Raw genomic sequence first — 70921 nt, forward strand, 5'->3', positions numbered from 1 at the left:
CAAACTATCACAAGAAGAGAAACCAAACACCAGCATTTCTCACTCATAGGTTGGGAACTGAACAATGAGATCACTTGGACTCGGGAAGGGAACATCACACACTGGGGCCTATCAGGGGAGGGGGGAGGAGGGAGGGATTGCATTGGGGAGTTATACATGATATAACGTCATCTGCACATGTACCCTAGAACTTAAGTATATAAAAAAAAAAAAAAAAAAAATGTCCACTGTAAATCGTACATTTTCCTTCTAGTCTTCCCTTCCTATCCCTGTGTTTGCAATCATTGCTTGAGGGGGCCTAGTTTCAGCCAGGTCTAGATCACCTAGCAAGGTGAGGTCTAATTTCAGCCCAGCTACCCACAGTGAGGGAAGGCAGGGTGAGGAGATGACCCCATGTGAGCACCGAGGCTCTTTAACCCAGCTGTACAAGAGAGTTCCACAAGGGTGACACTTGAGGCTAATTGTGAAGCGGGATCTTGTGTTCTGTGATTCTTGCGCCTTAGCCCCCTGAGTAGCTGCAATTACAGTGTGCACACCACACCCAGCTAATTTTGCATTTTTAGTAGAGACGGGATGTCAGTTCATGTTGGTCAGGCTGGTCTCGAACCCCTGACCTCAGGTGATCCGCCTGCCTCGGCCTCCCAAAGTGCTGGGATTACAGGCACGAGCCACCGCACCCGGCCACTAAGTGGGAGCTAAGTGGTGAGAACATGTGGACACAAAGAGGGGAAGAGCAGACTTGGGTCTACTTGAGAGTGGAGGTTGGGTGGGAGGAGAGGATCAGAAAAACAGATCCATTGTATACTAGGCCCAGTACCTGGATGATGAAATAATCTGTGCAACAAACCCCTGTGACATGAGTTTACCTGTATAACAAACCTGCACATGTAGCCCTGGACTTAAAATAAAAGTTAAAAAATAAATGACCCATATCATTGACTAACCTCACCACAGTCTTAAGGATTCAGTTAACCTGTTCAATTCTTTGTTGTGTTTACTCCATCAACTTCCTGTGTAACTGTACTCCACAAGGCATATAACAGAACCACTGAACAGAGGAGGCAAATCGGGTCTTTTATCCTCCCCTTCAATTGTCTTACAAAACTCATGGCTGAGTTTAGAGCGTAAGTCATAACTTTAGCCATAAGTCTTATGACTTCCCAAATGAATGCTTTCACGGCAGCTACAGCACATATCATTTGTTGAGTAGCACTTCTCATGTGCTTTTAAGCAACTCTTTATTGAGAGACAAGATTCAATATTAGGGAAATATTCTATGGTATTACATCATTAATTTCATGTTACAGAGACAATAGATTATTGAAAATGTATGAATAATGAAGTCCAGTCTCACTTTCATTGAATGTGCAGACCCCTTAAGCTTGCACCCCCTGTGTGTTGGACACACATTCACAAAGACATCACAGACCTACACATAGACACCTTCTGCCTTGGTGCACACAAATCCACACCACCTAAAGTGAATACACCTGTTTCCAGGGATTGCACGTAGGTGACAAGAGTTTCTCACCTGCAAAACCAGTTTTAGTCCACCCCATATTCTCATTCTTTCCAGGTGTCTTGGATCACAGAGATTCTCTAGACGAAAGTCAGCAACTAAGTTCCACATTTCTTATACATACACTTTTTTTTTTTTACACTCGGTGAATGATTCCAGAATACTTACCATTAATTGTGTTCTTTGGGGTCACCTGCAATTAGAAGAAAGAAAACACTCTGAGGATGAGATCATACTGTGGGCTGTTTGCACAGGTCTTTCGTTCTCTTAGGGGCTCTCGGTAACCAAGATGGGAAAGAATGTTTAAGTCTAAAGTCCCAAAATCTAGAGTAGAGTTCATATGTAGAAAGCACAACTGCTTCTGTTGAAAAATATCTTTGTCAAGACAATTTTGGGGTGGCAGTTACAAAATTCTTTTGTTTTTCTTTTTTGAGACGGAGTCTCGCTCTGTCGCCCAGGCTGGAGTGCAGTGACTGGATCTAAGCTCACTGCAAGCTCCGCCTCCCGGGTTGACGCCATTCTCCTGCCTCAGCCTCCCGAACAGCTGGGACTACAGGCACCTGCCACCTCGCCCGCTAGTCTTTTGGTATTTTTTAGTAGAGACGGGGTTTCACCGTGTAGGCCAGGATGTTTCGATCTCCTGACCTCATGATCCCCTCGTCTCGGCCTCCCAAAGTGCTGGGATTACAGGCTTGAGCCACCGCGCCCGCCACAAAATTCTTAATCTAAAGTGGAAACTTTGTGCAGAAGAAAGTGTCGCCTGGCCGGGCACGGTGGCTCACGCCTGTAATCCCAGCACTTTGGGAGGCCGAGGCGGGTGGATCACGAGGTCAGGAGTTTGAGACCAGCCTGACCAACATGGTGAAACCCTGTCTCTACTAAACATACAAAAATTAACTGGGCATGGTGGTGCACACCTGTAATCCCAGCTACTCAGGAGGCTGAGGCAGGAGAACGACTTGAACCCAGGAGGCGGAGGTTGCAGTGAGCCAAAATTACGCCACTGCACTCCAGCCTGGGCGATAGAGCGAGACTCTGTCTCAAAAAAAAAGAAAAAAAAAAAGGAAGTGCACCCTAACATGCCGTGTGTGACCCGCCCTGCCATTCAGGATTTCCTCTTGAATCAGGTATCAGTGGGTGAGGTGCATCCCCTCCATCCCCAAGGAAACATTATCTAACACCTACAATGCACCTGATCATTTTTCCCTATCTGATATCAATTGAAAAATGAAATAATCAAGAAAATAACACATATTTTAGGCAAAGACAGGCTACTTTACCTTGGTAATACAGAAGGGGTCCTCACTTGCCCAGGCTTTGGAATCCGCCTTCTGTTGATCTTCTGGGGAACCTGAAAGGATGCAGCATGACTGTCAGTTCATTGGTGGTGACACGAACGAAAGGCTAGAACTTATGGATGTGGTTGGTTAACCAGTATGAATTGAGTTGCTCCTGGGCCATCCTCTTCCAAGGACCAGGGAAGGCAGAGAGATGGGCAGAAAGGAAATGAGAAATAGAACCTTCGTCTTTCTAGGTAATAGCAAATGAAAGCAACACAAATAATCAAACTTCAAATGAGCAAATACTAAAATACATGCTAGCATTCAACCACAGAGTCCTGTCACTCCCTCAGCCCATTTTAAAGTCCAGCAGAACCACCACGGACTCCTTGACACTGACCACCTCCCTTTCAGCCTCCACAGACCCCCATCCGCTGCTGTAACATTTAACATCTGGTATAGGGTTCAGCCCTTGTTTACGTGTCAACTTTTATTGAGGAACTAAATTCAATATCAGGTACCAGGGTTAAATTATATTTATTCAATTCTTTGTTATAAATCATTTATTAAAAACTAGAAAATACTGAAATACATGTTAAAATGTCCACTGTAAATCGTACATTTTCCTTCTAGTCTTCCCTTCCTATCCCTTGTGTTTGCAATCATTGCTTGAGGGGGCCTAGTTTCAGCCAGGTCTAGATCACCTAGCAAGGTGAGGTCTAATTTCAGCCCAAGCTACCCACAGTGAGGGAAGGCAGGGTGAGGAGATGACCCCATGTGAGCACCGAGGCTCTTTAACCCAGCTGTACAAGAGAGTTGCCACAAGGGTGACACTTGAGGCTAATTGTGAAGCGGGATCTTGTGTTCTGTGATTCTTGCGCCTTAGCCCCCTGAGTAGCTGCAATTACAGGTGTGCACCACCACACCCAGCTAATTTTGCATTTTTAGTAGAGACGGGAGTTCTTCATGTTGGTCAGGCTGGTCTCGAACCCCTGACCTCAGGTGATCCGCCTGCCTCGGCCTCCCAAAGTGCTGGGATTACAGGCATGAGCCACCGCACCCGGCCACCTTATTTATGCTTAACAAATGTTAAGTGCCTCTAACTTTCTATTGTTTCTGAGTCATGGAAGCAACAACCTCCTTGGAAAGAACTCTGAATGATAAGTCAGGAGAACTAAGTCACACAATCCATCAAAAACAGTATTAACAGTTTTTCAAAGCTACACTCTATACACAAACGTCTACAATTATCATCTTATTATTTTTAAATGTATCTTTATGTATATGTATATGACCTATGTGTCTCTTGGTGTGAGTAAATCTGTACGTTCTTGGTTAGTAGTGTTTACCAGTTCATTTCACTTCTCTATCTTTGTTGAAATATGAACTACTCTTTGGATGAGAAAAAATGATTATACTTGATTATATTTACCTTTGGAAAGGTAAGTAGGTTGGGTGATTGACTGTAATTGTTATCTCTATGATTTTGGATAAAATCCAATCATAAAAATAAAAGTGTGTTTTGTTTCACACACTAACACACAGACAACACACATTCTTACTTCTTTTCAAAAAGTGAATATGTGAATATAAATGATGTATTCCAAATTTACTAAACTGAATACACATTTCATGAAAAAGCAGAGAGGAAGGACATATTAAAAACAGGCCAGGGCCCAGTGTAGTGGTTCACGCCTGTAATACCACCACTTTGGGAGGCTGAGGCGGGTGGATTACCTGAGGTCAGGAGTTCAAGACCAGCCCGGCCAACATGGTGAAACCTCGTCTCTACAAAAATACAAAAATAGCTGGGCATGATGGCGAGTGCCTGAAATCCCAGCTATTCACAGGAGGCTGAGGCGAGAGAATTGTTTGAACCCGGGAGGCGGAGGTTGTAGTGAACGGAGATCACACCATTGCACTCTAGCCTATGAGACAGGGTGAGACTCCATCTCTAAAACAAACAAACAAACCAAAAAACAACAACAAAAGACAAAGATAGATACGCTTTGTTGTGTTAAAAGCCTCAAAGACATCTGCATCATTCTAGCTTTGCTTCTAATTTTTAAAATTAATGATTTTAATAGGTTCTTAATTAGGTAAAAACTGCATTAAAACATACTTTGCCATATTTTTCCCAGAAGGATACCTAATTGGGCGGTTTGAGGGGTGCCAGATATAACAAGAAATAAGACATGTCTTTTAAATAAAGGAAAAGTTCAAAGGCATCCTGCTTGATACTAGACTCAAATATATAAATTGAGGAATAAAATACAACCAGAAAACACATGTATAACTGCGTATGAAAAATACAGAGGAGAATTTTTAAATGAAATATATTTTTAAATATTAACTAGTACATTGGAGAGGACAGCATTCACCAGGCCAATGTCAACATACCTTTAATGCAGGAACTCAGGTTCCCCATAAGAAAGACCAGAATCTGTGAAAATGACAGCAAGCATGTTCAACCTGCTATGACCTTTGAAAACTCAGCATAGGCCGGGCACGGTGGCTCAAGCCTGTAATCCCAGCACTTTGGGAGGCCGAGACGGGCGGATCACGAGGTCAGGAGATCGAGACCATCCTGGCTAACACGGTGAAACCCCGTCTCTACTAAAAAATACAAAAACTAGCCGGGCGAGTGGCAGGCGCCTGTAGTCCCAGCTACTCGGGAGGCTGAGGCAGGAGAATGGCGTAAACCTGGGAGCGGAGCTTGCAGTGAGCTGAGATCTGGCCACTGCACTCCATCCGGGCGACAGAGCGAGACTCCGCCTCAAAAAAAAAAAAAAAAAAACTCAGCACAGACAGTGGCAGTTAGGACCGAGGGCAAGATATACCCAATCACATAACCATGGCGACAGGAGCATCATCAACATCTCAGCGTAAAGTCACAATGCGTATTGTGAGGTCCACTTTCTGCTTCACCAACAAGAGTGCTTTCACACCCACAGGAGTGTCATTAAAGATTAGGCGTTTTACTTCAAAAAAAAAAAAAAAACCCAAGCTCATTAATTATTATTCTGTGCTTATTAAAATAAGTTTTAGGAGGAGAAATTGTGTACCCCAAAATATACTCAATGGCAAGAATTTCAAACTGAGCAGGGGCAAAACCGATATGTTAGTAACAACCAGAAGTTCCATTCTCAATTTGAAATTCCATTGCCAGATATTTCTACCATTCCTGAGTCATCTAGTATTTCTAGAACCAATAAGCAAACTGTTCAGAATTAAATTAAAGACAGCATAAATAGATATTTAGTTATAAAAGTCATATTTCTGTAAAAAGTGACATCTTTTAAAGTCACATTTTTGAAAAGTTGTAGTTCCCTAAAAAGTCGTATTTCTACCATTCCTGAGTGATCTACTGTTTCTAGAACCAATAAACTGTTCAGAATTAGATAAAAGATAGTGTTAGTTGATATTAAGTTATAAAAATCATATTTCTCTACAATATAATTATCAAACTTAATTTTTCCACTTATCTCTATATATTACTATGCAATTATTTATCTCCCAAACTTTGTGAATTCACAGAGGAATTTGTCTACTGTTGTGTATGTAAATAGCTGGCCATTCACTGAGTATTTAAAGCAAAAAAATCACTATATTTTCACCAGTGCATCTTTTTGGGGGGGTGAACACTTTGGGTGAAAACATATAATTTTTAAAATTTGAGACAGGGTCTCTGTCACTCAGGCTGGAGTGCAGTGGCGTGATCACAGCTCACTGCAGCCTTGACCTCCCAGGCTCAGGTGATCCTCCCACCCCAGCCTACTGTGTAGCTGGGACTACAGGTTCTTACCACCACGCTCAGCTAATATTTCGTAGAGACAGGGTTTTTCCGTGGTGCCCAGGCTGGTCTCCAACTCTTGGACTCAAGCAATCCCCCCACATTGACCTCCCAAAGTGCTGGGATTAGAGACGTGAGTCACCACGCCCAGCCTAACACATCTAATTAAAGTGTTTCTGAATGCAGAATTTTAGATAGCTTTCAAAATGTATAACTGCATGTGTATTCAGCTGATAAATCAACACCCAATTGCAAATCCTTTTATGATATGCTCAAGAGAACAAGTTGTTGAAAGGAACATGACCTGCCCTAATATAAAATAGAACAAATGAAAATTTTAGGGTTAAGATGAGAGAGTTGCTATGTTTCAAAGAGAAGAGGTACCTTTCATGATGTAAATATTATAGTACTAATGTCTATCATTGCTAAGTACAAATCTCTAGAACAAATAAATAGGTCACGAATGATGTATACCATCTGCATTAATATAGATGATGCTATATTTTGTCCAGCGATTATAAAACAGAGGGTATAATGGGGGTAGGTGCTGAAAGGATAGGTCATTCTGTGTTGTTACAAACAGAAAATTTCAGTGGCTTCCAGATTGAACAAATATATGCATATACACAAATTATATATATATATATACACACACACATACATTGATACTATAGTTATAAGTGTATTTGTATACTCAGAAATGTAGCAAAACTAAAAAAAACAAAACAAACAGATTCACATTTCTGAATGCCCAATTGGAGGAGAAAATTTAAAAAGAAGTAGGAAATACAGTGAGAAAATGTATCCATCCTATTAGAGGAACTGATATCTTTCTTAAGTTTAGAGAGGCAGGCTGAAATACTTAAATGTTTAGGATATGAAATTTAATTGTACAAGTATTTTTTTCCTTGAATTTCCCAGACCAAAAACACATCATTTGATTAGGGTGCATTTTTATAGTACTTAACAATCAAGATTTTGAAATAAAACATTGATGATGGTGAAGAATTTCGATAAATCCTGACATTGTCCTAGTTGAAAGAGGTTAATATGTTTTTATATGTGCTAAGAATTGTCTAATTTAAGAACACAATGATGTTGTTATGACTCGGGAGGCTGAGGCAGGAGAATGGCGTAAACCCGGGAGGTGGAGCTTGCAGTGAGCTGAGATCCGGCCACTGCACTCCAGCCTGGGCTACAGAGCGAGACTCCATCACAAAAAAAAAAAAAAAAAAAAATACACACTATGAAAAGTACCTGTAGGTTCCTGAAAATATTAAAAGTATAACTACCACTCCAGCTAGCAATCCCACCACAGAGTACACATTTAGAGGAAATGAAATCCTGGTGTCTAAGAGTTATCTGCCTTCCCACGTTTCCTGAAGCACTAGTCACAATAGCCAAGATACGGAATCAACCTACCTGTCCATCCACAGATGAAGGGATAAAGGACCTGCAGTACATGTACACGATGAAATACTTTTCAGCTCTAACACTTCCAGACATCATATCATCTGCAGCCATGTGGAGACACCTGGCGGACAATAGGTGAAATGAAATGAGCCTGGTAGAGAGAGACCCACACTGCATGACCTCAGGAACGTGGAATCCAAAAAACATTGATTCCTAGAAGCAGAACATCCAATAGTGGTTACCAGAGGTTGGGAGGAGGAGGGGGCCTGGGCAGAGATTGGTAATGGGTACAAAGTGACACTCAGATGAGAGGAATACATTCTGGCATTGTATACCACAGCAAGGTGACTCAGGTCAACAGTATCAAAGCAAATTTTTCAAAATAAGCTGGAAAGAATGGCTCAGAACGTTCTCTCCACAGAGAAATAATAACTGTGGGAGGTCACAGAGATGCCAGATATGATGATTTGATCATGAGGCTACATAAAAATATATCAAAATGTCAGGATGCAGTGGCTCACGCCTATAATCCCAGCACTTTGGGAGGCTGAGGCAGGCGGATCACGGTCAGGAGATCGAGACCGTCCTGGCTAACACGGTGAAACCCCGTTTCTACTAAAATATGCAGAAAATTAGCTGGGCGTGGTGGTGAGCACCTGTAGTCCCAGCTACTGGGAAGGCTGAGGCAGGAGAACGGCATGAACCCGGGAGTCGGAGCTTGCAGTGAACCGAGATTGCGCCACTGCACTCCAGCCTGGGCAACAGAGCGAGACTCCATCTCAAAAAAAAAATATATATATATATATTTTTTTTTCATTTTATATATTTAATTATATATTCATTCATTTATATATTTCATTATATATTTTTTCATTGTTATAGACTATAACAATGAAATTGTCATCAAATTCTATAACAATGAAATTGTCATCAAATATTGGTACTATTCATTCTATCTGGAGCAAGACAGTATCAGAGTATGGTTTTGATGTATGTTTTTGTAAGGATTTGCGATGTCGAGAATCTTTGCTTTTACCTTCTCTTTTATCAACCTCATGTCTTCAGGTCCTTCACCCAGTCTTACATATCAAAGTGAAACCAGTGCACAGTAACTCAGTAAACATCACTAATCATGAAAAAAAGAAAATGAAAACCACACTCACAGCACCTTACACTAGTCGCAATGAATGTTACCCCCAAAAAGATGAAAAATAGTAAAAGAAAGGCAATTACTGGTGTGAGTTTCCAGAGACTCCTCTCCACAGTTGGTGGGAAGGTAAACCGGTATACACATTACAGAAACAACTTGGACCTTCCTCCAAACCTTCGGACTACAACTACTGTTTCAACCAGCAATTCTCCTACTAGGTATACACTCAAAGCAACTGAAATCAGGACACAGAAGAGAGATCTGCTTTCCTGTATGAATTACAGCGCTATTCACAAGAGCTACGATAAGGAATCGTGTACCTGTCCATTACAGATAAGGAATAAAGAAGCTGTCCTATGCGTAGACACCAGAATGCTTTTCAACCAGAAAAGTATAAGGAAATCATACTACGTGGAGCCACAGGGTTGCACCTGGAGGACACGATGGTAAATGAGATGAGCCAGCAGAGGAAGACAGAGAAAGACAAACCTTGAGTCATCTCACTCATTCAGAATCTAAAAAACATTATCTCTAAGACTTAGAGAGTGCAATAGTCATTACCAGACCTTGTGAAGGAAGAAGAGGGATGGCTAGGGAGGAAATGGGAGCACAAAAATCACCACTACCATATGCAAATATAAGCACATAGGACCAGGTAAAACTTGATAATTTCTTTTCTTTTCTTTCTTTTTTTTTTTTTTGAGATGGAGTCTGGCTCTGTGGCCCAGGTTGGAGTGCAGTGGCACGATCTCGGCTCACTTCAAGCTCCGCCTCCTGGGTTCATACCATTCTCCTGCCTCAGCCTCCCGAGTAGCTGGGACTACAGGCGCCCGCCACTGCGCCCGGCTAATTTTTTGTATTTTTAGTAGAGACGGGGTTTCACCGTGTTAGCCAGGATGGTCTCGATCTCCTGACCTCGTGATCCGCCCGTCTCGGCCTCCCAAAGTGCTGGGATTACAGGCGTGAGCCACCGCGCCCAGCCAAACTTGATAATTTCTACAGGGAGAAGGAAGCAATAAACCAAGAGACAAGGCACTGTAAAGACTGGGAAACAATTATGGAGAAAATTCCTGTCTCTGAAAGAGTTTCTCATATAACACATGAAATAAACTGACACCACTAAGTTGGAAACCAACAATGATGAATACCCAAGCTTAAAGGACCTGAACAGTCCTGTCTAAAGAAAGACAGGAAATTGAATCACAGGTTAAAGAAACATTTCTCATCATCACTAATCTTTACAAAAACAGAAATCAAAACCACACTCAGATACCATCTCATTCCACTTACAATAGATATTATCATATAAGACAAAAGTAAAAATTGTTGAAGGCTTCTCGGCTTGGTTCTGTCTACTGGTGTAGACTTGCAGACAGGAAAACTCTTGTATACCATGGGTGGAAATGTAAATTAGTAGACACACTATAAAAATTAGTTTGAGCTTCTTCAAACTGTAGTTTGAGGTAGAGGTAGTGCAACTGTCACTCCAGATACCAATCCCACCACTGGGTACACATTTAGAGGCAACAAAATCCCTGTGTTGAAGAGATACCTGCCTTCCATGGTGACTGCAGTACCAGTCAAAACAGCCAAGATACGGAATCAACCTTACTTGTCCATCCACAGATGATGGCATAAAGGAACCACAGTAACATACATAATGAGTGTATGTATGTTATGTTATGGCTGAAGAGTATATACATGATGGAATACTCTTCAGTCATAGCATTTCAGTAAATCATGTCATCTACAGCCATGTGGAGGAACCTGGAGGACACTGGGTGAAATCAAATGAACCTGGTAAGAGAAAGAACCTGACCACGTGATCTCTGGCATGTGGGATCAAAAAAAAAAAAATTATCTTCTGAAACAGAATATCCAATAGAGGTTACCGGAGGCTGGGAGGAGGAGGGGAACTGGAGAGAGATTGGTAATGGGTACAAAGTGACGCTCAGATGAGAGGAATCCATTCTGGTGTTCTATGTTAGACTAGAGTGGCCAGAGTTAACAATATTGAATAACAATTGTTTTTTCATTAGCTGGAAAGGCTCCTCGGCTCGGTTCTGTCTACTGGGCAGCGCAGGGGCTGGCAGCAGAGGAGCAGGAGCCGAGAGCCGCGCTCCCCCGAGAGTTGGGCAGAGGAGCGCCCGCGCCCCCGCGGCATCAGGGGCCCCTCCCCGGGCCTCAGCGAGCACCAGCCGCGACAACCCCCGGGCCTCCTCGCGCCCGAGCCTGAGCGGCCCCGGGGTTCTCCGGCGCCCCCTCCCTCGCCCTATTTTTTTTCCTGCTCTCGGTGCCGCTACCGCTTCTGCTGTCGGTGCCGCTACTGCTTCTGCTCTCGGTTACGGCAACAGAGCCGCCAACCCCACCTCCGGGTCGAGGCCCCGGGTCCCCCAGAAATGCTGACCCCACCAGCGATCGAGGCCACCCCTGAAGGCACCCTGCGGCCGGCGGACGGCCGACTCCGTTTCCTAAACGGCTGCGTGCCCCTCTCGCATCAGGTGGCCGGGCACATGTACGGGAAGGACAAAGTGGGTATACTGCAACATCCAGATGGCACAGTTGAGAAACAGGACCACCTACAAGGGGCCCAAGAGCGCTGGAATTCTATAATACGGTTTATGCTGCTGACTGTATTGATGCTACGAAAATATTTGCCAAAATATTATGGTATCTAGTCACCTCCCACTGCACCAAACGATTTATACCTAAAACTGGAAGATGCGACCCATACATTTAATAAGCCCTGTATAATGGATGTAAAGATAACGGCAAAAAAGCTCTGATCCTTTTGCCTCATCTGAGAACATTCAGCAAAAGGTCAGCAAGTAGCCATTAATGGAAGACATTGGGTTCCTGCTCCTTGGCATGAGGGTTTATCATGTTCGTTCCCACAGCTATGAGACACAAAACCAGAATTAAGGAAGAAGCTTAACAAAAGAAACTATAAAGGATGGAGTCTCCAGATTTTTTCATAATGGGTACTGCTTAAGAAAAGATGCTGTTTGTTGCTGCTAGCATTCAGAAGCTTGAGAAAACTGCAGTGGTTTGAAAACTAGAAGCAGTTTAACTTTTTTTTTTTTTTTTTTTGAGACGGAGTCTGGCACTATCATTCAGGCTGGAGTGCAGTGGCGCGATCTAGGCTCACTGCAACCTCTGCCTCCCAGGTTCAAGTGATTCTCCTGCCTCAGCCTCCAAAGTAGCTGGATTACAGGCACCCGCCACCATGCCCAGCTAATTTTTTGTATTTTTAGTAGAGAGGGGATTTCACTATGTTGGCCAGGCTGGTCTCCAAAGCTTGACCTCGTGATCCACTCGCCTTGGCCTCCCAAAGTGCTGGGATTACAGGTGTGAGCCACCGCGCCTGGCCCAGAAGCAGCTTAATTTTTATGCAAGTTCATTACTGTTTATGAAGGTTCATCTCAGCCAACCACTCCAAAATTGAATGACAGAACTTTGGCAGAAAAGTTTTTGTCCAAAGGACAACTGCCAGACACAGAAGTACTAGAGTACAATAATTTTCATGTGTTAAGTTCCACAGTGAATGGAAAAAGAGAGGCTTCAGGAGGCAAAAGCTTATCAAAGATGGATGCTCATCACAGGAAAATGTATACAAAAAAGCATCACAGTCAGACTTCATTGAAAGTTGAAAATCTGAAGCAAGACAATGCGTGGAAAAGCATGTCACAGGAACATTTAAATGGAAATGTACTTTCCCATCTGGAAAAAGTTTTCTACCATCTTCCCACTGGTTGCCAAGAGATTGCTGAAGTGTAAGTGGGAATGACAGATTTTGCTCAAGTGTACCCTAGCAACACAGTAGATGAGGGATATGTTTATGGGCTAAAGCATTTAGTTTCTGTACTTTGAAGTATTTTAGACAATTGGATCGTTTGTTGCAGTCTTTTTAAGGGGTAGGTCAATCATAATGAAGAGCAGCAGCCAATATCTCTGCACCTGTAATGCTACGTAAAAAATTTGTATGGTGAGTTGACATTTTATTTGTCTTTATACTTTCGGAAGAAAGGTTAACTTTTTCATAATCTTACTCAGGAAAACTAATTGTTTGTTCATTAGAAAACTATGAAGAGTAAAGAAACTTAGGAATGTTAAGCAGGGAATGTGGTGGTGCATGGCTTAAACATCTTTTTGGCTCAAGCAAAATGCAAACCATTATTCAGTCATGAAGAGTTTAGTTAGCTTTCTGTAGCCAGTTCATGAGATCTCTGCCCACCCAACCTTGACAACGAGCCATATCTAAACTATTACATTATTAGAACACCTACCAAAATCTCGAAAGCACAGGTAGATGTCCTTAGTATTGCTATGTATGAAGTTATTAAAACTGGAGAAAATTCTACTTCAGAAATAAGTGCTGTTTAGGTTTTATATTAAAAGTTCAGACCAGCATATCAAAGGGTGCTTCTTAGTGAAATGATTTAAAATTGTTGCATTCCAAAGGCATGTTTTCTCTTTGATTTTTACATCTCTCTCTTTCTTAAAATATTATACTTCATGAAAAAGACAATTGACATGGATGACAACAAAAACAAAAGTCTTGAAATTAAGGGCACACTAACTGTTCTTACCGGGGTTAGGAGAAGAGAGATGTTATTTTCAACGAACAAAATATTTTTCTTTACAATCTTTCATTTATGAGAAAATTGGAATATAAATTTATTACATTGTGAAAAGTAGCATAAACCGTATACCTTTTTATCTAAATGCAGCTTCAAAAAAGTAAATAATTGAAGTTTTATTTCTCCTCTAAATAACTTGAATTTTTTTCTTTAAAAATTTATATATTTGTATGTTCCCATTAAGTGGTAGTGTAAATGTATGTTGTTAAAAGTCATTTCTCAGAATTATGGTAAGCTATGAAAGACAGTATCTAGTTAGGTCGTTACCAAAAATACTATGTTTAAATTAGTCCATCATATGGCATTTGGTGTGTATCTAAATTCCTGCTTCTATTTCACTCTTCCTCAAAACAGTTTTATTTCATGTTCACCAGTGAAATGATAATTTAATTTCGTGGGGCAGGGGCAGTGCTGCAGCTCCTGGAAAAATCAGATTTGTATTATCTTTGTTTCACACCCACCACCTTAAAAACATCAGCTAGTTATGTGTCATTGAAAACATTTAAAACTTTGAGTCTTCAAATACATTTGATGTTAATGCATCACTTGCACTTCGATTTACAAATAACATTTCTAAGTAGTTAGCAGTTTTGTCCTATTTCTGGAAAACATTTTGAAGTTGTAAATTGTTTCTTCTCTTTTTCTTCTAGAGTTACAATTTTTTTTTTTTTTTTCTTTTTGAGACAGAGTCTCGCTCTGTCGCCCAGGCTGCAGTGCAGTGGCGTGATCTCGGCTCACTGCAAGCTCTGCTTCCCGGGTTCATGCCATTCTCCTGCCTCAGCCTCCCAAGTAGCTGGGACTACAGGCGCCCGCCACCATGCCTGGCTAATTTTTTGTATTTTTAGTAGAGACAGGGTTTCACCGTGTTAGTCAGGATGGTCTCGATTTCCTGACCTCTTGATCCGCCCGCCTCAGCCTCCCAAAGTGCTGGGATTACAAGCGTGAGCTACTGCACCCGGCCGCAAATTGTATTTTTAAATACAAGCACCTTTGTTGAGGTGTGGAGAAAAGCATCACAATTTTATGTTTATCTTACCTTCCCAGCCCTCTCTGGGGGTACTTTGCAAATACCCGAGTCCAAACAGAAGTACCAAATAATTGCTCTATGAATTCTATGCTTAGTAAACTATTAAACCTGAATAACTTAAAAGATCATGTGCGTTTTGTAACAGCAAAATTTGATTTTACTTTTTTATTTAGAATTGGTTATTTTTCATAGGTACTTCCAATTTTTCTTCACTTTTCAAATGGATATTGGCTATAGTCTTATGTTTTAATGGGAATGAATTTCAGGTCATAATTAATCATCAGGAAATTTTTAGTTTTATTTTTTTCTTTGACAATATGGACTTTGTTATTTTTTGTATAGTGGTTCAATAGATCTTAAGTTCAGACAATTAAACACTATTTTGAATCTTAACAAGATACTGAGGCTTTTTTTGTATGGGATGATATCAGTCTATGTACAATGAATTTAATAAAAAGTATTATCAGATTTTTTACACATTTTAGCTCAGTAAAATCTGAGTAACTGTTCAAGATTTTTTTATCTGTATTTGGAAGTATAATTTTGTAAATCAGTGTCTTACCTTTTTGATACAATAGATCATGGTTTATTTTTAATAAAGCAAGAAGCCCTTTTATGTGTTGTTTTTCAGGGAAGGGATTAACATTTAATTCTGTTTGTTTACATTTGTTATCATTGTTATCCAATGCTCATTTTATGTCGCTTTATAAGTAAGCTTAGGTATAACAGAATAAGTATCTGTTTATTCTAATCTACATGTGACTATTTCAGTCTGTCTCAGTCACTTAATAGTATGCTGAAATTTACCACTGTGGGGGATGAATGATCACTATTTATCACGTGCATTTGAACATGTAAATGCTTAAAAAATAAGTATAATACGGATATAGTTTGGGTTAATAGGATTCTCATAGTTTTTTTCCTCTATGAAACATAAGTAATGATTTTAGTGTATTTCTTATGGAATATACTCATTTAAAAAGGAGTTTAAGAAATTGTATATGTGAATAATACCTTTCTCTAATAAAAATTGAAATGTATAATAGTTTTATAATAAAGTATTTACATGAATTGATATTTTAATATGGGCGGACATTGCATAGATACAAATAAATTAAAATCAATGATAAATGCTAAATATTTTATCTAAATAGCACACCAACATGGCACATGTATACATATGTAACAAACCTGCACATTGTGCACGTGTACCCTAGAAACCCTAGAACTTAAAGTATAATAAAAAAATTAAAAATATATTTTATCTAAAGAGTTTTTCAAGAAACAGTTATGAAAATGTATATATTAAATGACTGTAATGTGAAGCTTGTAATATTTCAACTCAGTATTCATTATTCTTTGTTTTGTGTGTCTAGAAAGATTGTATTTACTTTTCATCTTTACACTACAATTTGCTCTTATGGGGCACTAAACTGTGTTCAACTGAGTAAGAACCTTTGTATTTTGATTGAGCATAATTTAGTATTTTATGATTTCCAAAATGATGTTCTTATGTCTATCAAGTCTATGTATCAAATTTATAACATCGTTTAAGAAAAAGGAATTTCCACAGACATTTCAGTTGGAATTTTTTGTTTCACGCAACTGAAAATACATTTGTTTCTAGGGTTTGGAATATTATAGAAGACGTAGGATGAAAGAAAATGATAGAATCACAAAAGAATTCTGTTTGTGGGCCGGGCGCGGTGGCTCAAGCCTGTAATCCCAGCACTTTGGGAGGCCGAGACGGGCGGATCACGAGGTCAGGAGATAGAGACCATCCTGGCTAACACGGTGAAACCCCGTCTCTACTAAAAAATACAAAAACTAGCCGGGCGAGGTGGCGCGCCTGTAGTCCCAGCTATCGGGTTGAGGCAGGAAATGGTGTAAACCCGGAGGCGGAGCTTGCAGTGAGCTGAGATCCGCCACTGCACTCCAGCCCGGGCGACAGAGCTAGACTCCGTCTCAAAAAAAAAAAAAAAAAAAGATTTCTGTTTGTGATATTATAGGAATTGTGTCCACTATGGTAGAGCATTGTCATCATTTTAGTACATTTTCTCTTAGTAGTTTGGCATTTTATACTTTAAAACTTGATTTGTTTTAAAAATTGTTAACAATGCTTACCTTCTTTCTCCAGTGCCTTTAGTCTTGATTTGATACGTTTGTACCCTCAGTTTTCCTATTACATGTTTTTGACGTTTTCATAGCCTAGGAAACATTGATTCCATTTTAATAATTGTCAATCTGGTTATCTAAAGAGGTAACAATTATCTGTTAATGCTTCGGAAAAACAAATAGGGTTGCCTGTGGAGGCCAGGCTTCTTAGTTCATTCAAAAATATTTCTTGGGCCGGGCGCGGTGGCTCAAGCCTGTAATCCCAGCACTTTGGGAGGCCGAGACGGGTGGATCACGAGGTCAGCAGATCGAGACCATCCTGGCTAACCTGGTGAAACCCCGTCTCTACTAAAAAATACAAAAAACTAGCCGGGCGAGGTGGCGGGCGCCTGTAGTCCCAGCTACTCGGGAGGCTGAGGCAGGAGAATGGCGTGAACCCGGGAGGCGGAGCTTGCAGTGAGCTGAGATCCGGCCACTGCACTCCAGCCTGGGTGGCAGAGCAAGACTCCGCCTCAAAAAAAAAAAAAAAAAAAAATTTCTTGGATTTATGGCATATGTTAAGCATTCTTAGCCCCCAGTATTACAACCATGAACCAAACAGATAAGGCCCTAACCATTTCAGCATTCTGTTTAGATGGGGCGGGATTGGGGACTTAATTAAATTAGAGATATAGAAAAATATGCATCTAAATAAGATAATAAGTATGGGGTTGAAATGAAGCATCTAACAATATATTAAAGAAGTTAGAAGTAATATTTTATGGTATTGTAACCTCTATTTAACTTAAGTTTGGGTAGTAGCTACAGATAGCATAAAAAAGCCTTAATTTTTCACTTTCCTTGCTAGCAAAGGTACATTTATTTAGACTGTCCATTTAGTGTTTAACATAACATTACTGTGAAAAATATTCCATTACATATTCCCAAGCAAATGAGCTGCATCTTCTTTACTGTATTTTACAATTTGGTACAACAATTTTAGGGCTCAATCTTCTCTTCACATCACTGGTATTTTAAATTTGGGAATAAATATGAAATTCCTTTTGACTTACAGACTCACATTATATTATTACTTTGAAAACGCATTAATTTCTTAGGAAGGTTTGGAGCCTCTATCTTTTTTTGAGTTAATATTTAAATTCTCTGCTTATTTTAATAGCCTATACTAAGTGAAAATAGTATTTATGCAAGTAAACAAATCACTATAGGCTTTCAAGACTTTAATTTTAAATTTTGTCATCATTGAGGTTGAAATTTTTTACCTGCTGTTCACTTAAAATGTATATTAACAGTTGGTGACATGCAATAGTTTTAAGTATGATGTATGATGCAACTGCATATAAATGAAAATGGCATGCACAAAGACACTTTACTATGGGAACTGTACTGGAAGATTTATGAAAGCATGTGAAATTGCACCTAAAATTGTGTTATTAGTGACTATAAGCAGCAATGCTAAATTTATTGTACTTGATGAATGAATGTATTTAGTCTAGTCACAGTTACTTTGGTTTAAATGTATAAATGTCTTTAGAGTTTTCTTTTTTAAGTGTAATTTTTACTATTGTGGGGGTATACTTGGACTGCAGGGGTTATTGTCAATGTGTGATTTGTGTTTTTATTTTATTCATTATATACATAATATATATTTACATATTTATTTTATATATTAGATGATGTGATAGAATCATCTAATGTGATATACCAATTTTTATGTGATAGTTACATAATTCTAAAAAGTCCATATTTGACAACCTGTTAAAATGTTTTGCATTAGAAAAAAAAATGAGCTAGAAAATAAGATTCTGAATGTTCTCTTCACAGAGAAATAATTATAGAAGGTCACAGAGATGCCAAATGCTGTAATTTCATCCTCGTGCTACATATATACAGGTCAAAACATCCTTCCAACCCTCCCATTATATGCATGTACACAATGGCAGTGAAATTGCCATACAATTTCGGTCATATTTGTTCTAACTGCAGTGAGGCGGCATCTGAGTGTGGTCTTGATCCACATTATTGTGAGGATCAGTGATGCAGAGAATCTTTGCTTTTCCCTGTGCCTCAATCCCATGTCTTCGGGTCCCTTCGCCTAGTCTTCGACGTGAAATTGAAAACAAGTACACAGTAACTTGGAGAGCATCGGTAATCATGAGAAAAATGTAGATCAAAACCACAATCAGATATCATCTCTCTTTAGTTGAATTGAATGTTACAAAAAAAGATTAAAAAAACATAAAAAGAAAGACAAATGCTGGTGTGGATATCCTCCCCCTTTCCCCTTTCCTTTCCTTTCTCCTTTGCTTTCTCCTTTCCTCTCCTTTCCTTTCTTTTTTTTTTTTTTTTGATGGAGTTTTGCTCTTGTTGCCCAGGCTAGAGTGCAATGGCATGATCTTGGCTCACTGCAACCTCCACCTCCTGGGTTCCAGTGATTCGCTTGCCTCAGCCTCCTGAGTAGCTGGGATTACAGATGCCCACCACCACGCCTGGCTAATTTTTTTTTTCTTTTCTTTTTTTTGTATTTTTAGTAGAGACATTGTTTCACCATGTTGGTCAGGCTGGTCTTGAACTCCTGACCTCAGGTGATCCACCCACCTCGGCCTCCCAAAGTGCTGGGATTACAGGCGTGAGCCACCGTGCCCGGCCAGTGTGGAGTTTTAGAGAGGGGGAATTCTTCTCCACACTTGTCGGGGAAGTAAACTAGTACATACACTACAGAAACAACGTGAGGCTTCCTCCAAACATTAAAACTACAACGACCATTTCCACTAGCAACTGTACTGCTAGGTATACATTCAACCCACATGAAATTGGTACATGGAAGAGAGAGGTGATGCCTTCTGGTGTGGACTGCAGCACTATTCACGGGAGTCAGGGAAATGAATCCACCTACCGTCCATATGCAGATGAAAAAATAAACTCCCATGTGTACACAATGGACGACTCTTCAGCCAGGAAAACTCAATGGCATCACCTCATAGGGAGCCCTGTGGTTGTACCTGGAGGATGTGACGGTAAATGAGCCAGGCAGAGAAAGACAAAGCTTGTATTATCTCACTCATACAGAATCTTAAAAAAACAAAACAAAACTTTATTTCAAAGACCTAGAGAGTGCAACAGTGGTTACTAGAGCTTGGGGGAAGAAGGGGGATGATAAGGGATTGGAAATGGGTGCATAGAAAATTACCATGAATGTATGCAAATATAAACATGTGGGACTAGGTAAAACTTTAGAATTTCTACAGAGTAAAGGAAACAATGAACCAACAGTTAAGGCACCCTAAAAACTGAGAGAGAATTTTGGAAGAAAATTCTATCTCTGAAACGGATTCTCATCTAACACGTACAGCAAACTGACACTACTAAGGTGAAATAAACAGCAGCAACAACAAAACGAAAAAGCCCTGCAACCTCAAATACCCAATCCTAAAAGACCAGAATAGACCCTGTCTGAAAAGAAGACATGAAATTGACACAAATGAAAAGTTTCTCACAATCACTAATTCTCACAAAAACATAAATCAGAATCACACTCAGTTACTATTTTATTTCACTAAAAATACCTATGACCAGGCCAGGTGTGGTGGCTCATGACTGTAACCCCAGCATTTTGGGAGGCCAAGGCAGGTGGATCACGAAGTCAGGAGTTCGAGACCAGCCTGGCCAACATGGTGAAACCCCGTCTCTACTAAAGATACAAAAAATTAGCCAGATGTGGGGCCACGTGCCTATAATCCCAGCTACTCAGGAGGCTGAGGCAGGAGAATCGCTTGAACCCGGGAGGTGGAGGTTACAGTGAGCCAAGATTGTGCCATTGCACTCCAGCCTGGGTGACAGGGCAAGACTCCATCTAAAAAAAAAAGCATATTACCAAAACAAAAGCAATGATTTTTGAAGGGGATGGCCAGGGCAGACGTGCAGAAAGGAAAACTCTCATACACTATGGGTAGGAATTAAATCACTCTAAACACTGTGAAAAACAGTTGAAGGGTTCTCAAAACTACCATTTCAGCTAGCAGTCCCATCACTGGGTATACCTTTAAAGCAAGTGAAATCCTCATGTTCAAAAGAGATATCTGCCTTCCCATGGTGACTGAAACACCAGTCACGACAGCCAAGGCACGGAATAAACCTATCCGTCCACTTACAGGTGAAGGGATAAAGAAAATGCCGTGTGTGTGTGTGTGTGTGTGTGTGTGTGTGTGTGTATAGAAATACTCTTCAGCCATAACACTCCAGGAAATCCTATCATCTCTGTAGCCCGGTGGAGAAAGCTGGAGGACATTAGGTAAACTATGAAATGACTCTGGCTGGAGAGAGATCTACACTGCATAATCTCAGGCATGCAGAATCCAAAAAATTTATCTCCTAGAAGCAGAAAGTTCAATAGTGGTTACCAGAGGCTGGGAAGATGAGGAGGCCTAGGCAAGGAATGGTGAGCCTAATGCTCCCCACTCCAAATCTATTTACTTGTTTAGAGATAGAGTATTGCTTTGACACCCTGCCTGGAATGCAGCAGTGCCATCGTGGCTTACTGCAGCACCCACCTCTCAGGCTCAAGTGGTTCTTCTGTCCTAGCTTCCCAATTAGCTGGGACCACAGAAATGTGCCACCATTTTCAGCTAATATATTTCTTTTAAAATTTGTAGGGACAGGGGCTCCCTATTTTGCCCACGCTGCTCTCAAACTCCTGGGTTCAGGCAATCCTCTCACCTCAGCCTCCCAAAGTGCTGAGATTCTAGGCTTGAGCCACCATGCCTGATCCTATGTTTGTATGTTGAAATTCTAACCCTCAATCTCATGGTATCAGGAGGTGGGAGGTAATGAGGTCCTGAGGGTGGAGCCCACATGATTGGGATTGCTGGCTTATTTTTTTTTTTTTTTTTTTTTTTTTGAGATGGAGTCTCGCTCTGCCGCCCAGGCTGGAGTGCAGTGGCCGGATCTCAGCTCACTGCAAGCTCCGCCTCCCGGGTTCACGCCATTCTCCTGCCTCAGCCTCCCGAGTAGCTGGGACTACAGGCGCCCGCCACGTCGCCCGGCTAGTTTTTTTTTTTTTTGTATTTTTAGTAGAGACGGGGTTTCACCGTGTTAGCCAGGATGGTCTCGATCTCCTGACCTTGTGATCCGCCTGTCTTGGCCTCCCAAAGTGCTGGGATTACAGGCTTGAGCCACCGCGCCCGGCCGATTGCTGGCTTATTAAAAGGAACCCCAGAGAGCTCTCTTGCCCTCTCTCTGCCAGGCGAAGACACAACCTAAAGTCTACAGTCTGCTACTCAGAAGACAGTCCTCACCAGGGCCGACCAGGCTGGGCTGGCAACCTGATATCCAACTTCCAGCCTCCAGAACTGGGAGAAATACAATTCTGTCTTTGATGAGCTCCCCAGGCTATGGCTCTTTGCTCTAACAGCCTGAACCAGCACAGAAGTGCTATCCCATCATCTTTGTTGTATTCTATTCAGAAGGGAGTCACTAACCCCTCAGTGCTGTGAGCCTTTGTGGACACTGCCCACTATAGGCTGAGATGAGGCATAGGGTCTGGTTCTAAATAGAATCAGAAGGCACTGGAAAGTGTCAAGAGGATGATGATGGCTGAATTGCATTTAATCTCAACCTCTACTGGTGCAGTGTGGAAAACGAGGCCCAGAGCAAAAGTGCCTTTCCCGAGATCACACTGTGGACCCCAGGCCCATTGGAGTTGTATTCCATGCTACCTCTCACCCCTCACTCCTTGAAATTCTTCCGTCTCTAAGTGTGTCCAATATCTACAGGGGACACCAAACAATGAGTTTTATAAGATTTATCTCAAACATACTTGATATCAGAGTTCAGTAGGAAGGAGATGCTAGCATAACCCCATTGTGCATGTTGCAGGGCTGGGGAGGCCCCAAAACACCAAAAATTTCTCTAGGGTCACAGAACTGGTAAGGTCAAGGAAGTTTGGCCCAGCACTGTCTCCTCAAACCTAGGGCCTGAGTTGCCTCCAGGTCTTCCCAGGGTGATGAAGGGGCACTCTTTTTGCATAATTTGGAACAGGTAAGAAGTTGGTAAGAACAGGTAAGAACAGGGGGTTGGTGTGTGGTCAGTAGCCCAGTGGGGCCTTTGAGTAGGTCTTACGGAAGGAGGGAGCATAGGGGATGGGACCTGGAAGAAGTGAGTCTCCTCTCGGATCCTGGGCGTTGTGATGGGCTTTCTCCCACCCTGGAGTCTTCCGGCATTTTCCCCCTGCCAAGGGCTGAAATGGCCTCAGCTGTTTCTCCAGACTCCCTTTCATGTTAAAGGATGAAATCCAATTATATTCCTTTAAGTCTAAGCATTCTTCTAGAGGGTCTTCTCCTGTGCACTGTCTCTAAAATGGGGAGAGGATGAGGTCTCCCCAGGTCCTTTCCCTCCATATCAGAAGTGGAGCTTCAGGCGGCCTAGAGGGGATTTCATGTAGCCCTCCCTCTGGAAGATGCTCAGTTCTGACCCAGGAGCTGCTGCGTGGCCATTTGACACCCAAAAGCCTGCGTCCCCTCATCTCTACCATGAGGATGATTTTTGAGGACTCACAGGAGTGATGCTCTTGTAGGCTACTAATACAGCAGGTGCCGCTGCTCCACAGCTGACAAACACTGTGACAATGCCTTGAAGACACTAATGTTTTCATAATTCTTTTTTTTTTTTGAGACAGAGTCTCACTCTGTCAGCCAGGCTGGAGTCCAGTAACACGATCTTGGCTCACTGCAACCTCCAACTCCTGGGTTCAAGCGATTCTTCTGCCTTACCTCCCGAGTAGCTGGAACTACAGGCGCATGCCACCAGGCCCGGCTAATTTTTTTATTTTTAGTACAGACGGTTTCACCACATTAGCCAGGCTGTTCTCGAACTCCTGACCTTGTGATTCACCTGCCTCAGCCTCCCAAAGTGCTGGGATTACAGGCATGAGCCACTGTGCCCGGCCCCATTCTCTAGTCTTAGGTCAAATTTTACTTTGAAAGTCTAGAACCTTTTCTACCATGGGCGCCCATGTCCCCCTCATCCACAAGTCCCCGAAGGGTTGGGGATTCCTTGTGTGAGCTCCAGATCCCAGTCCTCTGGTGGTTCATGGTGTTGTCAATGACATGTCTCTCCTTGTCACCCCAGTATGCAAATGACACTTACAGGGTGCGAACATTCCAGATAGGTACAGGGAAGAAGCTGGTGAAAGCCCTGGTTCCAGCATTTCTGGGTAGAACCGTCTCCTCCTATGCCATCTGACTGGGTCCCTCCTGGGATTTTATCACTGTGCCGAGCTTCATGGAGGAACTGTTTACCAGGTGAACTGTCCATCACCTCCAACTGACAGTGGTGACTGTCTCCGACTAGCTGTGTCTTGAGGATGTCACCAAAGTCCTCTAAGCCTGTTTGCTCCTTCGTAAAGTGAAGTAGTGAGATGAACCTCAGGGTTCTTGTAGGAACTAAATGGCCTAAGGCATGGCAAGCAGGTCCCAAGTGCCTGGCTCTGTGAAGGGGCTGCTGGGCATGCTATGGTTCACATTTATTATTCTCTTTCCTTCAATGGAGTTCTGGGCATCCTGTCTCAATGGCCTATATACCTCTGTTTGGAAAAGCACACAGAAAGCAAATCTGTTTTTGCATTTGTAAAGGATGTCTGTAATTCCTTCTAACTGGTCTTTGTCCTTGACACAGACAGAACAGGGGTCCCTTGGGTCCTGAAGGAGGGGCCCCAGGCTCACTCAGGTATCTGGAGAGGTTCTGGTTGAGGTTCATTCATTCAACAGATACGTATCAAAAACGTAATTTGTGCAGTCACTTTTCCAGTGGCTTGGCATAATTTAGTAAAGAAAGCAGATGACAATGCCTGGGCTTCAATTCTACTTGAAGCATCAGATACTCACAGTAGACAGCATCAGCAGGTCATATCCACAGAACTTTACATGTGACAGCTTCATGGCCTCCTCCAGGTACAGTGGCATCTTCCCAGGTTCTGACTAGGATGACATAAGCCCAGGAACAAGTATAAACTGGGTGGATTTAGGGTTCTGAAGAAGGGTCTTTTGACCCCCAAACATAGCTGGAGGAAATATGTGGACTGTAGCTTGGGAGAGACTAAAAAATCCCTGGGTCTCATACCTCGTATTATTCCCATGAGAAAGTTGAGATCTGGGGGCTTTCTCTGCAAGAGGAAAGGAGTTGTAGATGGGGCCTTAGGTCCCCAGCAAAACACAGTGGAGGCTGTGGCCAGGGCTGACCTCCAAGAAAACCATCCCCAGCACAGTGGTTTCCTATCTCTGCTTCTCCCACATCTGCCTCTCCCAACCCAAGCACCAAGTAGCCCAGAGCTGGAGTTTTGATGAGCAACCTGCTCACAAATCTGCCTGGAGCTGCAGTTTTGAGTGCCCAGGTGCTCAGCGCTATGTGCCAGGGCCTTTGGGAAGAGAATGGCAGTGGGAAGCTGCGGCCCACAGGGGTCTGTACAGCCCTGCTGCATGGCCAGGCCTGCCTCTGCCAAGACAGCACAGACGGCTGGGGGTGGAGTGGAGCTGTCCTCTACACAGGCAGCAGCAGGCACAATAAAGCGCCCTGTGAGCTATGTGCAGGAGGGAGGCCAGGCCTCGGGTTCTGCTGCCACCTCCATCACCAGCACCATCACCTACATTTTGTTCACCTGGCCCCATGGATTCAAAAACTCTGCCTTGTATTTAGAATAAGAAAGGTAGCAAGGCTAGGAAAAACAATTTTGTCTTTGGGCCTCTATTCCTCAAACCTCTACATACTCCCTCTTCAATGTGTTCCACTATCTATTCATCTAACAGCCCGATTACAACCCCCTGGGTGCTCTCCAAGTAAGAGGGTATTTAGTAAGAGGGGTGGTGCCCAAATGGGTGGATGAATGGACAAACTAACAAAGCAACGGACAAAAGGAAACATTCCAAAACCTTATTTAATAGAACTTTCTTCATGACACCTCTCGGAATGTAAACAGAACTTGGTGTAAAGAAGTTCAATCTGATGGCTAAAGATCTGTATGACTGCCTAAGGCAGTTTGACACCTACCCATGCCTAACAGATTTTCCTAAAACTCTGTGGAACAACCAAGGAGAAGGCATATTCCTCCCTTTCCAAAGGTGGCCAATGTGCCTCTTCCTGGAAGGTTATTTTATAAGCTCGGGCCCCTGAAAGCAGCAGCCTCCGCATCAGCCATTTTGGCACGAGCAGTTACAGCTGCACACTTTGGAACTTGTCCTGCCTTGAGTCTGATGTGCGAAGAGCACGTCAGTCCACTTGCACTTCAGAGGGCTGGTGGTGTCTGGCAGCCCTGCTGTCCAAGGTTCTATCCTTTGATCACAGCAATTGGTCTCAGTTTAATGGCTTTCTTGCTGATTCCAGCATCATGGCAGGTATTCACCACATCTGTCACATTCTTATAGGACTCAGGAGCCTGCAGGAGAGGAATTAAACATTGTACAAGTCCACCAAAAACACAGTCTTTACAAGCACCAAACTTCACTTGTGATTAAATAAATGCACACTAAAATAAGAGAGTTTTTTTGCCTATCAAATTAGCAAAAATTTAAAAAAGGAGTAAGCCTGATGTTGGTCAGTGGTAGCTTCCAAAACACTTTCATCTTGTCTTATATTTTTTCTGTATTTTTCAAAATGTCTCTAAAGAACATGTATTACTTAGAACATGTATTACTACATGTATTACATTACATGTAGAACTAGGAAATGCAGTCAATGTAATTAAATAAAACACACACCAAAACCTGATAGGAAGGAACAGCACCAAACCATCATATGTCAGTAGTAATTATCTCTTGATGGTAGAATTACTGGCAATTTTAATTTTTTCTTTATATATTTCTGCAGTTATCAAAATTTCTGGAATGCACATGTAGTACCTTCACAGTAAGTGATAAAATTCATATATGTCTAAAACAAACTAAAACTGTGTGCACGTGTGTATGTGGGTATATATGTGTACCTACACTCACAATTTATTTTGTGACTTTCTAGCAACATTCCCACCCTTCCATCCTACCCACACTGCCTTGCCACCATTAGCACTAATTTCATCACACACTCACTTTATCTTCATTCCTGTCAATACAAGCTCAGGCCAGCCATGCTGATTCCCGTATGGTTCTGTACATAAAATCCTTTTCTATCCCACCTCCCATTCCCTTCCAGTTTCTGAAACTTCCCCAATGGGGCCTCTGGAACTCCTTCCAGAAGGAGCAAAATCCCCTCCTTCCCTCCTTTGAACGTTCCCTTCATCTTCCTGTTTTACTGAAACATGGATCTTTCCCGAGGACATCACTTTCACTTCCAATTTTGTGAAGTGGTGGCTGCTTTTTCTCCCAAACCAGGTCATGCCATTGGTCCCAAGAGTGGGACAGGTGTGCTCCTGGCTTTCAAGGTTGTTTCTATTCTCCCTTTCTCCCTAGGCACTCCCAGTTGTGAATCTTGCAGTCACTACATCGTACTACAAACTACCTTTGGCTGTAGTTATCTGCGGGAGCCTGAATCACTCCCCAGCATTACTTGACGATTTCTAGCTCCTGGAAATCAGATAAAATTCCACTGGGCCAATGACTATCTCTCCCCTAGATGAATATTTCATACCTTTTCTCAGATCCTCACTCTCACTTGCTGACCCTACTATGTAATACACTGAAAAAAATAGCAGCCAGAATATTCAAAATAACGCTCACTTTATCTTCTCCACGTATCTGTATCTATACCTTTTCTCCTTTTACTTTTTAATGTCGCCCAAGGTTGAGTCCAGTGGCACAATCATAGCTCACTGAGACTACATATATGTGCCACTGTGCCTAATCCTTTTATTTTTTGTAGAGATGGGGGGGTCTTGCTTTGTAGCCCAGGCTGGTCTCGAACTCCTAGCTTTAAGCAATTCTCTCACCTCAGCCTCCCAGAAGTGCTGGGATTACAGGTGTAAGCCACTGTGCTCAGCCTCTTCTCTCCTTTTCTAAAGGATGAATTATCTGTGCTTCTAGCAAATAGCAACCCCATGCACTTGTACATCAGACTCTATCTCCTCTCATCTATTCAAGGACACTTCTCCAGCAGTTTCCTCCCTCTTTTCTGCATCATTAATTTCTCTTGTAGATTCTTCTCATCAACATGCAAACACATTTGTCACATCACGTCACTATTCTGCTCAAAATCCTCCAGGGTTTCTTCATTTCAATCAGCGTAAAAGCAAAAGTCCAAATGCTCTGGTGCCCCCTACCTCTCTGACCTCATCACCCTCTGGCTTGCTCTTCATGCCTGGCCTCCTTGCTGTTTCTTGAACACTCCTGCATAACCTTGGCTCACAGATTTTGCACTTGCTGTTCTCTCTGCCTCGAAAGCTCACCTCCAGATGCCCAGGTAGCCTGTTTCCTCTCTCTCTTCAAGTCTTTGTTCTAGTCACCTCACTGAAGTCTTCTCCAACCCCCTTTCCTTGCTTCATTTTTATATCAGAGAACTTGTATGGTCATTAACACACTGTATGTTTTATTATTTGGAAAGCTCCACAAGGAAGCGATTCACGTTTCTTTCATTCACTGCAGTATCTAGCACACAGAACAGTACCTAACTATAGCAGATAGTTCATAAGTGTTCGCTGAATGAGTGAATGAAACAACAAAACCAAACCAAAAAACTAAAAATGCAAATGTTAACTGTACTTATTTCTGGTTGATTGAGTTCTAAATGTTTTCTGTTTTCTTCTTTGCATCTTCCAAATGTTTTTTTTTTGAGACGGAGTCTCGCTCTGTCGCCCAGGCTGGAGTGCAGTGGCCGGATCTCAGCTCACTGCAAGCTCCGCCTCCCGGGTTCCCGCCATTCTCCTGCCTCAGCCTCCCGAGTAGCTGGGACTACAGGCGCCCGCCACCTTGCCCGGCTAGTTTTTTGTATTTCTTAGTAGAGACGGGGTTTCACCATGTTAGCCAGGATGGTCTCGATCTCCTGACCTTGTGATCTGCCCGTCTCGGCCTCCCAAAGTGCTGGGATTACAGGCTTGAGCCACCGTGCCCGGCCTAAACATGTATTCTTAAGATCATGGGAAAAATGAATCATTATTTAAAAAAAAAATAAGTCTTTGTCATACTCTGACTCAGTAATTCCACTTTTTTTCCTTGTTTTTTTAGAGACAGGGTCTTGCTTTGCTGCCCAGTGCGGAATGCAGCAGCACAATCACATAGCTCACTGTAACCTCAAGATCCTGGGCTCAAGAGATCCTCCAGCTTCAGTCTCCTGAGCAGCTAGGACTACACCTGACTAATCTTTGCCCAGACTAATCTTGAACTCCTGGCCTCAAGAGATCTTCCTGCATTGGCCTCCCAAAGTACTGGGATTATAGGCATGAGCCACCATGTAATTCCACTTTTGAGACTTTGTTCTAATTACTAAAACAACTGGAAAAAAGCTGCATGCATGAAGATAATCATTACAATTTAATTTATAGTAGCAAACATTTGGAAGTTACTTAAATGTCCACTACAGGCAGAAAGTAAGGTACTCAGCTGGTGGAATATTCAGCAATGATTTTAAAAAGTGACAAAAACGATTTTAGAATAATGTGCTAAATTTCAAAAATAACTACAAAATGTTTTTTAACTATAGTTATGATTAGCTTTAAAAAAAAATTAGGAAAGGGCAGGCTTGGTGGCTCATGCCTGTAATTCCAGCACTTTGGAAGGCTGAGGCGGGCAGATCACGAGGTCAGGAGATCGAGATCATCCTGACTAACACAGTGAAACCCCGCTTCTACTAAAAATACAAAAAATTAGCCGGGCGTGGTGGCGGGCGCCTGTAGTCCAGCTACTGGGGAGGCTGAGGAAGGAGAATGGCGCGAACCCAGGAGGTGGAGCTTGCGACGAGCCCAGATCGCGCCATTGCACTCCAACCTGGGTGACAGTGCGACTCCGTCTCAACAACAACAACAAAAAAACAGGAAAAAACTATGACAATAAGTATTTTTTTTCTTTTTTTGAGACAGTCTTGCTTTGTCATCCAGGCTGGAGTGCAGTGGCGTGATCTTGGCTCACTGCAACCTCTGCCTCCTGGGTTCAAGTGATTTTCCTGTCTCAGCCTCCTGAGTAGCTGCGATTATGGGCGTCCACCACCATGCCCAGCTAATTTTTGTATTTTTGTAGGAGTTTCGCCATGTTGATCAGGCTGATCTCTAACTCCTGACCTCAAGTGATCTGCCTGCCTTGGCCTACCAAAATGCTGGGATTACAGGCGTGAGCCACCACGCCCGGCCGACAATAGTAAGTATTCTAAAAGATAAAGTAATAACTGTGTTAGGGCATTGAGTTTCTGGATGACTTTTTCTTTTCTCTTAAATCGTTAAGAAAGGAATTATATTGCTTTTAATTTAAATATGTACATATCTGTATACATGTATACAGAATTTAAACAAAATCTATTCTCTGTGAGTCAAATAAAAGTCGCTTCAAACATTTATATTTTCCTTTATTTTTTTTTTTTTTGAGACGGAGTCTCGCTCTGTCACCCAAGCTGGAGTGCAGTGGCGCAATCTCGGCTCACTGCAAGCTCCACCTCCCAGGTTCATACTATTCTCCCGCCTCAGCCTCCCAAGTAGCTGGGACTACAGGCGCCTGCCACCACGCCTGGCTAGTTTTTTGTATTTTTAGTAGAGATGGGGTTTCACCGTGTTAGCCAGGATGGTCTTGATTTCCTGACCTCGTGATCCGCCCGTCTCAGCCTCCCAAAGTGCTGGGATTACAGGCGTGAGCCACCACATCCAGCCTATGCCTTCCTTTTTCAAATTTGCTTTCAAATTGAAACCTAAGTATACAATTGTGCAAAAGCAAGAGTCAGCTCAAACTACTTTTGAAAAACTTAATATGTAGATGGAGACTATAAAATGAACAGTAAAAATCATTCTTAAGGACCTGGCTCATAATTTCAGCCAAAAGAAAAGAAAATATAAAACTGAAATAAGCTAAGCAAGGAACATAAGAGAAAATTGAGGTCATAAAAAAAAAACCGAAACAATTTCTGTTAGTAATACCCTAAATTGCTATCTCTGTAGACTGACATAAATTACAAATGGGGAACAATAAATATTCATGTATTGATCAGAATTTCACTTACCTCTTCCATAACCAGTTTGGGTGAGGCAACACGGATTGCAATTCCCGTATCTGCCAATTTGTCTAAAACATCCTGGAAATCTAAATTACGTCGAGATTTTGCTCGGGACAATGCACGGCCCTAGAATGGGAAAGGAATGAACTTCACTTCAAACCCTAATATTATATGCCCTTTCCTTGATTTTCTCTTACACTAAAAAGGAGCTTTAAAAACCATCTTTTTCTACTTTATCAAACTGGTAGCAGGCCTTTTAAGCCTCATCATATCCTTTGAGATTTTGGACCCGAGAATTCTTTGCTGGGAGGCTGTGCTGTGCAGGGTATTCAGCAGTATCCCTGGCCTCTACCCCCTAAATGCCAATAGCAACTCCCACTAAACCACAACAATAAAAAAAGCCTCCAGAAATTGCCAATGTCCCCGTGGGGGTAGCAGGAACACCTTTGTTGAAAACCACTGCATTAAAATTAGGAGTTGGGAGGCAGCTAGAAATGAGAAACAATCAGAGAAAAAAGTAGGATTAAATACATTTGTGAAGGTCTGTCCTAGAAGAAGGTATTCTGGACAGTTTCTCTTTCCCATTTCAACACTGGCTCAACACTCTGGATGGCTTAGAAAAGGGGCTGGCAAACTACAGTGTATGGGCCAAATCTGGCCTACCACTTGCTTTTTAAAATAAACTATTTTGTTTTTTTGAGAAAGGGTCTCCCTCTGTCACTGAGAGTGGAGTGAAGTGGCATAATCATAGCTCACTGCAGCCTTAACGTCCTGGGCTCAAGGAATCCTCCTGCCGTAGCCTCCTGAGTAGCTATGACTACAGCTGTGGCACCACACCTGGCTAATTAAAAAAGTTTTTGTAGGCTGGGCGCGGTGGCTCAAGCCTGTAATCCCAGCACTTTGGGAGGCTGAGATGGGCGGATCACGAGGTCAGGAGATCGAGACCATCCTGGCTAACACGGTGAAACCCCGTCTCTACTAAAAAATATAAAAAACTAGCTGGGCGAGGTGGCAGGCGCCTGTAGTCCCAGATACTCGGGAGGCTGAGGCAGGAGAATGGCGTAAGCCCAGGAGGCGGAGCTTGCAGTGAGCTGAGATCTGGCCACTGCACTCCAGCCTGGGTGACAGAGCCAGACTCCGTCTCAAAAAAAAAAAAAAAAAGTTTTTGTAGAGACAGTGTCTCACTAATGTTGCCCAGTCTGGTCTTGAACTCCTGGCTTCAAGTGCTCCTCCTGCCCTGGCCTCCCACAGTGCTGTAATTACAAGTGTGAGCAACCATGCCTGGCCTAAAATAGTTTTATTAGAACACAGCATTGCCCATTTACACAGTACTTAAGGTTGCTTCTGCACTGAAATGGCATAGCTGAATAGCTGGTACACAGACCACCTGGTCCCAAAAGCCTAAAATATTTACGGTCTGGCCCTTTATGGGAAGAGTTTACTGACTCCTGGGCTTAGAAGATGAGAGGCAGTGTTTTGAAATGGGGGTGTGTGTAGACTGTACATGGGCTCTAATTTGCAAATAGGGCCTATCCTTGCAGTCCTGAGTGGACCTACACAATAGGAAGGGGTAAATTAAACAAATGAGCAAGTCCAGCCAATCGCTGAGATCAACTGTGATATCTGCATCCGTTAAAGTTCCACCACTTATAAACTAGTTACGGTAAGCTCAGCCAGTGTGACAATTTCCCAGTCTGGATTTTCTGGACTTGCAGAGATAAGAAACGGTCCCTAACCCTACCAGATCTCACTACGGTAGAGATACTAGATGACCCCAGTCAGTTAACTAAATAGTATACATTATGGGGAACAATTTGAAGTACAAGACATGATAGACCCAAGTCTCAACTCTGTTAATGTTCAGTCGGCTACACTTACCAGTCAAAATGGAAAACAATAGCTAAACTGAAGAGAGCATTTCTAAGGAAGTTTCTGTTTTCCTTACCGCTCCATGACAGGTTGTTCCAAAGGTCTCAGTCATGCCCTGTTCAGTGCCAGTAAGAACATAACTACAGGTTCCCATGGTGCCACCAATGAGCACTGGTTGTCCAGTGAGCTGAGGATGCACATAAATTAAACATGTTAAAATTCAGAAAAGCATAAGCTTTGTATGCATAAAATTTAAATTTTCTCTTGCACTGTAGGATTGTAGGAGAAACCCAGACTTCTAAACACGTGGCTTGTAAACTATATTAAGATAGTACTTTGACTCTTTGATAATTCGGAGGGGAAGGAAGTGGATGACAGTGAAAATGTGAGAACCAGTAAAAATGCAGAAGAGTCAAAATAAAAGCAAAGCAAAATCCAAAAGTGTAGGGAAGTGTTGCTAGAACCACCATCCTGAGCAAGGTGCTTGTCTTCTCTGTTTTGGGTTTCTCATCTGTAAAAGGAGCCAGCAGACTACGGGGTCTTTCTAACTCCACCACAGCCAGACACCAAGAGGACAGCAGGAATGAAACAGCCTGAGTTTACTGTGTTCTGTAACTGAGTGAATCCTGTCTTCCACTAATTCAAAGGCCTCAGTTCACAGGAGTGGAGTAAAATACACCTCCTGCAGCACTTTCTAGTTAGCACATGGCACCACTGCAAGCACAAATGATGGGGGGAGGAGTTACTGCTTCAGGGAAGATTGGGAATCATTGTTCTCATGGGTGACAGAGTATTTTCTTTTCACAATTGCTGCTTTTTATTTTAAATATAATTCACATTTGCAATGATCTAAATCGTGCTCCCACTGCTTAAAACTACAAACGCAGTGCTACGTACTTGGTAATCAACAGCAATGAGGGGATGGTGAGGAGGGAAAGCGCGGGTGGATCCCTTCCTGTGTACTAACAGTGTCCGCTCCTTCCCGTCCACTACATGCTGCTCCACTTTGGCAATGTTGTGAGAAACATCATAGATCACGTGCAGGTCCAAGTCATCAGGGGTTGTGTTGAAGACCTTGGCAAAAGCCTAGAAGAAAACACAGAAGATAAAAGCAGCCAGAACTTCAGGACTCATCTTCAGCTCTTCATGACTTATCTCACTGATTTCAGGTAGTCTGTTCTGAAGGGAGTAAAAGATTTAAAAGCTCAAAAGTAGTCGTAAGATTATCTCACGTAAAGGACAAAAGCTGTCTTTTAGACCACATAGCAAATGCCACCACATCATTTTCATCTTTGGTTGAAAAGCTGCCTGGCAACTTTTGATCCCACCTTTCAAAATTGCTTCTTCCCCAGCCTTCTGAATCTTAGTCAATGGCACTTCGATTCTCTATGCTGTTCAAGACAAATTCTAGGAATAATTTTGATTCTCTTCTCTCACTTCTCATGCTTGATACTCTGATGATTTAGTTTAAGATGACACCAAAACCTTGGACACTTCTCTGGTATTTTGAACATTAACTATGTGAATTTCCAAAACCAAACACCATAGGCTTTGACTGGACCGCATTATGTTTTTTCTTTTTTGGAGACGGGAGTCTCGCTCTGTCACCCAGGCTGGAGTGCAGTGGTGCAATCTCGGCTCACTGCAAGCTCCAACTCCCGGGTTCACGCCATTCTCCTGCCTCAGCCTCCTGAGTAGTTGGGACTACAGGCGCCCACCACCACACCCAGCTAATTTTTATATTTTTAGTAGAGACGGGGTTTCACTGTGTTAGCCAGGACAGTCTCGATCTCCTAACCTCATGATCCGCCCCCCTCAGCCTCCCAAAGTGCTGGGATTACAGGCATGAGCCACCACACCCGGCCTGGACTGCACTATGTTTTAAAGCACTTAACATCATCATAAATGACTTGGAACAGAAGAGCAACGTCGACTGTACCTGACGGGTTAAGAAGGTCATGGAAGACCGGTTGACCCAGGCATAGTTCCCAGCCGCTGCCATTCCCTTCAGGTAGTCCTGACCTTCTGGCGAAGCGATCCGAGCACAAGCCAACTGCCGATCATTAACTATAATCTTGTCTCTCTTCATGGCCTTCTCCATAGCTACCAGTGCATCTGGAACAAGAGCAGCAAAGTCCAAACGAGTTAGCTTTCCCTGAAATGAACAGTTTAGATTTACTGTAGAAAGGCAGGCTACATTCAAATTCATTCCACAAAAAAGCCAAGTGAAAGCCAACTTTCCCTTTAATGTGTTTCTGAGTTCATCTATTTGCTCAGTCAAGATGTACTTGAGAATCGTTCAGAGTGCAGAGACAGTTTGTGGGACACAAAGTCAACATTTGCCCTCTAGGAACTTGAAAGAGAATGGGATGTGAAAACAAACAGCCACAGTATGGTCTTCATTACTCCTTTCTCAACATGTGAATGAATAGGAATAGTAGTAGTAAAACATATTTTGTTGCCTTCATGATTAACCGAATCCAGGGGAATGTTCTGAAACACTAGTCGACGCTTTATACATCTGCTAGATTAAATAGTCTAAAGGGTCAGGCTGGCACAAATTACTAAATTCTCCCACAATACAATGCACTAGAGGCTGATCTGTAACATGAAATTTAAAGCTTATAACAATTTCCAGACATCTGTATACCTTTTCATTTATTCATTGTCGGAAGCTGAAAGAATGAGGGTCGTGAACAAGTCAGTATACCACCGGCGGCTATGTGAGTAAACAGCAAACTGTTCTTACGAATGCAGGATGTTGGCAAGCTGACAACTGTGTCTGCCGCCCAGAAGGAATGCTGAGGGCAGCCACACCCCAGGCACATAGTGCTTGTGATTAGACACATGTGAAGCCTGTTAGCAATAATATGAACCTGAGATCAATCAAGCAGCTGACCAACCTTACCTCCTCCTCCCTGCTTTTTCTACCCAATAAATACGAAGGGCTGTGGAAGCTCAAGGCCCTTGCTCACTAGAAGCAAGAAGCCCCCTGACTCCTTTAAAACAGTTTCTTTTGTTTTTTTTTTTTCATTTCTGCATTCGTCCTGCAGTAACCGTCACAATTCATACATTATTTCACACACTATCCAAAAGGACCTATCCAATATTTCGCTGCTTCCTGCTTTTGTTCCTGCTGCCTTTGTCACCAGTGTCCTTTGTGTGTAATTGTCCAAACTGTGAGGCTGAGCCCAACACTGGGTCCATGAAGCCATCTCCAAAATCTTTTTCCTACATGTGTTTTGTTTGACTCTCCCATATTATTAATTGCTACCTTTTAATATTTATTTTTTCTTTTAAACGGACATGACCTTTACTTCATGAGACAATCTGAGTGCAAAGTATCAGCCTATTTCATCAGCAAATCCACCATAACACCTAATGTTGCAGAGCAGGTATACAATACGTACATTATCTGCCAAATGATTGCCTATTTCATAAATTCCACTCTTTAAATATTTTCTTGCTCTTTCTTGGCCAGATAGTAACTCATAAGAGTAAACATAACGATAACTGCAACTAACATTTATCGAGTGCTTACTAATGTCAGACACTGATTTAAGTGCTTTACATATATTATTAACTTGCCATGATAATCCTATATGAAATCATTATTATACTCATTTTTTTAGACAAGAAAGTTATGGCCCAGTGAAGTTAATTTGTTCAAGTTATTTGATTGTTGAGGACTCAGGATAAAACCCATGCAGTATATTTCAGAGGTTTCGCTCTTACATTTCTATCTGGTTGCCCGTAAAATGTACATTTTAGTACGAAGTCTAGAATGTACCTGTGGCTACTTGGTGGCCCAAGCCTCTGCTTCCACTGTGGATCATCACACACACCTGTCCCTTATGGTCGATGCCCATTTTTTTAGCAGCGTACTCATTGAAAATCTCATCCACAACCTGGATTTCTGCATAATGGTTGCCTGCTCCCAGGGTCCCCAACTGCAAATGTAAAAATGTCTGGTAAGATAGTTTTGATTCCAGTTTTTTTAAAAAATCTATTTAAAAACCAAAAAGATAAAAACAAACTAACAACAAAATAACCATAGAAACAGCGTTTCTGTAACAAAAAAATTCCTAGGCTAGAGAAGTGCTTCATTTACAACAATATTCTACACAACAAAATAACGCAGACTAGCTCCTAAATTGTATTATATCATGATGTGCTTGGTATACACATATAAAAAACTAACACAGGAACAGAAAACCAAACACCACATGTTCTCACTCATAAGTAGGAGCTGAACAATGGGAACACATGGACATAGGGAGGGGAACACCACATACTGGGGCCTGTCGGGGAGTAGGAGGAAAGGGGAGGTAGAGCATTAGGATAAATATCTAATGCATGTGGGGCTTAAAACCTAGATCATGGGTTGATAGGTGCAGCAAACCACCATGGCAAATGTATACCTATGTAACAAACTAGCACATATATCCCAGAACATAAAGTAAATAAATTAATTTTTAAAAAAAGCTTCATAAACAAACAAAAAATCAAGCTTTTAAATGGTTCATGGGATATTTTAAACATCACGAAGAGTCAAATTTTGGGATAAATGTTGGTGAATGTTGACTCTTAGACAAGGTCCAAGTTCAAATGATTTTGAAACATCTATGAGTTCATGGACATCTACCATTATCTATAACTGAAAGAACATATACCACAACTAGAGCTAATATTAATAGATGATTTGGAGAACCAGAGAATGTCAGTGCTGGAAGAGTCTTTAGAGGTTGCCTAGTTTTAACCATCCCAGTTTTCTATAAGAAAATGAGATCCAGAAGAAGACAGTCTTGCCCACGTGTCACCCTGAATTAGTGGCAAAGCCTTCACAACTAGCTGTAATTTCAAACATCTAGTATCTTATGGATACCACAGACTGTCAAAGTATGTATATATATAATTTTGACTATGAACCTTATAAACATTCTATTTTTCTCCCATTCACTTCTAATTCATTATTTCTTATTTTATTGAATATTTGCAAGCTCCTGATTGCTCTGTCACCCAGGCTGGAGTGCAGTAGCGTGATCACAGCTCACTGCATCCTCAAACTCCTAGGCTCAAGCAGTCCTCCTGTCTTAGCCTTCTGAGTAGCTGGGATACTTGCATTTGCCACCATGCCTGGCTAATTTTTTTTTTTTTTAATTTTTGTAGAGACTAAGTCTCTTTATGTTGCTCAGGCTAGTCTCGAACTCCTGGCCTCAAGTGATCCTCCTTGGCCTCCCAAAGCGGGTGTGAGCCACCGCATCCATCCCTGATGGTTTTTTAGAATAAAAATGAAGCATAAACCAATTGTATTTTTTGATATACCATAAAAAAAAACCTGGGAATATGTCTGCTAAATGTAAGATATAGATATTTTCCCCAATAAAAACAAAATATGAAAAATAATTAATATGTTGCCCCTCCAAAGTGAGTTACCTGAGGAAGGCCTCTTTTCTTAGCTCTTGCAGAAACCTTATTGGGGTCAGCTTGCAGCATCCTTCCGTACTCCTCGCAGTGCTCCTTGTCTTCAGCCCAGGCATACCCTTCTCTTAAGGACCAGTCCACCCCCATCTCCAAGGCCTCCTCCAAGTCTCTGGATAAGTATAAAAGGTACTAGTCATTTCACAACCAAGGCAGACCAAAACCTAAGGATGATCACATCTTACAGGGCAGAGGAAAACTTGACATTTACTATCGCCTGTGTTCCAGGCCTTAAGTCAGATACAAAGTTTAAGCTCTCAGTAACTGGTTTTTTGAGGAATGCAGTCATATAAATAATTGCAATGTAAAATGGTAAATGCCCTATTAGACATCATTGTAGTTCTACTTGACATTTATATGGCTACTTGTTAATTTTCAAATCTTTTTTATATTCAGTTTTGCCTCTCTGATCCTGAATTCCATGAGGTAGTGATTAAGTAGACAAAAAAATAACATCAACAACAACTTTGTAACCTTAATCACCTATCACTCTCTAACCACTAATTCGACCAGGTACACACCTTAATGATTTATGAAGAATTACAGTCAAATAAATGAAGGTATCTAGAATTCCTCAGGCAACACAGGTTAAATTTTAAGCTCTTTTCCCATCTTCACAGAAGTTCTGAATGGCTTACTGCACCTCCATTTTGAAGCTGAGTACACGTACATTAAATCCTGCGAGGGTACAAGCTTTAATCTTCATCTAAAACATCTAAAACACTGCCAGGAAAAACTACACTTTTCCTGGATTGAGCATAGAAAGTGCTCAATAAACGTTGGTGGATATGATGTTATTACAAATACATCCACAAATGTCGAAGGCTGTTACAACATCAGTTGACTTATGTCTCCAATAAATGGGCTGAACGTCATGCTTAAAAAAACAATTCTTACTACTTCCTGAAAAGTAACTGAACAATCCTCATCTCTCAAGTGTACTGCACTGGAAAGGAAGTTGAAGGTCATGTGCTTATTATCCCTCCCATACCATGTACTGGAAACGTGTGCTCTTACTTGGCATTCATTGGGATGACACCTTTTCATCCCACCCCAACAGGAATGTGGTCAAACATAGCTTGGGCAAGTTGCTCCTTCACAGGCTGGACATCACTTTCATCTAAATTGGTTCTTAGCAAGCGGACACCACAGTTGATGTCAAACCCGACACCACCTACAAAATAGAGAAAACTTACAGCAAAACCAGCTGGTAAGGCATTGTTACCTGTAGTTTCTTGCCACTGATATAGGGCTATAAAGATATCCATTCTTTTTTCTTTTTTTTTTTTTCTGAGAGGGAGTCTCGCCTTGTCACCCAGGCTGGAGTGCAGTGGTGCGAACTCAGCTCACTGCAAGCTCCACCTCCCGGGTTCGTGCCATTCTCTGGTCTCAGCCTCCCGAGTAGCTGGGACTACAGGCACCCGCCACCATGCCCGGATGATTTTTTTGTATTTTTTAGTAGAGATGGGGTTTCACCATGTTAGCCAGGATGGTCTCGATCTCCTGACCTCGTGATCCACCCATCTCAGCCTCCCAAAGTGCTGGGATTACAGGCGTGAGCCACTGCACCCGGCCAAAGATACCCATTCTTTAACTTTTTTTTTTTTTTTTGAGACGGAGTTGCCCGGGCTGGAGTGCAGTGGTGCGATCTTGGCTCACTGCAAGCTCCGCCTCCCGGGTTCACGCCATTCTTCTGCCTCAACCTCCTGAGTAGCTGGGATTACAGGCGCCGGCCACCACGCCCAGCTAACTTTTTATATTTTTAGTAGAGATGGGGTTTCACCATGTCAGCCAGGATGGTCTTGATCTCCTGACCTCGTGATCCAGCCGCCTCGGCCTACCAAAGTGCTGGGATTACAACTGTGAGCCACTGCGCCCGGCAACTACGCTTTAAAGTAGACAACAAAGAGGTTCTCTGCTGGGGAAAGCTTGATGACACCAAGATAATCTAAAGTAACATACTAAAGGCACTTTATGGACCAGGGAGGCAGCAATGAACACTGAGTAACATGTAAAACAGAGACCAAAATGTGCCTTTTTTCTTGACCCCTGTTTTCAGAGGTTCATGAATTTTTTTTCAGTCTTTTCAAATAACCAACTTTTGCCTTTCTTGGTCCTTTCTATCATATATCTTTACATTTAATTAATTTTACTCCTAATTATTTCCATTGTTCTACTTTTTTAGGGTATAATTGGTTGTTCTTTTTTTAGCTTTCTAAGATCACTGATATTCCAGCCTTTCTTCTTTCCTAATTTGTGCATTTAAGGCTGCATGTTTCCATTCAAAAAGGACAGTAACCTCAAAATTTTAGACATAAGTACTCTGATTTTTCATTTTTATTTTTGAGACAGAGTCTCACTCGGTCATCAGGCTGGAGTACAGAGGCGCAATCTCGGCTCACTGCAACCTCTGCCTCCTGCGTTCAAGTGATTCTCCTGCCTCAGCCTCCCGAGTAGCTGGGATTACAGGTGTGCACCACTACACCCAGGTCATTTTTTAAATATTTAGTAGAGATGCGGTTTCACCATGTTGGCCAGAATGGTCTCCCACCTCCCAAAGTGCTAGGATTATAGGCGTGAGCCACCACGCCCGGCCGGCTTTTATTTTTTTGAGACAGGGTCTTGTTCTGTCACCCAGGCTGAAGTGCAGTGGAGTAATCATGGCTCATACCAGCCTCGACCTCCCGGGTTCAAGCAATCCTCTCAACTCAAGTCTCCTGAGTAGCTGGGACTATAGGGGTGTGCCACCACGCCTGGTTAACTTTTGCATTTTTTGTAGAGATGGGGTTTCACCATGCTGCCTAGGCTGGTCTCAAACTCCTGGGCTCAAGTGATCCTCCTGCCTCAGCTTCCCAAAGTGCTGGAATTACAGGTGTGAGCCACCGCGTCTGGCCCATTAAGTATGTTTTAAATCATTTTCCCCCCAGCTTGAGAGATGACTGGCAAACAAATGGTAAATAAAAACTGTATATATTTAGGTGTACACAATGTATATTTACGTTGTAAAATAATTACCACAATCAAGCTAATTAACATATTTATGATCTCACAGTTACTTCCCCTTCTGTTTTTTCTAGTAAGAACACTTAAGATTTATTTTCTTAGAAAATGTCAAGTACACAATATATTATTTTAGACACAGGGTCTTGCTCTGTTGCCCAGGCTAGGTCATAGCTCAGCTGAAGCCTCCAGCACCTAGGCTCAAGTTGTCTTCACACCTCAGCCTCTCAATTGCCTGGGACTATAGCTATGAGGCTGGTACAAAAGTAATCGTGGTTTTTGCCATTAAAAGTAATACAATACACTATTACAATATATTAACTACAGTCAATACGTTATGCATTAGATATCCAGAACTCATTCATCTTAAAACTGAAATTCTGTATACTCTGACGAACATCCACCCTGTTAACACCACTCTACTTTCTGAGAGTTTAACATTTTTAGATTGCACATGCGGGCAAAATCAGGTAGTATTTTCCTTTCTGTGTCTGGCCTATTTCTCAGCATATCCTCTAGTTTCATCCATGCTGTAGTAAATGGCAGGATTCCCTGTCTTTTCCCTTCGATTTTAAAAGATTGATTTCTTTCTTTATTACGGTTGAATAATGCATTCAGGCTGTTTCCATATCTTGACTACTGTGAACAATGCTACAATGAACATGGGAGGGTAGGTATCTCTTTGGATACTGATTTCATTTCCTTTGGATATACAGCCAGTGATGGGATTGCTGGATCATATGGATCTATTTTCAATTTTTTGAGGAATCTCCATACTGTTTACCATAATGGCTGTGCCAATTTACACTCCCTCCAATAGCATACAAGGGTTTCCTTTACTCAATGTCAATTTTTAGACATAAGTATCTTCTACTTACATTAGTTATTTTCTCATTTCCATAGTTTTGTTTTTGACTCATGGGTTATTTAAAAGCATACTAATTTCCAAATATATAGATTTTCTTTTTTGAGATACTTTTTTGAGATTATGCCAGACTAGAGTGCAGTAGTGTGATCGTAGTTCACTGTAGCCTCAAATTCCTGGGTTCAACTGGTTCTCTGGATTCAGCCTTACGAGTAGCTAGGACTACAGGTGTGCGCCACCATACCCAGCTATTTTTAAACTTTTTGTAGAGATGGGAGTCTCCCTATGTTGTGCAGGCTGGTTTCAAACTTCTGGTCTTATGTGATCCTCCTGCTTTGGCCTCCCAAAGTTTTTCTAGCTTTTTTTGTTTTGAGACAGGGTCCCACTCTGTCGCCCAGGCTGGAGGGCAGTGGCGCGATCTCAGCTCACTGCCACCTCTGCTTCCCAGGCCCAAGTGATTTTCCCACCTTGGCCCTCCCAAGTAGCTGGCACTACAGGTGCATGCCCCCATGCCTGGCTAATTTTTTGTTTTTTTTTTTTTTAGAGATGGGGTTTTGTCATGTTGCCCCTGGCTGGTCTCAAACTCCTGAGCTCAAGCCATCCACCCGCCTTGGTCTCCCAAAGTGCTAGGTCTAGTTTTTATTTAAATGATTTCTAATTTAATTCCACTGTGGTCAGAAAATACCCTCTTATATGAGTGGGTTCTTTAGTATGGTCCAGAGACCCTGGGGTGGGGGTGAGGGGGAAGACCATTTCAGGTGTGTAAGATTCATTTTATAATACTCAGACATTATCTATTTTATTCATATTCTCCCATGACTGTACAGTGAGATTTCTCAAAAACTGTATGACATAACATCTTTGTTCTAATGGATAATGAGACATGTATATATTCATCTTAAAAACATTTATTTTAATTTCTAATAAGATAAACGTTGATAAGAGTCTGAGACCAATCCTCAATAATTTTTACTAAAGTGGTCCCGAGTGCAAAAAGTTTGAGAACTGCTGGTCTATATGATTTCAATGCTTTGAAATTTGATGCTTGCTTTACGGCTCAGCATGTGGAGAGTTTTGGTAAACTGTGCATTTGAAAAAAATGTATACTCTGCACTGCTTGGCTGCACTGCAATGCAAGTGCACCACACACACACAACCACACATGTATATTAGAGGTCAAGTGTCAAGTTTGTTGTTGGATTATTCAAATCATGTATATTCTTATTGACTGAAATCTGCAGTCACCTCAAAACAGCCCTACATGTAGGGTTCACATATCTGGACCTTTTTCTTCTTTTCCTCTAGATGTTGACCTCGCAAATTCTTCCTGCCTTAGCAGATTTTCTGTGCCTTCAAACAGATTTCAGAAAACATTTTTTACCCAACCTTTCTCATTATTTTCAGCAGGGATTGGTCTGAAACAACCCAGTCCACCACTGCTAGAAGCAGAACTCTCAAGACGTCATTTAAACCTCATTTCTAAATTCACACTCTTTAACAGCAAAGATATTTCTGGTATAGAATATTCACTGAAAGCACCCCATAACCACACCACAGCCTTCTGTATATTCAGTGTTATCACTGAATAACAATGACAATATTACTGAATATGTTCTATGTGCTTAGCACTGTTCTAAATATTTTACACAGTTAACTCATCTAATCTACTAATACTCTATGGTCATTAACATTATTAGACATGATGTGCCCATGAGGTAACTGAGTTACAAAGATAAAAAAAAATTGCCAGTTTGTTTTGTAGCCAAAGCCTGAATACCATGATGTTTGGTAGGAGCCTCCCAAAATTTTCACTGAAAATATGCTTTGCTTGATGTTGTAATAGCCTCAAAGAAAAATGACAGAACATGATGAGACTCAGTCAAGCACATGGAGAGAAGTGCTCTGTTTCACAAAGGCTATGGTCCACAGAAAGAAGCTACACTTTTTTTTTTTTTTTTTTTTGAGACATAGTCTTGCTCTGTCACCAGGCAGGAGCACAGCAGTGCAATCTTGGCTCACTGCAACCTCTGCCTGCTGGGTTCAAGTGATTCTCCTGCCTCAGCCTCCCAAGTAGCTGGGACTACACGTGTACGTCACCACCCCCAGCTAATTTTTCTATTTTTAGTTGAGACACAGGGTTTCACCATGTTGGCCAAGATGGTTTCGATCTCTTGACCTCGTGATCCACCTGCCTCGGTCTCCCAAAGTGCTGGGGTTACCGACGTGAACCACCGTGCCTGGCCAAAGCTACACACTTAACAGCAGATGTGCACAGTAATCTTACCTGGGGATACCACTGCTTCAGAGTCATTCATATCAAAGGCTGCCATGTTCCCAATAGCAAATCCATATCCTGAATGGACATCAGGAAGCCCAATAGATCGCTGAAAGAGAATTAGAAAGTGAAATACAAGTGTCTTGACCTGCCACCCTGGTTGCCCTGATGGACCTGACACTGATTCTCAAAGAGGCTGCAGGCTGAAGCTTTCCCTAAATTAAGACTGTGTTTTCACAAAATCTTCTCTATTCAGGGAAATCCTAAGAACTCCTAATCACAAAGCTAAATACAGTGAGAAAAAAACCTTTTTATAAGATGTGAATGTTAAGGAAATCCAAAACAGAAAAGCCTCAAAATAACATGATACAGGAGTAACACATACTAAGTTTAATGTACTATCACATTTTAAAAATAATATTAAGACACTGACAAACGTTGGTTTGTCAGGTTAAGAAGAGGAAAATAACTGATTTATAGAGGTCATCAGTTTAAGTAATCACAGCCAAATGTAATCCATTTGATGGTATAAATACTGTAGACTTCCTATATGCTGAGTCTAGGAAAGGACCCTGACCCAGGAAGCATGCAGGTCAAACGCAGCAGACATGCAGACAACCCAGACACTAACAACTGCCTTATATACACAAGCCATACCATTTCATTCCCTCTACCAAGTGCCCAACATGGTAACTGGCATAAAGAAGACCTCAAAAATGTCTGCTGAATAGATCCATTTTCAACATCTACCTCCAATGATAGAATACTAATGTTAGACTGGTGGGGTGGAGGCTACGCTGTACTCTCTTCCTCCTTTCCTCCTCCCGCTCAGTGCTAACCCCTAAACTCCTTGCCATTTCTTCTTCAATGATCCTCTGCATGGGAAGTGAAACTTACAACAAAATGAAACTTACATTGAAACAATGAAATGAAACTTACAAGGGAGGTGCACTGATCCAGGAATAATGATGTCACCATGATAAAGAAACAAAACAAAAACTACTTCAAAGGTTCTTGAACACTTACAGATTCTAGCCAAAGGCATCCAGAAACTGAAATGCCATCCAGATTCAATTACTTCTTTAGGTCCATGGTTATTTCTTTGTATTTTTTATTTTTAGGGACGGTCTCACTTTGTCGTCCACGCTAAAAGTGCAGTGGCGTGATTCATGGCTCACTTGCAGTGTGGAACTCCTGGGCTCAAGTGATCCTCCCACTCAGCATTCTGAGTAGCTGGGACTACAAGCATGTGACATCACACCTGGCTAATTTTTTTTGTATAGACAGGGTCTTGCCATGTTGCCCAGACTAGTCTTGAACTCTCGGGCTCATGCAATCCTTCCATCTTGGACTCCCAAAGTGTTGCAGGTGGCATGAGCCACTGAGCCGGGCTTCATGGTTATGTCGGGCTGTCCAAAGGTCATTGTCTAAATGACACCACTATCAGGCATGGCCATTCATCCATTCAATGGGCTTTAAGAAATATAAATGATTAAAGCTCTGAACTCTGACTTACATGAACAATTCCAGGCAGGGCTGCCACGTTGCCGATCTGTTTCATGGCTGGCAAGAAGCCACCAACACCTGAAGACAAAAATTGGGTATTAGAAAAGACAACACACTTGAGTTTTAGCATTAATTATATTCATGTTTCTAGACTGTATAACATGAAGAGGTAGTCATCTAAGGGCTACTAAGACAACAAAGCCTAGAAGGATATTTGAGATGCAAGATGGAAGGGAGCTTCTTCAAGAAGGAAGTAGACAAACAGGAAAGATAGCCACAAATGTGCTGTCAGTGTTCTGCATATACCATGAGAAGGCTGCTTGCAAATGATGTACTGCGATGTAAAATACAAATACCAAATTTAACGTTATTAATATTTGAAATTTTTTTTTTTTTTGATCTTGGCTCACTGCAACCTCCATCCCCCGGGTTCAAGCAGTTCTCCTGCCTCAGCCTCCTGAGTAGCTGGGATTACAGGCGTGGGCCACCACACCCGGCTAACTTTTGTATTTTTAGTAAAGATGGTGTTTCACCATGTTGGTCAGGCTGGTCTCAAACTCCTGACCTTGTGATCCACCTGCCTCGGCCTCCCAAAGTGCTGGGATTACAGGCATGAGCCAGGGCACCTGGCCTGAAAAAAAATTCTTTCAGTAGTTCCCTTTATAAAGAAAATCAATGCTGGTTTATTCTAAGTGACAAAGAAGGGCAATATGGAAGCTCTGGAAAACACTGGATTGAGAATGAAGAGATATGGGGCTCCAGTCCCATTTCTGCCACTTGGCAGCTATGTTATTTTAGACAAGTGAGCATACCCTGGTTGGGGAGGGAAGGCTTTAGTTTGCTGATCTAAAAAATGAAACGGGTAACTCTAGATGATTTCTTTTTTTTTTTTGAGACGGAGTCTCACTCTGTCGCCCAGGCTGGAGAGCAGTGGCTCGATCTCCACTCACTGCAAGCTCCGCCTCCCGGGTTCACACCATTATCCTGCCTCAGCCTCCTGAGTAGCTGGGACTACAGGTGCCCGCCACCACGCCCGGCTAATTTTTTTGTCTTTTCAGTAGAGATGGGGTTTCACTGTGTTAGCCAGGATGGTCTCGATCTCCTGACCTCGTGATCCGCCCACCTTGGCCTCCCAAAGTGCTGGGATTACAGGCGTGAGCCACTGCGCCCAGCCCAACACTAGATGATTTCTATACTATCACCATTAGATTATCATAGAGCTTCATGCATTTTATCTCTAAACCTTGCTGCAGCCCTGCAAGATAGGTGTAATGATTCCTGTTTTATGGATGAGACAACTGAAGTTCAGTAAGCCTAATTAGTATACTGGTTAAGAACACTGTCTTTTAAATCAGACACTACTGGATCTGAATTCTGGCTGTCCTCAAAAAGTTATGTGACCTTGGGCAAATTAAAATTTTTAAATTTTTGTTATCATACTTTAAGTTCTGGGGTACACATGCAGAACATGCAGGTTTCTTACATAGGTATACATGTGCCACGGTGGTTTGCTGCACCCATCAACCTGTCATCTACATTAGGTATTTCTCCTAATGCTATCCCTCCCTTACCCCCCAATCCCCTGACAGGCCCCGGCGTGTGATGTTCCCCTCCCTGTATCCATGTGTTCTCAATGTTCAACTCCCACTTATGAGTGAGAACATTCAGTGTTTGGTTTTCTGTTATTACGTTTAACCTCACTGAGCTCTGACTTACACATCTATAAGCTGGAGATAATATCTTCCTTTTAGAGTTACTGCAACTATTACATGAGATAATCTATGCAAAGCACCTAGTAAAATGCCTGGAATATAGTAAGTGTAAAACAAATGGTAGGTCACTTGCTCTTATTGTTCAAGGTTAGCTGAGAAATGAGTTCTACCCAGTTTCAAGTCCTTTCTATAACACCAACTGGCTAACAATGTGATCACAAATAAGTAAGTTCTTTTGGTCTTACCTTAAGTTGTAATCACTCCTTGACAATATTTCAAAATTGTAATTGAGTTACCACTCTTTCAGGCCACAGGGAAGGCACTACTGTACTAATACAAGTGACACTCTAATGTACTTACCACCACCTCGATGGGCATTCCTTAATTCCTCAAACATCAGTTTCTCCAGAGCATCATTCACGTAGGAAACGCCTTCAACCTGGTACCAAGGACAGTGAAAAGCAATGTCTGAGTACATGTATGGCAAGTGTAGGCACTGGACAGAATATGCTGTATGCAGTATTTACTGTGCTTTACCCTTTACCAAACACTTTCACATTACCTTACGCATGCAGAAAACTTCCTATCAAAGGCTACGAGCTGCCCCCATCATAAAATATACCTTAAGAAAAATTTTGCAATGTTCACTAATTGTTTTAATTATTATACCCTCAAAACCACCTTTAAGAATTCAACAGATTAAGCATCTTTCTGTGTGATAAAGAAAAATCTTCCAACTATGCTCTCACAAAGCCCAAAGGTCTTAATCCTCAAGCTTCAAAAATATCAATGGATTTTTGAAAATTAAAAAAAAACCCAGATCAATAAAAAACTCAAATTCTAAACATAATACATAGTCATCTAACCTTAGTATATTTATTCTGTGTTTAAGCCAATAGCCAGTTTACACTTTATTGTGCTCTAGTGGTGACTTACAAATGTCTAGTTAGGTAAATAGAAGAAAAATTTAACATACAGCTATGTAGCTGTGTGCTCAGTTCTATAAGCTATGTAATTTTTTAAAAATCTACGTAATTTTAAAGCTTGACCATAGAGGCGGCACACAAAAGGCAATGGACGACATACTTATGTAACACTAAAGAGCAGAACATTTTTATCATAGGTCAAATATTTTGAAGGAGCTGTCCAGTAACGGAGAACCAAAGATTTAACACTTAATCAACTGAATGTAGTTTTTATCAGAAAGATGACTTCATGACCATTGCATAAATAACAATTAATATCCACTGATGGAAAATGCTTCCAGTACAATTTCTTAAGGGTCACATTTATTAATTCACCAAACATTAACTGAGGATTTACTATGCATGAAGCACTGTCCCGGGCACTAGGGGAGATACAAAGAATATGATAAAATCTTGCTTTCAAGGAGCTCCCAGTACACCACAATACAGCTCTTATATTCTTTTTTCTTTTTTTTTTTTTTGAGACTGAGTCTCGCTCTGTGGCCCGGGCTGGAGTGCAGTGGCACAGTCTCGGCTCACTGCAAGCTCTGCCTCCTGGGTTCAGGTCATTCTCCTGCCTCAGCCTCCCGAGTAGCTGGGACTACAGGCGCCCGCCACCACAGCCGTCTAATTTTTTTGTATTTTTAGTAGAGACTTCACTGTGTTAGCCAGGATGGTCTCGATCTCCCGACCTCGTGATCCGCCCGTCTTGGCCTCCCAAAGTGCTGGGATTACAGGCGTCAGCCACGGCGCCCAGCCAATACAGCCCTTATATTCTCATAAGAGTATCAGAGTGCAATGAAGCAAGTGCCATAACATTAAGTACACAGTGCTATGGAAGAATCGGATGAGGAAGTGCCTCAACAGTCTAGGTAGCTGGGAGAGGTTTCACAGAGATCCTGTAGAGCTGGCTCTTTAAAGACAAGAGACATCACTGGTGCAGCAGAACATTTAGGAGCCGAACGCAAAAATGACATAAAGATGGGAGGGGAGCATTTTAAGGGAACAAAGAGAAAGTTTTAGTCCAACAAGTGGATGTGGGCCTTGGGGGAGAAATGGAGATTTAGTAACAGAGATGATTATCCATGTGAAATTCACTGCTCCCATGAGGAAGGAAGCACAATTCGTGCTTAGAAGTCAATAGCGTTTTAAGAGCAATGCATCAACATTGCAAGTCTCTATTACCAAAGAAAAGGTGGTAGTAAAGTGCTGTATACATACTTAAACTAGAACTGCCTAGCAAAATTAGACTTGCCCCATCAATGAGCAGCAGTGTGTGCATCAAAGGCTAAGTCAGAACACCTGCCAGACTATGAAGGCTGTATTATTAGATCCTACAGATGATCATGTTATCGTGCTTTCTTTTTTTTTTTTTTTTATTTGAGACTCACTCTGTCACCCAGGCTGGAGTGCAGTTTAGAATGATCACGGGTCACTGCAGCCTCGATTTTCCAGGCTCAAGGGCTCCCGCTGCCTCAGCCTCCTGAATAGCTGTGGTGCACACCACCCCGCCTGGCTAATTAAATTTTTTTTTTGGTAGAGACGCGGTCCCACTATATTGCCCAGGCAGGTCTCGAAGTCCTAAGCACAAAGGATCTTCCCGCCTTGGCCTCCCAAAGTGTTGAGATTACAGGCCACGAACCACTGCACTCCCCTTATGTTTCCTTCCTTCAGGGTATCGGTTTCCACACAAAGAAAGTGGCCAAACAGCAAACAGAACACAGATTTATCCCTGTGGGCTTTTTCTTCCCTCAGAGTAAGTGACTTGCCAACAAGGGAAACTCAATAAGCTTTGATTCCGAATAAAAGAGGGGAGTGGCTATTGGGAGCTGTTAACCAAGACGTGAGACGGTAAACCTTTGAAGCATTTACTTGGCATCTTCAGGGATTTCAAAAACTATTTAAAATACGTTGCAAAACTTCACAAACGTTTTCTTTTTTCACGTTAATGAAAAATATGAGCACAGATGGTGATGAACCGAGAGATACAGAGCCCAGGCTTTCAAACTATCTGATGATCCCAAGCCCTCAAGTCTCCATTTGGGACGTCAGAGGAAAAACTAGTAAACTGGACGTCAAGTCCTGGCTGAGCTTCTTCCTAGGTAGGTAGAGGAAACTATGTCATCGACAGATCCTCGAGGTCCTTCTGTGAAGTATTAAAATTAATCAGGCCCTCCCCTGTGCTACTGCAAGAAATGACATCGCTTAATTAAAAACCAACATGGAATACTGAATGCTGAAAACTTGGTTCAGTGAACAAAGGTCTGTAAACGTTATATAAATAACAAGCATGACTCAGAGGAGGTGAATTCCAGTCCCAGCAAATGAACCCAGGGCTGGCAGTTCCACCTTGGAAAAGATCACGGAAGTTTCTGAAGACCAGGAACGTAAATCAGCTCACGATGCGTTTATGAGACTGATCTGTGAAAACGCTTTGGAAACCCCAATTTCGTATTTATTTGGATTCCCCATATCCACCGCGCTTAGCTTGTCCTCGTGGTTCGGGGACCTCTCCTGGCGGGAGGTGGTGCTGGAACAGGTTGGGCGGCCCCAGAACCATGAGTGGAGAAGGAGGGGATGAGGGAAACTCTGCAAGGGGCCGGGGCGGACCCAGTGGTCGAGGGAGGACCAGAGGGCGCGGTGGACGCCGGCCGGGCCGGGGACGGAATAGGGAAGGCCCCGCCATTTGCTCTCCTGACTTACCTGCATGTTGGGCACGAAGCCCTTCTTGACCCTCCAGCAGTTTTTACTGATCTTTTCCAAGAGCTGCAGCTCATCATTATAGCTGCGACTCATGGCGGCGACAACGGTAGCGAAAACTCCCGGCTCGGCTCTGAAGACCGGCTGCGGCTGCCGCGTCGTCCGGCTTCCCAGAGCACCGCCTTCCAAGAACCAAAGCGCAGGCGCGACCAGCGCCGCACAGGATGAGCAACGGCAAGCGCCGAGGCTCGAAACTCTTCAGGCCCCTGTCTTTCCTCTGGTTAAGTTGTATTGTCCTCTAGTGTATAGCTAGGATCTTTATTAGTCGATTTCCTCTAAGCTACAGCTAAGCGAAATCCAGGAGTTTAAATTCCAATGTAGTTATCTTTTGTTTTGGAGATGCTTTTCAGCAGCTTATGAAAACACCTTGAGTCTGGGTCAGGTCCGGTGCATCGTCCTGGAGTTTACACCCTCAGCTGGGAGGGGAAAAAGATACGCCAGCAGCTGAGAAAGAAAAACCTGTTTGAATAAATACCATAGCTGAACATTTATGTTTCGGAATGAATCTGGATATACATCAAATGACTTTTTTTTTTATCGGAAAGGAGCATCCCAAAGAATGAAGCATGGCAGCTTATCGTTTATTCTAACAAACATTTGTGGATGCATCTATTATGGCCAGACATGTACTACAAAATGATCAAATCACAGCCCTTATGGATCGCCAGAACTCCTCAATCTAGCATCCTTTGATGATCAAGACCTCTTTAATCATGCTTTTATACGCCATTTCTCTTGTTCATAGTGGTAAGTGAGCGTTAAGTGATTTCAGTTTCGAGTTCTGCCTCATGTCAACAACTGCAACTTTGGGATTAGAAAGACGTGCAAGATTCCATTTCTATCTGTGCCATTTACTGGCTTGGTGTGATTAACCCTTCTTATCTCTGTTTCGTCATCTCTACAATGGGATCATACTTCTTTCTTGAGTAGAAGGCTAAATGAAGTGACACCGGAGGAGTAATCAGCACAGGGCTTGGCACACGGCGAGCACTGTGTAAACAGCTCTCCTCCTTCCATTCCCCCACTAGACTGTAAGTGCTGCAAAAAACCAGTATGTAGTTTACATTCATTTTTCCCATTACCTACACTGGTTCTGCTCTTCTTCTCTTCTGCCCCAATTTCTCCCCATTGATTAGGTGCTCTGACACATTTGATGTCATTCTCAATTATAAATTGTCTGAGTTTAGTACTCTACACTGCCATTTCACTGAATCTGTGGTGGGTGAAAAATCGTAAAGCTTGAAGTGATGCAACTTTTAGAGTTTCCTGTGGTTACCCTGTTTCTTCTTGGAAAGATTTCAGACGTAAAGAATTCTCTTTTAAAATTAAGGCTTGACGTCTATGCAACCTTAGACTTATTCTATGTCTTATTTTATTTTATTTTATTTAGACGAAGTCTCTGTCGCCAGGCTGGAGGGCACTGGCGCCATCTTGGCTCACTGCAAGCTCCGCCTCCCAGGTTCAAGCGATTCTCCTTTCTCAGCCTCCCAAGTAGCTGGAACTACAGGTGCGTGCCACCACTCCCAGCTAATTTTTGTATTTTTAGTAGAGACAGTTTCACCATGTTGGCCAGGATAGTTTCAATTTCTTGACCCCTGATCCGCCCATCTTGGCCTCCCAAAGTGCTGAGATTACAGGCATGACCTACTGTGGCTGGCCTCTTATTTCATTTTTAAAAATTCAGGGCAGGACATTTCTCAAATAAAAAAAAACCAAGATTGAAGTTGATAGAAAACAATTTTAATTAAACACAGAAGACAGTAACAGTGAATATAAAACATGAAATCCAATATGCAGGTAGGGGGAAACCCCTAGAGGGCCTAAGGGATCTCCACTGAGAATGACCAATACAAATACAGACTTAAGAGTTTCTTACCCGCCTGGTCAGAAGTACATGCCTAGCTCTTGTTCCTAGAATCTTTCTTGCCCCAAACAAACATAAACACAGGCACACGCAGCATGCATACACTCACATTCATACATCTCTATTTAGCCCTTTAACACAGTCTGCCTTATTCTGGGTTTCTGAAGGCTTGAGAAAGAAAACCTTCTACCTAAGCAATTCACAAGGGCTTTACAATTCCAGTGTATACTGTCTTCCCCTTCTGGGTTTACAGCAGTTGTGGGGTTAAGGACCATTTACTTCCTGGGGTGAATTGCAAACTGGCAATCAAGGGGCTGACTTCCCCCTCCACTGTCCACTTATCAGGTTCAGACCTTCCCAACCATGGAAACTTGGCTGCTGCTTTGAGGATGTTTCATACTTCAGGTCGGTGGAAATCAAAAGGAAACCCTGGAAAGGATGTGACAATGAAGATAACATCAAACCTTGGGCATGTCTGGGTTTGTCTGAGTAAGAAACAGATGGCTTCTTTTTTTATTATTTTAATTTTTGAGATGGAGTCTCAAAGGCTGTCACCCAGGCTGGAGTGCAGTGGTGCAATCTCGCAAGCTCCGCCTCTTGGGTTCAAGTGATTCTCCGCCTCTTGGGTTCAAGTGATTCTCAGTCTCCCGAGCAGCTGGGACTAGAGGCATACGCCACCACATCCGGCTAATTTTTGTATTTTTAGTAGAGACGAGGTTTCACCATTTTGGCTAGGCTAGTCTCGAACTCCTGACCTTAAGTGATCCGCCCACCTCAGCCTCCCAAAGTGCTGGGATTACACGCATGAGCCACCATGCCTGACTGAGAGATGGTTTCTTTACCAGGTCCTACAGAGGCAGGGCCTCCTCTACCCTTGCCCTGCTTTGTGAACGCCCCAGACAAAGGAAAGGCCATGTTGGAGTACTGTCACCTGATGTGACTTAGCCATTGTAGAAGCAGTGGGGGAGAAGCAGGGAGGTGGGAGAGCATACACGGTAGTGTAGGGCAGTGGTCCCCAGCCTTATTGACACCAGCAACCAGTTTCATGGAAGACACTTTTTCCACTGACTGGGATTGGTGGATGGTTTCAGGATGAAACTGTTCCACCTCAGATCATCAGGCATTAGTTAGATTCTCATAAGGAGCGTGCAACCTAGACCCCTCACACACACAGTTCACTATAGGGTTTGTGCTCCCATGAGAATCTAATGCTGCTGCTGATCTGATAGGAGGTGGAGCTCAGGCAAGAATGCTCCCTCATCGGCGGCTCACCTCCAGCTGTGCAGCCAAGTTCCTAACAGGCCACACACCCAGACAGGTCCTGGGCCTGGGTGTTGGGGACCCCTGGACTGTACAGGATTGGAGAATTTCTTTAGAAACATATTTCCACCTCCCCAAACAAACAACAATGCCAAAAAGAAAGAAAGAAAAAAAAAGGTATTCTGAAGTGAGTTCATAATGATTAGCCAGAAAACAATTCGATTCCTGAACTCAGAGGGGTGTCTTTGGTTCAGGGGAAAGTCATCTGACTGCGAGAATCAGAAGAGCCAGTCCCGTCCCAGCCATGCTCCTTTCCAGCTGCCTGAGCCACTTCTCTATGAGTCCTACTTTCCTCATCTGTAAAATGGGAGTAATAATCCCAGCCTCACACATCGTCTTGTGGAATAAGTAAAATAAAGCGTTCTAAAGGGCATCTTCTTGTACTGTGGATTTGGCTGCTAAGTGGACTTGATCTTGGTCTGATTTTTAAACTCAACTGTAAATACTTTCTGTTAATTGTAATTTAAGAGCTAAACATGTTTATAAAATTCCTTGGTCTGGGAAAAAGCAAAACAGGACAAAAACAACAACAACAAGCAAAACAGGAGGAGGCTTAGTCTACTATAAAAAGAAATGAGTCAGTTAAGAGGTGAGCTTTGCATTCTTACCTGAAGAACTTCAATATCTGAATTGACGAATGAGATTTTGTGCGGATTGGGCAGAGGAAATCCTTGCTGCAATTTTGCTAAAATATAGAACAAGACATAAAATAATTGGGCACAAGTACAGAGGTTTTAGCAAGCTTTTTAGTAAGAGACTGGCTGACACTTATTTATTTATTTTTTTTCTTTTGAGATGGAGTTTTGCTCTTGTTACCCAGGCTGGAATGTAATGGCATGATCTTGGCTCACTGCAACCTCCGCCTCCCAGGTTCAGGCGATTCTCCTGCCTCAGCCTCCTAAGTAGCTGAGATTACAGATGCCCACCACCATGCCTGGCTAAGATTTTTGTATTTTTAGTAGAGATGGGGTTTCACCATGTTGGCCAGGCTGGTCTCGAACTCCTGACCGCAGGTAATCCACTTGCCTTGGCCTCCCAGAGTTCTGGGATTATAGTTGTAAGCAACCACGCCTGGTGTGGATAGCTTTTTAATAATTGATCTTTTCATTCTCCCTGGTTCCACATTTGCATCTCTCTGATATGTCCCAGAATTTTCCTGGAAGAATTGCTCATTAATCCGTGATTAATAAAAAATGCATCTACAATTATGTTTATTTGGACAGTAGAGAAATGCTGTCCATTTTTAGCCTGCCCAGTGTATATTTTGAAAATACCTAATTAGTGGGTCTTGAGAACATTTTGGAGTCTAATATAAAAAATATTTTAACTGGGCCAGACCCCAGATACTGCAGTTTATGAACAACTGCTATGCAAGGAGAAGGCCCAGGATTATCATTCATGAAAACTGTGTCTATCCAGTTAGTGGTCTTTGTATAAGACCCACAAAGATAACCCTTAGGGAAAATAATCTCATTTCCGGTTGACTGGAAGGAGATTCTTTACTGCCTAAGGAGCATGGTTTCAATCTCCTTAACTCAGCCAGTGTTAGCCGATCTTGCTGAGTTTGCAAATAGAATTGCTAACAGGGCTTGGATTTAGAATAACTAATTGTGCAACCACGTCATTGATGGTACAAACTTTGCAAATTCTGACGCTGGCCTGGATTCATGATAACACGATAGAAGTACAAGCTTCAGGGTGAAAAGTCCCAAACAATCCCCAGTGCAACTGATGCAGATGTTAGATGTTAGCCGATGTTACAGTCACATTGTTTTCCAATAATCCCCTACCATTGGCCAGTGGGAGGACTCCAAAGTGAAGAATAGAGGACAGAATATTTTCAAACCTCAAGACCTAAAATAAAAGAGGAAATAGAATCAGTTGCCAGATTGGGCTTTTTTTTTTTTTTACTCTGTTACCCAGGCTGGAGTGCAGTAGGATCTTCTCAGAGGGATATACTAGCTTTGTAGAAAATCATATTTCAGGGTTTTCTAACATTTTCCCTCTTGGGGATGGACACTTCTGCTTCCCTCTGCACTGGATTTTGGTGATACAAATTCAGAGGGACTACATGGTGTCAGCAAATGTGGCAGCTCAGATATCTACCAAGACAATCAAGAACAACTATTAGATCTCCCAATTAGCAATCTTCCCTTTACTTACTGAGAGCCTCAGCCACAGGAGTTCCCTTGCATTACATCATGCTCCAAAGCTAACGCCATCCCCAGAACACCCAATTTATCTTTTTCTTTAAATTTAATTTTTTTTTTTTTTTTTGAGATGGAGGCTCACTCTGTCGCCCAGGATGGAGTGCAGTGGGTATGTCTTTATCACCAGCATGAAAATGGGCAGTGGGAATTCACTTTTGCAGTTTGACCTCAGAGTTTATGTATGAAACTATTATGCTACACTGCTCTTGACATAAAAATGACAATAACTGACATAATTATTGTAAATATGAAAACACAGAAGTGACAGTAACTGAAATAGTTACTGCAAATATGAAAATAGTGGCCACTGTTTCTTTAATGCCTACTATGTGGTCAATGTGCTAAGTGCATTTCATGTATAATCTCAGCTAATCATTTCAACAACCCCAAGGTTGGGCCGGGCATGGTGGCTCACGCCTGTAACCCCAGCACTTTGGGAGGTTGAGGTGGGTGGATCACGAGGTCAGGAGATCAAGACCATCCTGGCTAACATGGTGAAACCCCATCTCTACTAAAAATACAAAAAAATTAGCTGGGCATGGTGGCAGGTGCCTGTAGTCCCAGCTACTTGGGAGGCTGAAGCAGGAGAATGGCGTGAACCCGGAAGGCAGAGCTCGCAGTGAGTGGAGATCGCGCCACTGCGCTCCAGCCTGGGTGACTGAGCAAGACTCCTGTCTCAAAAACAAACAAACAAACAAAAAAACCCAAGGTTGTAATTTCAGCTCCATACCTACTCACACTGCCTATCCCGATTTCTTTTTCTCTATAGTAGTTTTTAGTAAAAACTATATTTGTTTGTTTGTTTTCTGCTACTCTCAGACTGTCACGCACACATAAGCACAATCACACACACTCTGGAACAGGGTTTCCCAATAGTGGCACTCTTGATGTTTTGGGATGGATCATTCTTTGTTGTTGGGAGCTGTCTTGTGCACTGTGAGATGTTTAGCAGCATCCCTGGCCTCTACCCACCAAGTGTCATTAGCATCTCTCCTTCCATCCCAGGATATGACAACCAAAAATGTCTTCAGACATTGCCAAATGTTCCTAGCTGAGAATCACTAGTTGAGAACTACTGCTTTAGGATGTAAGTGCCTTGAGGGTAGAGATTTTATCTGTTTTGTCTAGAACAGTTCCAGGCTCAATAAGTATTTATAAGTAAATGAATACTGCTAATACTAATAATTAACATTATGTAGTGCTGCCCATGAACTAGGCAGTATTCTACCCGGGCATTCTGACACCAAAATCCACTTAACTTCTCTATGATAGTGCCATCCATGGCACTATGAGGTAGTGATTTAGCTGATCTTCCTGCAGCTTGAGGGAAGGGGGATTCCAAGTCACATGTTGGGGTGTCCTCTTCCCATCAGAAAGTCATCAGGCTGGGAATGGCCCTCCCACAAAGGTCTCCATACAAGCAGCATTGACCTAATTTTAGGAGATGGGCAGAAAGTGTTCAAAGCGTAAACCTAATCATGGCTTAATAATTTACATACTCCTTTGGGATTCTCGTCTCTAACTGTGGAGGATTATTTTATTGAGAAAACAGGTATTCCCTGAGAATGCCTTATACATTGTCTTATACATTTTACTAATATGAGCATTTTACTATATGAGCATTATACAGTGTCTCAACAGTCTTTTGAGTTTTTAAAAAAGTATTTCTGCATAAATAAAAGTAAACTGTAGAGTTCCTCTCTTGAATCGTTAATGGGCTCAATTGATGAGTAGCTGCATACAGAATTTCAAAGTGAAGTCCCACAATTATGGAGAAATCAAAGACTCCGAGGCAGAGAAAACAATTAACTCACTATTATATATAGTAGGAGAATCCTTGTTCTTCCAGTGTCCGGTAACCCCAAGAGCTCAGATTCCTACCTCAATATTGCTGCGATTGGACTCTGGCAAAGCAAGGCGGAATCTAAAAGAAAACAAGAAAAGTTTAAAGGAGGGTAAATTTAAAAACAACAGCCGTAGTAGAAAGAAACCAAAAAGTAAAAGGATACTTTTAGCTCAAGAGTCACTATAAAAAACACACACACAAGGCCGGGCATGGTGGCCCACGCCTGTACTTCCAGCACTTTGGGAGGCCAAAGCGGGCAGATCACTTGAGGTCGAGAATTTGAGACCAGCCTGGCCAACATGGTGAAACTCTGACTCTACTAAAAAAAATGTAAAAATTAGCTGGGCATGGTGGCATGCACCTGTAGTCCCAGCTACTTGGAAGGCTGAAGCAGGAGAATTGCTTGAACCCAGGAGGTGGAGGCTAGAGTGAGCCAAGATCACGCCACTGCACGCTAGCCTGGGTATCAGAGTGAGACCCTGTCAAAAAAAAAATAGACAAAAATAAAACACACACACACAAATAAAATTGGGAAGACATCGAGTTCTATTACATCTTCTACCCCTATATTTTGCTGCTTAAGAAGCAGATCAGGAATAGTTTAGGGCTTGGATTTGTAACCAGGGTGGGTTCCCCAAGTGCGTTTGCTATACGGGACTTAATTTTGGCAACTTGGAATGTAGAACAATCTTAAGAAACAGTTCTCAGGTCTCCTGGGTCTGAAGTCAGCCTTGTCACTTCCCTGAGCCCTTGTCATCCCAATCTACTTGACGCTAAATCCTGTGACCAGTCTAGGCCACACCCCTCAGAAAGCCACATTACTCACACGATGTTTTTAGCTGTTCATTCGTTGCACATAAGGGAAGCATTAGCTAAGAAAGCTGTCTGATGTGAAAGGTACAGTGTAATTGTTAGTAACCCCATTTCTGCCTCTTTTTAACTCTGTAGATTTACTTAATCTCTCTGGATCTTAATTTTCTCAACTATGAAATATGAATAAGAATATGTAAAATGATTATAGTTAATATATTGTATAGTTTCAAATAGCTAGAGGGAAGATAGAACACCCTGAACACAAATAAATGACAAATTGTTTGAGATAACAGACAATGCTAATTGCCTTGATCTGATCACTATACATATTGATACATATTGAAACATCACTAGGTACTCCATGAATATGTAAAATTATGACATGTCCATTAAACAATACAATTAAAAAGAACAATACCTGCCTCATAGGGCTGTAGTGAAAATTGAATGAAATGATGCACATAAGATGCCTAGAACTGTGCCTAGCATATCCTTATAACTCTAAATATGAGCCACTTTTATTAGGAAGAGAAATGCTAACAGTTAGAACAGCACATAATGTCCTTGATGTTCTTTTTCAAATATCAACAGAGCACTTGCTGTAGGTCCAAGTAGAAGGGAGTCCTCCTCCCTGACCCCTCTCCCAGCTTGGTAAGGCTGAGTGACAGCATGTCCTGTTGCTTGATATTTTATGGGAATTTTCATAAGAAAACTCAAGGCCAACGTTGTCTGTTTCCCAGTTTTGCCAAGAGCTGATCTATAAGTAGTCCTCCCAATATACACACGTGATTTTTCTATGCAATAATAATAGTACTATGAAGAAATAGTAATGAATAGAAAAGACTCCTTCATTTTGCAGATGGAGAAACTGAGGGTCAAAGAGGAGAAATATTAATGGCAGATTTGTTACTGGGACTTGGATCTCTTGACGCCCATCCCGGAGCTCTCTTTTTCATATCTTGCTTTTCCCCTTACCTTTCTATGGCTCACTTTTGCACAGGTCTAGAGCCCTACTTCTGCATCAGCCTTCTAACAAATCTCCCTGTTTCCACTCTTGACCCTCTCCAATCCATCTTCTACACCATCCCCAGGGGGAGCTATGTTACAGGCATGTCTCATGGAGACACTCTCCTGATCAAAATTCTATAATGACTTGTGATAATGTAAGTGTCTTGAGGGTAGAGATTTTATCTGTTTTGTCTAGAACAGTTCCAGGCTCCATAAGTATTCATAAGTAAATGAATGATATTAATACTAATTAACATTATGTAGTGCTGCGATAAAGTCCAAGTCACTTATATGGCACATGAGCCTTCCTGTGCCTTGGCTCCCAGTTGCTTCTCTGCTCTCATCTCTTCATTCTCTACTTTGAATTTTATCCTCATTAACTCTGAACTGCTCAGTGCTATGCTGTTTTATTCATCAGGTACCATATAGACCTGAGGTTTAAAAAAAATGTATTGGCTTCAAAACATATACCAAAAAACCTGAAAAATTAACATCAGTACATGCCTACAAAAAGTAACATTATGGCCACGAGTCACACAACTCAACCCCATCATAGTTAAATATAATTTATATTTAATGTGAACTGTATTTGAATAAATGCAATATATCTTCTGCTGGAGTTTCTATACATTAGAGGGACTAGGCCAAAGAAGATCTTAACAACTGTGGGTATTTCTGTGCACATTTTATGATATTTCTGGCCTCTGCGCCTTTGCACACGATGTTCTCTTTTTATGGACTTCCCCCTTTCCCTTTCTCTTTGTTTTTTTTTTTTTTTTTGGACAGAGTCTCGCTCTGTCAACCAGGCTGGAATGCAGTGGTGCAATCTCAGCTCACTGCAGCCTCTGCCTCCTGGGCTCAGGCTCGGGCAATCGCAATCCTCCTGCCTCAGCCTCCCAAGTAGCTTTGACTACAGTTGTGCGCCACCATGCGTGGCTAATTTTTTATTTTTTGTAGAGACAAGGTTTCACCATGTTGCCTGGGCTGGTCTTGAACTCCTGGACTCAAGTGACTCTCCCACTTCATCCTCCCAAAGTGCTGGGATTACAGGCATGAGCCACCACTCCTGGCCTTGGGTGAACTTTTTAATTCTTAAGATTTAACTCAGGGTTACCTCCTCTAAGAATCTTTCTGGGCCGGGCATGGTGGCTCAAGCCTGTAATCCCAGCACTTTGGGAGGCCGAGGCGGGTGGATCACGAGGTCAGTAGATCGAGACCATCCTGGCTAACAAGGTGAAACCCCGTCTCTACTAAAAATACAAAAAAATTAGCTGGGCGTGGTGGCGGACACCTGTAGTCCCAGCTACTCGGGAGGCTGAGGCAGGAGAATGGCGTGAACCCAGGAGGCGGAGCTTGCAGTGAGCTGAGATTGCGCCACTGTACTCCAGCCTGGGCGACTGAGCAAGACTCCGTCTCAAAAAAGAAAAAAAAAAAAAAAAGAATCATTCTGTTACTGCATTTAAAGAGCGGATATTCACAGTAGAGATAAGATAGCTCTTGTTCAGCCAGTATCATGTTTGTATCAATTAGGCTTTGAGATTGCTTCAGAGTCATAACTGAGAATCAAAAAGAGAGACAGGTCTGGCAAAGAACAGAAAGACTATCAGTGGCATGGAGGCTCAAACTGATTGCCTTGGAAAATGAGCACCAGAATCTGTAGGGCATCCTTGAGGGCAGTTCTGAGGAAATGTGAGGGGATTCCTCCCTCTGGTTACACCACCTCTTATCATGGGCAAACCTATTCCAGTTTAGAAATTAGCCTACACTTGTGAGTTTCCTTTCATTTCTTTCATCCCAAGTCCAAGCCATGCCTGGCCACCCCAAGACCGCCTGCTATGGATGAGCTTGTCAGGGATTTTCTTTGAACCAGGCTATCCTTTCCTCCTATGGACATATTAATTCTGTCTCTTTCCTAGTTCTCTAGGCACACTTACCATTTTCGAGTACTGATGAACGATTTTCACTGAATGCACAGAAAGAGGCAGAGCAAAGAGTAAACTCTCCCAGCACCCTGGGAGGCCAAGGCGGGCAGATCACTTGAGCCTGGGAGTTCAAGACCAGCCTGAGAAACATGGCAAAACTCCAGCTAAATTTTAAAAAAAAAGTTAGTCAGGCCAGGTGTTGCATGCCTGTTGTCCCAGTTACTCAGGAGGCTGAGGTGGGAGGATTGCTTGAGCCTGAAAGGCTGAGGTTGCAGTGAGCCGAGATCACACCACTGCGCTTTAGACTGGATGACAGTGTGAGACCCTATCTCAAAAAAAAAAAAAAAAAAAAAAAAGGCAAACTCTCCTTGCCCCTGGCGCTGAAAAACAGGTAAGCTCAACTCAGGCCACCAGGTGGCATCCGATTCCAGTCCTTTGACCTTTTAACCTCTGCCAGGTCCCTAAGCTGTTATTTGAAGCCCTGCTACTGGGAACTGATTCTTACTGCAGAACCATGGAATCACTGGGGAGGAAGGGAGCTCAAATAGCCCTACTTTGCAGACATGTAAAAGTGTAGCCATCCTGGTGCAGTGGCTCGCACCTGTAATCCCAGCACTCTGGAAGTCTGAGGCGGGTGGAAGACTTCAGCTCAGGAGTTCAAGACCACCTTGGGCAAGATGGTGAAACCCCATCTCTACAAAAAAATTAAAAAATTAGCCCACTGTGGTGGTGTGAGCCTGTAGTCCCAGCTGCTTGCAGGCTGAGGCAGGAGAATTGTTTGAGCCCACGAGGTTGAGGCTGCAGTGGTCCATATTTGCATCACTGCACTCCAGCCTGGGTGACAAAGTGAGACCCTCTCTCAAAAAACAAACAAACAAAAGCATAGTCTATTTTTACTGTGCACCATAAATATGTACAATTGCTATGTGTCTATTAAAACACAAAACTTAAAAAAGTTTTATAGAAGATTTATTGCCCAGATTGAAACCAGAGCTAAAGGGCAAACTCTTAGGCATGGCAAAGGCCCTTTATAATCTGGGTGAATATAGCAAATATGACCTAATGGCAACCAAGTGTCAAGTTTAAGCATCAAGATCAAGTGCCACGGCACTCACAGTGTTATTCCTCCAACTCTGTGTCCACAGCAGACGTTGAAAATCAACCCCACCACTCAGTACCGTTTGAACTTTTGTTTATGTCTTTGCCCCCGACTCTGAACTCCGTAAGAGTAGAGATCCAGTCTTAATTATCTTTGTATTCTCAGGATTGAGTACAGAACTTGGTACATTTAGGCATTTAATGTTCACTTATTCATGGATTGAGTCATCCAGCAAATATTTATTATGTGTCAGTACTGGGACAGGTGCTAGAAATAGCAGCATTGTGAGCAAAACTAGACACAACCACTGTTGTCATGTAGCTTACAACCTAGTGGGGTGGCAGTCATTAATCAAATCATCCCACTAATTAAGGTTTAATTACAACTGAGATAAATGCTCTTAAGGAAATAAACAATTTCATGGAGTCAAAAGACAAAGAGGAACTTGATCTCATTTGGTAGATGTAGGAGGGTTTCCAGGGGAGGGCTGCTTGAGCTGAAATATGAAGGATGAGTAAGATTCAGAAGGCAAAATGGGGAAGGGAGTGGGGAGGGTTCCAGGCAGGGTTGCAAAAGCCCCAAGGAGGGAACTGATAGCTGGGAGAGCACAGCAGGGCGCTGCGAGAGGCAGACGGGATTGACCAGGCTCAGCGCCTCTGGTTGTGTTACGATTTTCATCTTTATCCTCAGAGCAAGAAATCCAATGAAGGTTTTTTAAGAAAGGGGATGATGTCTGTGTTTTCTATAGATCACTCTGGCTGCAGCATGGAGAAAAGATCAGCAGGCCAAGGGGTTACCCAGGTGCTCATTCTGTGCTCAGGAAAGTGCAAGGCAATGTGAAGAATTTAACCTCTATCTATGATTATGAGGGATGGCGAGAAGTCGTTTGTAGGAGGTAATTAGAGAACACCACAAAGCAACGTATACTCAGGTGCTTCTTCATGGGTTTATACACCACAGAGACTTGCTGCAGAGACTCTAGAAAGGGTGTCAGGCCGGGCACAGTGGCTCACGCCTGTAATCCCAGCACTTTGGGAGACTGAGACGGGCGGATCACCTGAAGTCAGGAGTTCGAGACCAGCCTGGCCAACATGGCAAAACCCCGTCTCTACTAAAAATACAAAAATTAGTCAGGCATGGTGGCGCATGCCTGTAATCCCAGCTACTCGGGAGGCAGAGGCAGGAGAATTGCTTGAACCTGGGAGGTGGGGGTTGCAGTGAGCCGGGATCACACCACTGTACTCCAGTCTGGGTGACAGAGCAAGACTCTGTTTCAAAAAAAAGTGCAAAAAGATGAAGAAACCAGTGTAGGTTAGAGTTGTGTGTAGGTGTGTGTGAGCGTGCATGTGTGTGTGATATGAGGCATATCATGGGGGGAAAACAAGTTCCCATTGAGAGAAGACTCTGTAGACCTCTCTGGCATGCCCCTTGGCACCCGGTAGTGTTTCTCCCACCAGGCTGTGGACCTGGAAAATAGAAACCATTGTCCTTCTGTGTTAAAAACAGTGCAGAGCACATAATAGGTGCTCAGTAAATTCTTACTGAATGGATATGTGGATAAATGAGCAGATGAAGGACATGGGTTGGGGAGTGTTTGTTGGAATTGGGGTCACTTTGAAGGTGAGCCAGTCTAAAGCAGAATGTTCATTTTAGTGAGCTGAGGAAGATAAGGTTGGCTGGCTTGAGAAGTAGGACCAGTTGAAGAGCTTGAAAACCTCAGGCTGTGGATTTAATCCAATGAGGAAAAGTTTTAAGGGGAAGAATGTGTTGAACCCATTCCACCATTAAAGGACCCTCTTGATGAGTAAGAGTTATCCAATGTTTGAATTTCATTGTTTCCTGCAGCCTGGAAATTCTGAAAGAAGCTTCCATTTGGGATTTCCTCCTCTGACAGGGGCTACCCCACTGTGGCATTCTTCTGCCATGGCTTCAAGAGTAGCTTAGAGGAAGGGTGGAGCTGGGGGTCAACCCAGGTGCCAAGTCTGAGCTCCAATGGCTTGTTCATCATTGGGAAATGTTTATCTGCCCAAGCTTGAGGAGTATAGTTAGGTAGTGATTCCATCTGCTTGTAGTCAGCTATATTTGCATTCTTGGACTATGTTGCTTGGGAGGAGTTGTAGGGTGTGTGCGTGTGTGTGTGTGTGTGTGGTGTGCATGTGTGTTGATGGTGGAGTTCAATTTGGAATGTGCAAAGCCTCAATCAATGCAATGTCAAAAAAAAAAAAAAAGAAAAACCTCCTAAGTTATAAATGGTTCAACAATAATGTACATCTGATTGCCTTGAACTTTGCATGGGATTAAGAGGGTTAGAATTAAGTCATCTGGATGAAGACCAAAAAGGGGAATGTGTCATTTAACTTGGCCTCTGAAGTAATCTAAAACATGTCTACTATGTGGGCCAAACTGTACTGAGGTTGCCTCCAAAGAGAAGTCTGTTTGGAATAACTCTCAATTGTAGATAGAGCAGTGAGTCTGGTTTAAAACTCCACAGCTTTAAAAACCATCCTGACTTGTCATGTCTCTTGGAATCAATTTCTCCCGGTTATTTGGTCAAAATTTGATTTTAGAATGGGGAAAGAGAAAGGAATACTAGTACTACTAGAAACAAATATTTCTTGATCAATGACTATATGCTGACTGTTGTGCTAAGTGATTTACATACATTATCTCATCTACCCATACAACAACCCTATGGAGGGGTGTTCTGTTTTGCTGATGAGGAAACTGATACTTAAAGAGGTTAAATAACTTGCCTAAGGTCACACAGGTAGTTAGTAGCAGAGGTAGAATTCAAATCCAGATATGCCTGACTCCAGAGACTGTGCTTTTTTTTTTTTTTTTTGACAGAGTATTGCTCTGTCGCCCAAGCTGGAGTGCAGTGGCGCAATCTCCACTCACTGCAAGCACCGCCTCCTGGGTTCACGCCATTCTCCTGCCTCGGCCTCCTGAGTAGCTGGGACTACAGGCGCGTGTCACTACACCGGGCTAATGTTTTTGTATTTTTAGTAGAGACGGGGTTTCACCACATGGGCCAGGCTGGTCTCAAACTCCTGACCTCGTGATCCACCTGCCTCTGCCTCCCAAAGTGCTGGGATTACAGGCGTGAGCCACTGCGCCTGGCCGAGACTGTGCTCTTAACTAGACATGCTCAAAGAGCTCAAGTGTGTTATTAGAATTCCTAGTTTTTTACTTTCTTTACCATTTTGTCCCCTTGATTCCTTGATATAATGAGAAAAGTGCTGTGTATTTTTTTCGATTTCAGCATAACCAGTTCCAGTGTTTTCTCTTTCTTTTATCGATGCTGAATATTGAACAAGGGCATGCTGCCTGTTTCAGTTTAGCGTGACTCCATGCTCGTGGGTTTCCTCTTTCAGGCAAGGGTATTTATTTCCTGAATCTTAAGTCTTCTTTTCTTTCTTTTTTTTTTTTTTTTGGAGACACAGTCTTGCTCTTGTTGCCCAGGCTGGAGTGCAATGGCACGATCTCGGCTCACTGCAACCTCTGCTTCCTGAGTTCAAGCGATTCAACTGACTCTGCCTCCCGAGTAGCTGGGATTACAGGCATGCACCACCACGCCCAGCTAATTTTTGTATTATTAGTAGAGACGGGGTTTCATCATGTTGGCCAGGCTGGTGTTGAACTCCTGACCTCAGGTGATCCACCTGCCTTGGCTTCCCAAAGTGCTGAAATTACAGGCGTGGGCCACTGTACTTGGCCTTAAGTCTTATTTTTTTTCTTTCTCTCTTTTCTTTTCTTTTTCTTCTCTTTTCTTTTCTTTTTTTTTTTTTTTTTGAGATGGAGTCCCACTCTGTTACCCAGGCCGGAGTGCAGTGGCGCAATCTCGGCTCACTACAAGCTCTGCCTTCCGGGTTCACACCATTCTCCTGCCTCAGCCTCCTGAGTAGCTGGGACTACAGGTGCCTGCCACTATGCCCGCCTAATTTTTTTTTGGATTTTTAGTAGAGACAGGGTTTCACCATGTTAACCAGGATGGTCTCGATCTCCTGACCTTGTGATTCCCCGCCTCGACCTCCCAAAGTGCTGGGATTACAGGCATGAGTCACCGCGCCTGGCCTTAAGTCTTATTTTCTAAGTCGTAGCAGTATACTGTGGTAAGTAAATACTCACGGTTTTGAAAGTGGACTCACCCAGGTTCAAGTTCTGGCTCAGCCATTCAATAGCTCTGTGACCTTGAGTAAGTTATTTAATCTCTACAAACTGTAAAGTGGGGATAATAGTACCTACCTCTAGGACTATTCATTTAATCAACTGACATTTATTGAGCACAGTGTCAGGCCCTGGAGACACAGAGTTGGAAGATTTAAATGAAACAATACAGGTGTTGGGCTTGGCACGGAGCCTAGTAGACAATAAAGACCCAATAATAAAGAATAGTCATGAATTATGCAAAAAAAAAAAACTATTTCTCTCTTAGCTCTCCATGGGCAGGTTACAGGGGAGTGAGGCGTGTTCTGAATCGGGGGACTCTGGAAACGATCTGGTACCACTGAGCACCTCCTTGTCCTGGCTGAGGCTAGCTCTAAATTTGAAATCATAGTCAAAGCCAATAGCTAAGAAATAGTCATTTTTTGGTACAGTTCATGACTATTCTTTTTTCTTCTTCTTCTTTTTTGAGACGGAGTCTCATTCTGTCGCCCAGGCTGGAGTGCAGTGGCGCGATCTCAGCTCACTGCAAGCTCCGCCTCCCGGGTTCACGCCATTCTCCTGCCTCAGCATCCTGAGTAGCTCAGACTACAGGCGCCTGCCACCACGCCCGGCTAATTTTCTTTTTTTTGTATTTTTAGTAGAGACGGAGTTTCACCGTGTTAGCCAGGATGGTCTCAGTTTTCTGACCTCGTGATTTGCGCGCCTCAGCCTCCCAGAGTGCTGGGATTACAGGTGTGAGCCACGGCGCCTGGCCTACTATTCTTTATTATTGGGTGTTTACCGTCTACTAGGTCCCGTGCCAAGCCCAGTGCCTCTGTTATTTCATTTAAACCTTACAACTCCGTATCTCCAGGACCTGGCACAGTGCTCAGTAATGGTCAATAGATTAAATGAATGGTCCTGGAGGTAGGTCCTATCCTGGTTTTATACTTTATGGAGATTAAATAACTTACGCAAGATCACAGAGCTATTGAATGGCTACCACACACTTTACCTATATTAACTCTCACACTTCTCACAGCCTTCTCCTGAAGTAGGCTTTATTACACCATGTTACAGAGGAGGAAACAGAGTCCAAGAGAGGTTAAGAAGCTTGCCTGAGATGCCACAGCTAATTAGTGGCAGCACTGGGATCAGAACCAGACCAGCTAGTCTGACTCCAAAGCCTGTGATCCTACGGTCTGTCTAGACCATCAACACTGAGTTTGTCTCTGATTTCTGTATTTTCTGTCTATACAGCCAGCCCCAAGCAGCTCCAGGAAGAGGCACATTTAGGCAGGGGATAGTTAGAGAGGCCATGTTGTTGTTGTTTTGGGGAGAGTAATTTGGAGCCCTCATGTTCCCTGGTTCTTCTCAGGAATGTTCCACAATCCCCACCCACTTGATCCTTTTCCTGCTGCGTCTCTCTGACACCACCCAAGACCAAACCAGCACATCCTGAAAAGCTTGGGGAGCCCAGGAGTGGAGGAGCCAGCTGGCGCAGCCTGCATGGGAGGCAGGGCTAGGGATCCTACTGCCAGAGCCCAGGGCTGTCATTTCAACACAGCCCTGGCTCCTCTGCAAAGTCTTGCCTCCTGGTTTGGCTGCTTTAAACCTGAGAGAGGCCCAGCCCACCTGCCTTGCCCCCAGCCTACTCACTGCCTGAGGTTTGCTATAACACCCCATGCAGGAGCCAACCTCACTTGTGCTTGGAAGGCCCCTGTGCTTGGTTTAATGCCCTGCCATCTCCATCTTGAAATTCTCGGCCGGGCACAGTGGCTCACACCTGTAATCCCAGCACTTTGGGAGGACGAGGAGGGTGGATCACATGAGGTCATGAGTTCGAGACCAGCCTGGCCAACATGGCAAAACCCCGTCTCTGCTAAAAATACAAAAATTAGCCGGGTGTGGTGGCGTGCGCCTGTAATCCCAGCCATCCAGGAGGCTGAGGCAGGAGAATCATCGGAACCTGAGGGGCAGAGGCTGCAGTGAGCCAAGATCGTGCCACTGCACTCCAGCCCGGTTGACAGAGCAAGACTCTGTCTCAAAAAAAAAAAAAAAAAAAAGAAAGAAAGAAAGAAATTCGTAATCCTTTTGAAAAGAGGCTCTGCATTTTCATTTTGCACTGGGGCCTGCAAATTATGTAGCCAGTCCTGCTCAGACCCAGCTAAGGCATCAGAACACCAGAAGCCTGCCCAGCAGAGCATCTCCAGGAGACTGCTGGGCAACAGACAACAAGCCAGGGGTCCTAATTTCAGGGTTCATGTTCATGAGGTCAAAGAACTCTGTGGACTGTAGGAAGCCAAGAGAATGAATTCACACATTTCCGGGATAATGTAAATTTATCGGCTTAAAACAGTTTTTTCAGTTACTCTCATAAATAAACATAACAGCCATTGAACGTGCTGTTGCTTACTAGTATTACAGAAACATAAGAGATAAGGATCAGTTTGATTTAAGCAGAAAAGTGAACCTGGTCTCCATGTTTCTTAAAATCTTTTGCACCTTCTTGCCACAAGCCTGAAGTTGAATCACGATTAAATCCTTCCTTGAGATCCTGCCAGTAAACCAGACACCTGCTCAGACGTAAGTGTTGTTTCTATCTTCTCTAGGAACCTCCTGCCTCAGTTAGCAGCCCTGCCCCTGTGCCCCGCCCCACATCACTCCCCATTTCCAGCCTTTGCTTTCCTCCTGGTCCTTTCCTCTTTGTTTTCCAACGGACTGAGCATCGCAGTCCCAATGCTCAAGCAATGCTATCCACATTCTCTCCTTCCTTCCCCTCATGGCCAGTCTCAGATGCTGCCAAGTTCTCACCTTTGGTTCCTTCCCCCCTCACCCTCCTGCTCTCTGGCTTTCATCCTCAGTTTTAGAACTGCCAAATATCACACCTGTAATTCCAGCACTTTGGGAGGCCAAGGTGGGCGGATCACAAGGTCAAGAGATCAAGACCATCCTGGCCAACATGGTGAAACCCCATCTCTACTAAAAATACAAAAATTATCTGGGCATGGTGGTGTGCGCCTGTAGTCTCAGCTACTCGGGAGGCTGAGGCAGGAGAATCACTTGAACCTGGGAGGCAGAGGTTGCAATGAACCGAGATCACGCCACTGTACTCCAGCCTGGGTGACAGAGCGAGATTCCGTCTCAAAAAACAAAACAAAACAAAACAAAAAAGAACTGCCAAATAAAGATCACTCTTCATGGTTCAGAGTTT

At 42.7% G+C, this 70921-nt stretch overlaps 4 protein-coding genes across 4 annotated transcripts in view; 2 read left to right on the top strand and 2 right to left on the bottom strand.

Annotated features, from left to right (window-relative positions):
* Positions 1 to 10493: 10493 nt before the first annotated feature.
* On the top strand, positions 10494 to 11833 carry LOC117096508. Its single transcript, XM_033233939.1, has 2 exons — positions 10494 to 10955; positions 11195 to 11833. Exons 1-2 carry the CDS (start codon positions 10947 to 10949, stop codon positions 11831 to 11833), a joined length of 648 nt encoding a protein of 215 aa, XP_033089830.1. The 5' UTR covers positions 10494 to 10946.
* Positions 11834 to 25843: 14010 nt separating this feature from the next.
* Positions 25844 to 51634, bottom strand: RTCB (RNA 2',3'-cyclic phosphate and 5'-OH ligase). The gene is given in 12 exon segments (XM_033233960.1): positions 25844 to 26361; positions 31053 to 31172; positions 32992 to 33102; positions 33813 to 34001; positions 34855 to 35030; positions 36706 to 36865; positions 38352 to 38508; positions 39414 to 39570; positions 44546 to 44645; positions 46053 to 46120; positions 48115 to 48193; positions 51423 to 51634. Coding segments are annotated over 12 exon segments (1518 nt in total). The 5' UTR covers positions 51516 to 51634; the 3' UTR covers positions 25844 to 26253.
* A 1563-nt stretch (positions 51635 to 53197) lies between these two features.
* BPIFC (BPI fold containing family C) lies at positions 53198 to 60203 on the bottom strand. The gene is made up of 5 exons (XM_033233940.1): positions 60169 to 60203; positions 58755 to 58881; positions 56454 to 56517; positions 55272 to 55348; positions 53198 to 53772 (listed from the first exon to the last, which is right to left on the bottom strand). Exons 1-5 carry the CDS (start codon positions 60201 to 60203, stop codon positions 53650 to 53652), a joined length of 426 nt encoding a protein of 141 aa, XP_033089831.1. The 3' UTR covers positions 53198 to 53649.
* Positions 60204 to 64425: 4222 nt separating this feature from the next.
* The window catches only part of FBXO7 (F-box protein 7), a 20099-nt gene continuing 13603 nt past the window's right edge, over positions 64426 to 70921 (top strand). Inside the window, exons 1-2 of the mRNA XM_033233941.1 lie at positions 64426 to 64456; positions 65805 to 65813. Coding sequence (XP_033089832.1) covers positions 64426 to 64456; positions 65805 to 65813 — 40 coding nt within the window. The remainder of the gene's footprint in view (positions 64457 to 65804; positions 65814 to 70921) is intronic.

Source organism: Trachypithecus francoisi, unplaced genomic scaffold, assembly GCF_009764315.1.
Source record: "Trachypithecus francoisi isolate TF-2019V2 unplaced genomic scaffold, Tfra_2.0 Lachesis_group14, whole genome shotgun sequence".
Lineage (NCBI taxonomy): Eukaryota > Metazoa > Chordata > Mammalia > Primates > Cercopithecidae > Trachypithecus > Trachypithecus francoisi.

What these genes read in the sequence shown, in the direction of transcription:
- BPIFC (XM_033233940.1), bottom strand. Translation starts at nt 60,203, where the DNA reads ATGCTGTCACTCAGCCTTACCAAGCTGGGAGAGGG. An exon ending in CCAATCGCAGCAATATTGAG is followed by an intron (nt 56,518 to 58,754) that starts GTAGGAATCTGA and finishes CTTTTATTTTAG; the next exon opens with GTCTTGAGGTTTGAAAATAT. An exon ending in CAGATATTGAAGTTCTTCAG is followed by an intron (nt 53,773 to 55,271) that starts GTAAGAATGCAA and finishes CATCCTTTCCAG; the next exon opens with GGTTTCCTTTTGATTTCCAC.